Raw genomic sequence first — 72,089 nt, 5'->3', positions numbered from 1 at the left:
TAGCGTTCTGACTCAGACATCAATCTGTTGAAGGGTAACGGTTCTTCCTAAAAGATCTGTCACCATCTTATTTCACTCAGTTGCAGGCATCTGGCATAGTGCAACAAGACAGCGTTCTTAGCTGCAAGGAAAATCACACAATGAGGTTTCCAAGCATATTTCAAGCCGTATCTCAGTTCTTCTATCTTTTAACTGCTTCCTACCACTGAGGAGTAAAATCCAGAGAGATCTGCTCTGATGCAAAGCCTGTTCAAATGAATGGGGTGGCGGTGGTCAGGCCTCAAAGTGGTTCTTACGCACTCAGGGCTTTTTTCCAGCTGGAATTTGCTGAAAGTCAGTTCTGGCACCTCTCAGGTAGGCACCACTGCCATTATAAGAGAAAAAGGAAGGAGTCCATGGTGAGTTTCGGCACCTCTTTTTCTAGAGAAATAGAACTGCACATACTCAGTTGTTCATCTGAGCTTGCTGAAAGAAAGGATTCTAAACTGGAACTGACATCATCAAAGTCACACTCCAGCAAGGTGCTGAGCAACTGCTGAGGCCACATAAATGCACTGAAGTAAGTTGGTAAGTGGTGTTAAAACCAGCGTTATCAACACAGGTTCTCTGACACCTGAAAGAGTTACTGAATCCCTCGACTCAGTACTATTCCATAGCCGGATTTAATAAAAAATGCCAGTTGACCTCTTCACCGTTCATGCGTCTCTCACAGATTTACATACTCTCCCCGCCAACACATTTGTCTACTACAGTGTGGAAGATGGGAAAACTCCTTCCTTCATCACTTCAGTCACTACCAAGTTTTTACAAGGCCATTTCATCCTGTCAGCTGTAAAGGCGAACACAAAGAAAGTAGGATAAAAACAAGGGCCACGTCAAATTTTTGCCAGGAAACATTTTTGGGAGTACAATAAATTAAAAGAAAATAAATGTTTACTTTGAGTTATGCAAGCATTCCCTGAAAAACCCCACAGTCCTCTTTTATGCAATTTTTCACTTATGTAAGCAGCCATTTCCCTCATGATCTGTTGTTGTTTTGGCATCAAATTGACAGGGTGTGTTTTCCCCCCTATTATGACATATTTCCAACTGATATCACTGATAGTATAAGCAAGTACAAGTGCAAGTAGCCCCTTTGCCCTCACCTTCAATGGGTAGTGGAGAGGGAATATGTTGTCACTGGTAAAGTTAGCTCAACTAGTTAGAGTGTGGTGCTGATAAAGCCAAGGTCATGGGGTTTGATCCCTGTATGGGCCAGCTGCATATTCCTGCGTTGCAAGGGGTTGGACTAGATGACCCTTGGAGTCTCTTACAATTCTACGAGTTCACTACTGTGACACTCTGGATTTCTTTGCAGGGTTTCAGCACAGTACAGCTAAACAGGTAGTGTTGCCTCAACAATGGTGATGCCCATTCAGGAATAAATTCAGGAAAATCAGAAGCACAAATCAAATTACAACAGAAATTATTATGGCATGCACATGAACATTGAGAAAAGCGTAAAAACTTATTTCACCTATTAATCTGTTTCTATCTTAATTTTTAATGAAATAAATAAAATATGTTTGGATGTCCGTTTCAATATCATTGCGTATGTTATGTTTGTTTTTACCTAGGTATTTGGCTAAATTGGAATTATTATTTTTTGTTATTGTAGTTTTGTCTATGACAGAATTGTTAAGCTGTTATTTGACCTTTTTATGATTCTGCAAATTTTGTATATTGTTGTTTTCCTCTGTTTATTTTTATTATTTTGTTCCCCACTCTGGAATTGAAAATATTCAATGGAGAGGGGGCTGTAAACACTACTACTACTACTACTACTACTACTACTACTACTACTACTAATGATGATGATGATAAGGCAGATAAAAATCTATGGGATGTTGGAATCAATTTTCTTAATGCTACTCAATAGCCATATGGGTGGAAAAGAAACCAAACCTAATACCAAATTCATCGTCCACTGGCTACTTACTGCATCTGAGCCACAAACCAACTAAAGGTAAAATAGCTGTAAGGTTATACACACTTATTTAGGAGTAAGTCCCATGGAGCTTAGGAAGACAAACCTCTGCACACATATTCATTGCTTTGAGGGTGAAGGTTCTAAAATATTTTAATGGGCCTTAATGTTCTAAAGCAACCTGCTTATTAAGCCTTTATCCTGATGTGCCTCCAGGGAGATTAAACAATATTGACTATTGACTGAGCCTTGATTTTGAATTGTTCTCTGGGAGGTCAGATGGAGTTGTGTCAAAGCAAGTGCTAGTCTACACTTTCCCAGGGTGTTTTCCTGTCACGTTCCTTGTCACAAAAGCCTGGTCTTTGGGAGAATCAAGTTTGTTGCACAAGAAACTCTCAGTTAACTGCAAATGCATAACCTGCATTTGACAGTGTGTGGTAGAATCCCACCCCAAAACAGCAATAGTCTGGATTACATTCAAATACTATAGTTACTTGTCTGTGTATAGTGTGTGGCCTGAATTTAGCACTGCCTCATGTAATGAAGTGGGTTTCCCCTCACCTTAGAGTTCTTCCCGCTAAGAGCAGGAGGCAAATGGCATAAAGTGAAACCAGATTAACAACCATTAGAACAATCAGGGATGAACTAGTTAAATATTTCTGTCTTTGGCTAAATTGCTGTCAGTAGACACAAATAGCCATTAATATTACCTGGCGGTCACTCATCTCTTCCTCCTGATCCCAGCTCCCCCGGCAAGGCTCAGAGTAGGTCATTTAGGGGAAGGGGAAATAAGAGTGTTCATGATGATAGGAGGAAATCAGAGAGGTTACAAAGTTTCACTTAGCTGTAGATTAGTCTAAATTAAATAGAGTGGCCTGGTGAGGGGTCTCAGTCTTCAGGGCAACCTGATAGCGAGTCTAGAATCGCAGACTATCTGTGTACTAAATTGATGGCAATGAAAATAATACTCCCCAGACACAAAAGTACACTTGTTTTCAGATTAATGCATCCTGAATGTGAGCTTTTCAGCCCCTCTTTGAATGAGTCAACGTGTGCGTGCTCACCTGGGCCGGGAGCTGACTTTGAGCCTCATTATTAGAAAATATCTTTGCCACGAAACTGGCTGCTTGGAAGGCTTTGCTGGGGGTTGGGAGGGAGAGGTACTTTAATGGGCAAAAATACACAAAAAGTTTAATTCAGTGTCTGAAACTTGATTTTGCTCACAGCCAATTTGCACAACCGCATGCAGAAAGTGTGTTTTTTAAATTCGTTTTTATCTCCCTGTATTGAATGTGTGAGCATGGCAAACAGGTGGGGATTTGCCTCATCCATTCAAGTCAGCTACAGCATTGCACTCACGATGAGCCATGCTGAAAACAATAAACAGAAAAGTAGTGACAGGTTGTGCTTATAGCCATTGACTGACAGCTGGTTCATGAAATGGTCATGTGACTTGGGCCTGTGTGGGACCTTAAAAAAAAAAGTGGGGTTGACACAAGGAAAATGGGAACCCATAGCTGTTTCGGGAAGACATTCCCTTGGTCTACAACACAATGTAAAAAAAACCCCTGGATACTGGGGAACACAAGTTAGAGGCTGGCCAGAATGAGAACTTGTGGTGCGTATTTGTCTCACTGGACAACTAATTAAATTTTTTCTCTCAGGCTGAACTGTGGGGAAGCCTACCTGTAAAAGCCACCTGACCTCACAGTAATTTAGAGTGGTCAGGTAGGTTTACTGTGTGATATAGCTAAGCTATCCAATTGTATTCTGGCTCAGAAGGACAGATGATTGCTGCTTGGTTATTAAAGCTCCAGCCGCGGACCCATTCTGATGTTTGGCATGCCTTCTTTCCATTATTTTGCATCTGCAGTTCTACAATGAATAGTCTCCCAGTATGGAAAAGAAATTAGAACCAATAAACCAAAAAGAGTTTGACACCTTGCTTTAACCTGGTTTTAATGGGGATTTAATCTATGCATTACCTTGTGTGGCTCCACTGGTCAGATGCAGCTTTGTGACCTGTCATGTTTAAAACCTCCCCAAATATCACAGCTGTCAAATTATACTGTTTCAATACGCAGTGTGACAAAAGTGCATGGAAAGAGCCCTTGTTTTCTTTTGTTTTATCTCCCCTCCCCTCCCCCAAATTATTCACTCTTGAAATTCAAGCCGATGTACTCTGTCTTTTTAGTTATTAAATCTGTTGTCCTGTTTGTTTGTACACGTTGTCTCAGAGATTTGCATGCGCTAATTACAGATGTGGCCAGAATTCCCTGTGTCAACATCTAGCGCAAAACTCCTGCTGGAGGGGGAAAGGATCAGTATGATTCCTACAATATGAAACAAATAATGTGGAACCACATCATATAGACTGAAGGCTCTATTTATTTCAAATCATCATTGATTCCTACCTATATGTAAATCATTTGCAAGATGAACTGGTGGCTTGCATGGGTGAATGAACCATCAAAGATCTAATACTAAGCAGGAGCTCCCATCAATGTACCTACACAGTGTCAAGCACACTGCCATCTCCATACTTCCAATTTCCCTCTTGGTAAGCGGTAGCAGCCCTGCTGCCAGGAGGTCTGCTCATTTTTTACCTGGTGGGCAGCATTGTGGCCAGAAGCCGGGTTTTCCGGTCTGGGGTAGAGGTACGCTGCCTCTCCCCTACGTCACAGCCAGCCGCGTCATCTGTGCTGGGGGACAGCTGCAGCCTGTTAAAGGGATCTGGGGTGTGAATACTGTCCGAAGAATGGATGTGGGCTAGGGCCATGTCACAGCCCCTACGGGGACCCCTCGGGGTGCCCCTATTTGATGTAAGTCATAGGGCACCCCCTATCGGTGGTTCACCCTTCCGTGGACTCCCTGCAGTCAGGCAGGAGTCAAGATATATCCTGGCTTCACCCCAATGCCTAAGCCAAACTGCTCACATCTGTAACCAAGAAAGTTGTGGCCTATTTGAACCCATAAACCAAAATACTCCATCTCAGTGTGTTTTACTGTTCTCCTGGGAACTTTGTGGCTCGGGTGCCTTGGAACACAAGTCACATGTCCGGTGGCAGCCCTTCGCACTGATCAATCCTGATGACAGTTATTCCATAAAAGGCCTAGCTCACACTTCAGGGGTGGCACTTTTGTCCTGACTTGGTACATGGCATCCGAGGAAGCTGGAGTACAACTATATAGCAGGATTATGCACTTTTGTTTGTATCACATAGCTTCCCTTTAAAGATGTTTTGATCCAGCTGAGGCTTCCATCAATAGGAGGAGGAGGAGGAGGAGGAAGGCAATATTTATATATTCGCCTTCCCTCCTGTTGCTCCCATTCCCCGCCTTGCCTACTTCACAGGGTTGAGGAGGGACTTGAACAGTGTGGGAGATGGTATGGAGGCTGCAGAGTGAAGGGTGGATTTGCAAAAGTAGCCTCACTTTCCATTCTGCTGAATGACACCCACTGCTGGATCAAAGAGCAGAGGAACAGTACTGGATACCACCCTTCAGTTGGATGACCTTATGACAATCCTTAGTAACACTTTTTGCCCTGGGATCATAAAACCACATCCTACCTCTTGAAGCTGCCTGAGCTGCTTTGTTCCATGCTTATAAAGGGCTTGATGCTCAAAGTTTGCAACTGGATTGCTAAAACAATTCCAAGCAGCTCTGAAAAAGCAGCGTTCCTGGTTACCTGTTGTGTATTCTTCTTAGTTGGAAGTTACTGTTTATGTTAACTTCGTTTTGGAAAAATCCTTGATATTTGTGTATGATCAAACACTTTGAAATTATATTCCTATGGTGTGGGGAGAAGCAGTTGGACAACAAAAGTGGATACTGTGAGCCCATATGGTTGCAAAGAAACATATACTTCAAGGATGGAAGGATAAAGACTCACCACCTACTATTCAGTGGTCTGAAGTTCTCACTGCCTTTTCTATGTTTGAATGTACATCTTATTTGGATGTCAATCTCATTTGGATATCCATCTGGACTGCTTATATTTAAGTGTGTGTGCATGTATTATTTTCATTGTTAATACCAGCTGATCATGTTTCCCCTCCACTTTTCGTTATATTTGCAAAACAAAACTTTTTAAAAAAACAAGTTTCATAATCACTGCCCAGCATGTCCCTGGTTTCCAAAATGAACTGGTCATTAAGGAGGGACTAGGTTGCCATAAAGGGTTTTTGTGAAAGTTTCGATTGTGTTGGTAACTTATGGTAGGTGAGATATCATGACAGGATCCATTTTGGGTCTTACACCTCTAAAAGAACATACAGCTGTCCAGTTAAAAAGCATTTATGTTGATATCCTAATTCATTTTACGGGATTATAGTGGCTGTTCTCATTAGCTTAGTTCACGTCATTCCCTGGTTATTTTGTTAATTCATGTTGGTAAAAGACATGTCATTGTGCATTGGGATGGCAGCAGGAGCTAAGCATTATGGGAAGGAGAGGAAAGCATGCAGGAGTGTATTCATTTGTAGCTTATTGTCTCCCTTTCTGTCTGCCATTAAAAGGACTTTAACTATTTTTCTAATGCAAAAATTTATTTTCCAAAGAACTTTGCTTCTGTTCTGTGTAAGGAACTTACCGGACATGCATGAGTGCATGTGCTTATGATCTTCCATGAGTCAGGTCTATTTAATTTTCCAATCAGGTCTATTAAAATAATTACAACTGGATAAACATTACAATGCTAAAGCCTTAAAATGCCATAATGATATGCCATGTTATGGCTATATAGGGTTAGAGCCATGGTATAAACATCCCAAACAAACGAATGTTTATCTGTCAACCTGTAGACCATAGCCCTGAACTGATCCCACTTGGGAGACAGACCCTGAATAATGGGCCATTATATTTTCATGAGGTACACAATTGCCTTGAACTTGCCAGGAGTTCAGGTGTGGGTATATCTGTACTTTGAGCGGCGGCAGGAATGTCAGAGCCTGCATCCTTGCATTTATGCATCTGCTTGGCATAGCCCTTGTAGAGACCCAGCTCCATTTCACTTGAATAACTTAAGCTATTCATGAACAATGAGGTTCAAATTGTACTTTTCTTCAACACAACATTAACTCTCAAAGAGCTGGAAACTCAGTATTTTGTTCCTTCAGCTTAGATTCCAAATCAGTCACAGAGAACATTATATGAGCCGTAATCCCATTAAATATATCATCTTGCAAATATCTAAATCCAGTTAATTAACTTGTATTGCAAAAGAGCTCCAAGATAGAGGGGTTTTGGTGAGTAGCCATAGTTTTTAGCTCTCAAGTTATACTCCAGGTAAAATGTCAACGTGCCCCTCCTCCTTTATTTCATAACTGGGATAGGACAAAGTTACCAAACAATGATACTCTGTATATTATTTTAAGTAATAAAACACAGGTACTAGGTTTGTGTTTTTTTAAAGAACTGCTCTTCAGTTGATAAGCTCTAAAAGAACAAAACTGCAAAATCAGGAGAATTAGGGCACAAAACTTTGCAAGTCTCTTTATTGAGTTCAATGGGCCTTACTCCCAGGTAAGTGTGGACAGGATTGCAGCCTTGTCTTAAAGTGCCTGTTACCATAGGGGGAAGCCACAGGAGAGGAAAACATTATTATACAGCAGAACCATTTCAGCATTTAAATAACTAAAAAATTTTGCCTGCTCTCCCAGGTCTATTTTTATTTTTAGTTGTACTTATGGCACTTTCTCTAAATTAGTTCATAAAGCCCAATGCACAGGACCTGACTTATGTGTTTCATATGTTGACTAGGGCGGGGTTTATTTTTTTGGGGGGGGGTTGGTACTTCAAACTCATAAACATTATACTTTTTTAAAGCAGTTAATTCAGTATGAAATAAAAAATAAACAGGAATATTACAAAAGGTGACCACTTATGAATCACCAAAAAATAGAGAAAATGTGTCACCCCCCAAAAAGAGGACACAGATTTGCTTAAATTTCCATGTGTTGAATGATATGTATAGCTAGCTATAAATTTTGAAACAACTGCATCTCCTTATAGTGGAGAAGACTGTTAGCTGATGCCTTCTCAGTCTGCTGTCCAGGTGTGGACTGTTGATGGTCACTTCAAGGGACCTCCTCTCCCAACTTAAGGTTCTTGATCTTTAAACCAAGCTTCCACCAAACAGCCCCTCAAATAGAGGAATATCCTTGGTAAGTAGGACCTGACAGCAAAGCTACACCTTCAAAAATAAAGCACGTGGACCAAACTTCTGAGATTGTTGTTGATTCAGTACAGTCTCAGAACCCTTTGAGCCTCAGAACAACAAAATTATTGATCCACTCAGTATACTTACATCTAGCAGGTGAGGCATGGGCACCTCCCAGATAGTGGGGGGGGGGGGATAGGCCTGAATGAATGACATGTGACAGATACCCTAGAGCCTCCAAGTGTCCCCATTTCCCAGGGACAGTCCTGGATTTACAGAAGCTGTCCTGGTTTCTGTTTTGATGCTGGAATGTCTCACATTTCCCTAGGATGTCCCTATTTTTGGAGGGTATGAAGCTATCTGACTCCCGAGCCATCTGAAGGCAGCTCTCTACAGGGAATCTTTAATGTTTTATTATGCTTTTATATATGTTGGAAGCCACCCAGAATGGCTGGGGCAACCCAGCCAGATGGGCAGGGCCTAAATAGTTAAATAAATAAATAAATAAATAAATAAATAGGACGTCCCTATTTTCATCAAAGAAAGGTTGGAGGGTATGGTACACTACAAGTCTGTCCTATTGTCTTAAAGTACTGTTTCTTGTGTTCAAGTCCAGTATTATTAGGAAAATTGCTGCTGCTGCTGCTGCTGATGATGATGATTAATTTAATTACCTGCCCTCAGAGGTGGGTTACAAGAATTAAAACACAAAGTCAAAAACAGTTCAAAGCAACTATTGCAGAAATAAGGTGGACCCTTTAAAAAGGAGCCATGTCAAACAAGGGCTAACTGGTTAAACTGGAAGGGCAGTTTTGTTTACTGCAAAGCGGTTAAAGGCGGCCTGCTTCTGCATGCCACATTCTATCCGTTTGCCTATGCAAGCCGGCTGCATGCACTCCAGCGGTACCCTAATGACAGTATAATTAGGAGTATCATTGTGGTAATGACTTTTTTCATCTGGAGAAAAGACTGCAAGAGAAAAGTGTGTCTTATTTGGCTAGCTTCACCTGCCGCTCTGTGATGCCCTGGCTTCATTCTGACATCATAAAGGTAATGCAGGGTGTTTGACAAGGCCTCTGACTTGGTACTCATCTAATTAAAGAGAAATGCACCCCAAATTCTAGTGAATTATTTTACTTTTAAAAAATGCTGCCCATTCATCTTGCTTAAAGATTTACCTGCCTCTGTGAGTTCAATTAATGAAAAGGACAATGGGTCTCTTGTTAGCACAGCTACAGTCACTTGGTTCAGGGTCAGCAGGCCCAGGGAGAGGCAACGATGGCTAAATTTAGTCCCCCACCCGATCCCAATTTTATTTAAAAAATCCCAAAGACTGACAAGTTTCTGATTTTTATCAGGCCAGTTTAAGACTGAGGGGTTGGAATACAAAGCCTGTCTCGGTTTGCAAACTTTATTCAGCAGTTATTGGCTTGTTTAAGTTAAATACTACATATCAAACGCCACACAATGGCATAAGAAGAGATGGAGGAGAATGACAACTACCTAGTGCAGGGAAAAAAGCTTTCCATAATTTAAAGGTACACTTAATTGTTTTTCATTATTTTTATTCTTGATGTTTTGAATGTGAAATCACTTCAAGCTATTTTATGGAAAGTGATTTATAAATGGGATAAAATAATAGAAATACGAATAATAGTATGAATAAATTGTGCCTTGAAAATAGATCTGTTGCAATGGTAGCTGGGAAAATAAGCTTGTGAAAAATGCATTTATAGAAAATGGAATGCATTCAAACCTGGCAATTTTGAAAATCCAAATGAGAAACGTATAGATGTTTATATCTGACCAAGATGTTCACTTATTTAATGTGTGATGAAAATAAACCAATGAGTATAAGTTTCATTATCTGCTTTCATTCAGGATGTGTATTTAAAGGTGTGCTGAGAGTAAAGATACTGGGTTATATTCAAAGTAACACTGCATGAATGTTCCGTCAGCACAAGGATTTCTGCATGTACAGTAGGAGGAGGGAAGGAAAGCTCTGTTCCACAAGTATTAACGCCTTGCACTAACAGAATGAGTGCATTGCTTACTGCCCAATGTGTTATTTCATTTTGCTGAGTTTTAACTTGAGGTTTACGTTGTCAGTACTTTCCAAAGTGTGTTTGCAAAACCGTAGAACTGAGCTATCCAGTTGCGTTTTAGGGAAAACCCATCTACTTAATATTCAATTGGGCTCAGGTTTTGCACAGGGCTTTGCTTTCATCTGGCAGGTCGTCCCCCCCCATAAAAGTATCAAACCTGTGCTGCTCCTGCAGTAATATTCAGGAAATCTCATGGAAAGTGAAACAGGTTACAGCAAAGGCAAAGTAGGTAAATTAAATTTCAAAAAAGGAGAAAGGCAGATGAACCTCAAACTGAATCTCCTGCTCAGTGTGAGCAGGTTGTGGCAGAAAGGTAATTTTGTTTAGCCTCAAAAGCCCAGCAATTGTCTTCCACAAATGTATGGGCTCAATCATGTCCACCCTGTAATTTGGCTTGCCATGGCCACCTGTTCCCAATCCATCCTTCTTTCATTTGCATAGGTTTTCATGCCCGTTTGCAACCATTTTGGGGGGTGAAGACACACACTCCATTACCCAGGCAATGAAACCAGTGTTCACTGCCTTACTACACACAGTCCTGGCCAAGGTTCCAATATCTTTGCTGTGGTCCAGCTCTCCTTACGACAAATTGGGGTAGAACATGGCTGGAGATGCACATGCCACAGAAACATCAACATTGCACTACACATTGGGGAAGGCAATATTGGCTCAGAGGCCTTGGCAATAGGGGCACATTCCCTCTTCCCCATAAAAACCCACCCCATGGAAACAGTTTATCACCGTTTTGTAATGGGGTGCAAAAATTGCTAAAAGGGGTGACACTTATGAGATAAGATGCAACAGTTCTGCAGCCTCAGAATGTTGGCTTACATTAACAGGTGGACAGATTGTATCTGTGACTGAGGGGAAATTTGAGCCCTTCAGATTACTGCTTAATGCCAAAAGTTATCCAGTGATGATAGAGGAGGGGTAGGAAAATAGATATATACACCCCCCCCCCATGGACCAGGGTTGGCAGGTGGTCAGGAGCAATCAACTGATCATCAAGGCTTCACAAGCCCTGCCCATAATGCCTCACAATCTCCAACAATCAGCTGAAGTTTGGGGTTTGCCAAGCCTGGTGGACAGCAATTTGCAACCCCTAGTGACCAGCTGATCACCACAGCTTGAGAAAGCTAGCAAAGCCCCAGTGATCAGCTGATCACTGGAGCTTGCAAAGTTGGGTGCACAGAGCTTTGCACAGCTGCCTGCAACCCACCTTGCAGCTCAGCTGCATCTTTACCTGCCCCACAATAGACCAGGCATAGGCAAACTCGGCCCTCCAGATGTTTTGGGACTACAATTCCCATCATCCCTGAACACTGGTCCTGTTAGCTAGGGATCATGGGAGTTGTAGTCCCAAAACATCTGGAGGGCCGAGTTTGCCTATGCCTGCAATAGACCTTACGGAAAGCATCATATGTGACGTCAGGTATGTGGCAGTGGGTGTGGCTTGGCTGAAACAGCTTCATGGGCCAAATAGGGAGCCTGGTGGTCATAATTACACTTGTGGGTTCTCCACCACTGACCTAGAGGAAGTGCACACTAAGTTAGAAACAATATACTTCTAACTCCATTGTGGTCAGATCAAAGGACACAGCATCTCATGTTTAATTGTACCAACAAAGCTCTGTGGAAGAACATAGATTTGTTGGAAGTGATCTGAAGAGCCCATTATTGCTCGTAAAAAGACTCATAATATTAAGGACTGATTGGCTGACCGCAATGCACAAGCCTGTCAACTGCCAAAACAACCAACATTACTAGAGGCTGCATTATCACAAGATTGTTCCTCTTGTGTGTTTCTCCTAAGTTAATTTTGAGAATCCAATTGAGAATTTGTGTTTGTGTACAAGTTTGTGTTTGTGCTTTAGACAATTTGCCACTTGCAGCAGTTTCCACAATTTTTATGCCATTGATGCCCATGAGATAGATTTAATGCAGGTGAGGCCACTAGAAAAAGCCTTTCAAAACATAAGAAGCTGGTGAATGGACGAGGATGCATAAAAACATACTTTAACATCTTTTAGTGTAATAATCATGGAGACTTCTCAGGATGTTTTAGGATATTCTAGACAGGCACAATCCCAGGTGTGAAATTTAAACGAAGCAACAACAACATATTCTCATGAGTTAGTTTTATTTATTACTTTTAAAGAATTTTAAATATTTACTTAGGAATAATTCATTAGAGAAGTGCAGTCCTATCCTATGGCATCAAAGACCTTGGATTTCAGAGGAATTCATTCCTATGCAAATCTATCTTCTGATAAGAGAAAAAGCCACACCAAATGACACATTCCAGGGTTACTTCTGCGCAAACATGGATAAAATTGTGCTCAATCTGCAATACTATAATATATATGAAGATTGCAACAGACTATGTTTGACTTTAAAGGGTATACCCAGGAAGCTGCCTTATACCAGGTCAGATGATTTATCCTCATAGGTCAGCACTGTCTACTTGGATTGACAGCAGATCTCTGGCAGAGGTCTTTCCCATCATCTGCTGGCTGATCCTTTCAACTGGCGATTCAAGGGATTGAACCTGGGACCTTATGCATGCAAAGCAGATGCTCAACCACTGAGCTACATCCTCTCCCCATTGCATTTTCAGAATTAGTGGATACATGCTTATTTTAGTTGCCCTTGAAGAAAGGTTTGATGTGTGAAATGTGTTGAACATACCACAATAAACTGATTTCTTTCTCTCCCACTTGCTCTGCTTTTGGGAACAGTCCTCTCTTTTCCCCCCTGACTGTAAATATCTTCAGCTTAATCCCAAGGAAACACTGCATTCCTTAAATCATTATTTTGCAAGAGACGCATTGCGCAAAGCCATGTACTCTCGGGACTGTCAAGGATGTTCACTCAGTTGTTGCTAGAGGGCAGAACGCAACCTTTCAAGCAGTGCACCTGGGACACCCAAACTTCGTGAAAAGCGTGTTCCCAAAGCCAGCTGGTTGGCAGAGGCCATCCTGTCAAAGGAAATGATTCACTTAAACTGAATGGCAGATTGCGTGTGTGCAAACTTCTTCCTAGAATTTATTGCCATGCAAGAAGAATTAAAACGTTCCCTCCTCTGTGACTGGCATCTGTATTGCTACAACTCGCCATTCTGCATCTGCAGCTACTGATATGATGGCTTCAGTGTTGGAAATGCTGAATTTGATGCACATCCATCTGCTGATTTTTATAGCACTTTTATAGGACTTCTTTTGGCCTTCCTTCACTTTCCTCCCTGAGGACTTCTGTGCCCCACCTTCCATGATGTTGAAAAGCCCTTTTCTCTCTTTCCAAGGGAAGAAATCTCAAATCTAAATCGTCTCTGGGACTTCCTCTTCACAGGGGGTACAATATTCCCTTCTGTTATCTCTTTGAAGATGCTGCCAAGTTGAGCTAGTGTTCTTCTGTGCACAACAGGGGTCCCTTGCAGGGAGTGTTTCATAGTTTGCCCAGCATATCTATACAGGCAGGGCAGCAAAGAGAAGAGGCACTCACTTGACCCCTAAAAAAGTGGTGCTTGAAACCTTTGCACATCTGCCTGGAGGACTGATCTCACATCTCAACCTAATTGCCAGTGTTTTGTGCCTAAGGCCAAGATGATATCTGGATTCAAATCACTGCTGGGTTGGGGTAGCACACTGCATCCAGATCTGTGTTCGACCATATTGACATCTGAAACTACTAAACAGAAAAGGAATCAAACCACACAACACTGATCACTAAGGTCCCTGTCCTCCTGCCAGTGGAAAAAATGAGACGTTTAAGCTTGCTGCATTTGTATGCATTTACACTTATGTAGCATTTGCATCCTGAGCAGTCTCTGTGATAATTTTACTAAAAGAAGCCAGATATATTATCCATTGCCACTCCAAGGTAAATTGGAACAGCTGTATTTGGGGAGTAAAATTGCCATTGCAATATCACCCATTCCTGCTATTTGCAATGGGAAGAGCATTCCTCCCGTGGTGAATAGCTGGCGTGGGGCAAGAGATTCTGATTAGGACTGCATTTGCCTGGGGAGGGGGCTGAAATTCTCCTCCCTGCATACCACAGTCCCAATCCCCCCCCCCCCCATGCTGGCTATTTGTTTAACAAAATCAGCTAAGCAATGCCAAACTGTGACATGCGTCATATCTAGTTTGGCCCTAATAGAAAACAACATCATAGCACAGTTAATGTATTGTATCAAGGCAATTACAGAAAAAGTCAGCGATACAGCAAAATGAAGAAATGTTCAGCTGAAGCAATTCAGAGTCACTATCTGAGTTTCAAAATGTTCTTCCATCAAATGAACTTGTTATTCTCCGTGTAAATGTCCACACGGGCACAAAAACGTCTTTCAGTAAAGGGCATATTTGCTATTCAAAATTTCTCCTAATTATTAATTCAAAAATAACAGATTTGGGTAGTTTTAATTTTTCAGCGCTGATGTCACTTCTAGGGAATTGGTGGGCAAACCATAACCCTTTCCAGAAACCTGCAATTACCTCTTGGAATAAAGACATCAATGTCGTGATTCAAGAAATAATGGCTAATGATATGTCTACCAGAAGGAAATGGCGTTATTAATTACCTCACTGTGAACACACCATTTATTGACAGCTTTGAGGGCCATTCGTCCAATTAAGTAGACTGAGTAAAGCTTCAATTAGCCCATCTGTACAGCTTTGTCGAGCAAAAACATGAGAGCATTGTTTCCCAACAGGTGCAAGAGTAAATCTGAAGTAGCACTATAGATTCTAAAGGTGTTACTCCATGTTACATGAGTAGCATTAACTAACCACAAAGATCTGAATTTGGACAGTTTTTTATAGTGCATATAAACTTTGCTACAGTAAAAATAGTATTTTAAAAATAGTATCTACCATGTTTGATTGCTACTAAATATTCTGCAATACCACATGAATTCAAAATGAAAACACAAGGTCCATCCTACTCCATGAGACCCTGGTGAAAGAAATATGCCAGTTATGATGACCACAGCATGTGGGAAACATCAGGTTGGGAAAACCAAGTCAACCCCATCCTGGCTAGCGCTAATGGAAGTTGAAGGCCAGATTAGGGTGCTCTATCCAACTTGCGGCTTCAACTAGACAAAAGAAAGAACTTCTTCATACAGTGCATGGTTAAAGTTGTTGTGCTCAGCTCACCGACAATTGGGAAACACTGGCCTGCGAGCCCTCCAAAGGTGTCATGGGCTTTGAAGACACTCGGACGCAGGACGAAACGAACCAAGAGGAAGGCATGTTTGGCAAACCCTCACCATGATCAACTCCCGCCTGGAAACCTATGTCCCCACTGTGGAAGGACGTGTGGATCCAGAATTGGCCTCCACAGTCACTTACGGACTCACTGTTAAAACCATGTTTATGGAAGACAATCTTACTTGGCTACGAGTGATTGCGAAAGAAGAAGAAGAGAAGCAGCAGCAGCTCAGGTTCTGCTTGTGGACTTTCCATAAGCATCTTGTTGGCCACAGTGTGAACAGGATTTTGGACTAGATGGTGTAACTGGAAAAGCAAAATTGTGGTTAGCAGGACCTTGAAAGCTGTGTAGTATTTATTGTGTCCCAACCATTTTGCATTAATAGTTTGCAGAAAAGAGTTATTCAACAACAACCTTGTTTGGAATTGGGAAATGCAGCATATGAGTTCATAATGCACAGTCTTCATCCTAATCACTTCTGTTCAGGGAACACTAACTGAGTTTTTCCAGTTCTGGATTTGATGGTGACTGGTGGGCTGAGTAAGAAAAACTTGGGCAACAGTTACTCACCTATCAATGAATGGTGCACATGGCTGTTGAAGGTAGGTGGATGAGTACTTATTGATGAGCACTAGAAGTAACCACTGAAACTAGGAGAAGACAGTGGCATGCCAGAAGAGGAGGGGAGTAAGGGAAGGAATGATTGGCAGGAGGATAGGATATATGGGAATGGAGTGTGCAGATCAGAGGCTTAGGAGAGATATCATCCTGTGGCTTCTTCATAGGGATGTAGGAAGACATCCATTTCTACCCTGACCTGTTGCATTCAACACTATTTCTGTTCCACTGCAGCTCAGGTTCAAACAAAAACTACAGTGGTGCCTCGCAAGACGAAATTAATTCGTTCCGCAAGTTTTTTCTTCTTGCGAGTTTTTCGTCTTGCGAAGCACGGTTTCCCATAGGAATGCATTGAAAATCAATTAATGCGTTCCTATGGAGACCGCCTTCAGACCAGGTCCGGGGACAGTCTGTCCCCGGACCTCTTCTGAAGGCTGGCGGGGGGAGAAGGACTTTTCTCCCCACCGCCAGCCTTCAGAACAGCCTTCTGAAGGCTGGCGGTGGGAAGAAAAGCCCTTCTCCCGCTGCCAGCCTTCAGAAGAGTTCCCCAGGGCTGCCTAGGCTGAGGATAGCAGCCTGCAGCCAGGCGTGAGGGGCGCTCTGCTTCAGAGCGCCCCTCGCGCGGGGCAGACATTCGCAGCTTGGGGAGCCCTGCAGGACTTCCCCGCAGGGCTCTCCAAGCTGCGGATAGCAGCTTGCTGCCCCGCTCGAGGGGCGCTCTTAAGCAGAGCGCCCCTCGCACGGGGCAGACATTCGCAGCTTGGGGAGCCCTGCAGGACTTCCCCGCAGGGCTCTCCAAGCTGCGGATAGCAAGCCTTCAGGACAGGTCCGGGAACAGAGGAGAAGGCGCGCTGCGCTTCCCCGCTGTCCCCGGAGATTTCTCTATGGGCTTTCGTCTTGCGAAGCAAGCCCATAGGGAAATTCGTCTTGCGAAGCCGCTAAAAATCGGAAAACCCTTTCGTCTTGCGGGTTTTTCGTTTAGCGAGGCATTCGTCTTGCGGGGCACCACTGTATGTTATTCGTTTCTCCATCTGCTGTGGCAGAATTTTTACATAATTAATTATGTTATCAATAATCATTACATTATTCCACTCCATTCCATTTCAATGTAAAGGAAACACAATAGAACTGGGGGGGGGGGTCATTCATTACATATCTTACATATCATTTACAGAATGAAAATAACTACAGCAAATAAGTATGGATTATTTCTATTCTGGACATAGCATGAATAAGCAAACATAGCAATTTCCGCTCCTGTTTCCATTTCCATTGGAATTCTCTGACATCCCTACCTCTTGGAAGTAGTTTACTTATCCCAACAGGTTCCCAAGGCAGCTTGCAATAACTGCAAGCAATAAAACCCAAAACAAAATGCAATTCACAGTAACTAAGAACAGAGAGCTAAAATAAGAGCCAAGTAAACTCATTGTAAGGAGCAAACAACAAAAGCAAAACACCTCAGGTCAAACCAACGGCCTCAGTGAAGAAAAATGTTTTTATGTTTCACTGAAAGGCCATAATAGCAGAAGCCCCTTGGACTTTTCAGGGGAAGAAGTTCCATGGTCTGGGTGCCACAATGGAAAAGGCCATGTCCTAAGTCCCAGCCACACAAATAATCAATGGGAATGGGGACACAGAGCAAGGCCTCTGATGATAAACATGCAGAACATGAGGGGTCCCATGTAGTAAAAGGAAGAGGGTTAACCCTTTATCAACCTGCTGGCATCGTAATATGGAATCCAAATGGCCAAAGTATTGGGAAATTATAGAACAGGAGGAGGGAAAAGTGAAACTGCAGAGCTATGAGAAACTGAAGTCAAAAGTAAGAGACTGGCTTCATTACTATCAGATAAATGAAGTCTTCAAACAGGACAGGAAAATCGGCTTCCAGGTGGAGAGGTCAAAATTAGAAACAGAGCTATTGGAACCCAATACTAAGAACTTGTCAAGAATGTATAACCTGCTGTTGAAATGGAATACACAGGATGAGACGGTTAAATCAGCTATGATTAAATGGGCACAAGACATTGGTCATAACATTATGTTTGCTGACTGGGAACAGTTATGGACCACCGGTATAAAGTTTACGGCATGTAATGCCTTGAGAGAGAACATTATGAAAATGATTTATAGGTGGTACATGACCCCAGTCAAGCTTGCAAAAATTTATCATATGCCCGATAATAAATGTTGGAAATGTAAGGAAACTGAAGGTACTTTCTACCACCTTTGGTGGACGTGCCCAAGGATCAAGGTATTCTGGGAAATGATTTATAATGAAATGAAAAAGGTGCTTAAATGCACGTTCGTGAAGAAACCAGAAGCCTTCCTCCTGGGCATGGTAGGCCAAATGGTGTCAAGGAAAGATAGGACGTTTTTTATGTACGCTACAACAGCAGCAAGAGTACTATTAGCGAAGTATTGGAAGACACAAGAATTACCTACACTGGAAGAATGGCAGACTAAGGTAATAGACTATATGGGACTGGCTGAGATGACCGGCAGAATCCGTGACCAAGGGAAAGAGACGGTGGAAGAAGATTGGAAGAAGTTTAAAATTTATCTTAAGAACTGTTGTAAAATTAATGAATGCTAAAATGTTTTGGGTAATGCAAAATAGAATTGCAGCGATTAGCAATTGGATATGAGAAATAAGATCTAAAGAAAGTATTATATTGAAATTAGGGGATGCTGAAAAGATTGATAACAGGGATGCAGAAAGGGGAGGTATGGGGAAGTCGCTGAAAGAAGGCTTAAGAAATGAAAGGTTAAGAAATTATACGTGTTTACGTGTTTGTATGTCTTGTATTGTGTTGTATTGTCTTGTATTATGTGTGGAAAAAACCAATAAAAATTTTTTTAAAAAAAAAACAACAACCTGCTGGCATCGTATCCAAGACTTTGCCTCCTGTAGCATATGAAAGAGGTGGCTGAATTCACCAGAAAGCACTGACCCAGTACCAGCCTACATTTATCAAGTACAGTGGTACCTCGGTTCTTGAATGTAATCCTTTCCAGCAGACCATTCGAGTTCCAAAACAAAAACTGAGGCGCAAACAGCTGTCTGCAAATTCAACTGAGAAAATTGAAAAACACGCAGTGGAAGCCATTCAACTTCTGAGGAGCATTTGAAAATGGAAGCATTTACTTCTGGTTTTTGGTGTTCGGGTTCTGAACGGTTCGTCAACAGAGACATTAAAAACCGAGGTACCACTGTAGATTATGAAGTAGACATGGCTAGCCTGAAAACTTGTGCCATATCAAATCTGAGTACTGTAGGCATTACCCATAGCCAGAATTAACTGCCCACCATAGCTATAAAATGTGATGGCTAACCAGCTATAAAACCAAGACCACCCTATCCTCTCCCAGCTTCCAATCTGTCTGAGGCAACACCAGAACTGAAAAATTGCCTTCAGCTGCGTACACACCATACATTTAGAGCATTATTTTACCCCGAAGAATTCAGGAAACCAGTTTCTTAAGCGCTCTGGGAATTGTATTAATGCAAGGGGTAAACTACAATTCCCAGGATTCCTTGGATGAAATAATGTGCTTTCCGTGTATGGTATGCAGGCAGCCCTAGTCGCTTTTGTTGTCAGGGCCTTTTGTTTTGTTTGAACAGCAGCAGATCATTATTAACATGTCCTGGACCTTGACAATCCTGCAGCATTTCAAGCCCCAATGGGATAGAGAAAGAGCAGCAACATTTGCAAACATGCCGAACAGCATCAAAAGCGTACAAACGCTTTCGGCACGTGCCCCTGGGAGCAAACTTTTTGCATTCACCTGCAACCTAAGGCTTGATCACACTCCGAAATTCAATATTTATTGCCACATGAAATGTGAGAAATGCTTTCACTCCAGCAGAAAGTGACATTACTGCCAAATGGCAGGTGATCACAAGGGCTCCATTTCAACAGTGCACCACATACCAACAGACTCGCAGCCGCGTAGCATCCAAGACTGCCGAACGTATTACAATTATTGCATCTAATTGCACATAAATACTTCAAGTGAAACATTTTCAAATGACAGCCTCTGCAAACTGAACAGAACTGCAATAATTATCGAAGATGCTTTATGACAACACAGAGGTTAGCCAAGACATAACTCACCCATGGAAAAATTGTCTTGGCAGCAAAGTTTCAGTTAAATATTTCATCATAATAGCTACATGAAGGCTAAGGGCCTAACGCGATAAGACACCATTCATGCAATTACCAATTGCAGTATTGCTGTTATTATTACTATTACTATTACTATTACTATTACTCAGTGCCTTTCTACTAGAAAAAAATGGTGCTGGTACTCACCATGAAGTACCCTTTTCAGCCAACCAGCTGTGGGTGCTGCTGGGTGGGCTGGGCTGTGGGCTGGGCTTGGTACAGGGTGAGAATCTGCTGAGTGCCCAGAGCTGGACTCACCACAGCCGGGAGATGTGGCCTTCCTCCTCTGTGCCATCCATGAGGCCTTTGAGGAAGTTGGAGTCCTCTTGGTGCTGCCCGGCCTGGCTGCCGCCAGCAGGTGCAGCAGAAGCCTGGAAGCTTCCTGAAGCTGTACTGCCACAAGAGGAAGACAAGGAAGAAGCGCCACTGCTGGGGCTGGCAGTGCCAGTGGCGTAGCGTGGGGGGTGCAGGGGGGGCCGGCCGCACCGGGCACAACATCTGGGGGTTAGGGTTAGGGGGCGCAAATCCAAGGGTTAGGGGGCGCAAATTACTTGCCTTGCCCCGGGTGCTGACAACCCACCCTACGCCACTGGGCAGTGCCAAGGGGCCCACTGCCATGGACACGAGAGAAAGGGTGCACCCTTCTGACACACTCGCTTTAGAAGCCAAGATTTATTTTTTGGAGGGGGAGTGTCGGTACTGTGTACTGGTGAGTACCACCATAAAAGAAGCACTGCTATTACTATTACTGTTAGAAAGCATGGCCCCTGACACATATTGGGCTCTTGGCAGGGAGAATAGGTGGACTTTAACCTGTTCTCCCAAGTTGGGGTCTCAATCCAAACTGGTGCTGGTGCCTAGCAACCTTAACACTAGTTGTTTAGTCCTTTACCTAGTAGCCCACCTTAATGTACACAATCTAAGCATTTTGAAGCACACCAGAACTATATGGGTTTTGTACGCTAATATTATTTATAACAAATACCACAAGGAAAATGGGAAAGTGTTGTGGATAGACATTTATTTTATGATGATTTGAAATCCGAACTTGGATTTCTGTGTTGGAAACAGAGCTGAATATTCTTTCTGGCATGGTTTTAGAACTTCCTCTAGATATGATTAAGAAGCAGGTTTGTCAGATGGCATTGCTTTCATCGTAGCACATGCTGAGCTGCTAATGAAACCATGGGGACTGCAGAATTTTAATCATTTGCCGTGTCCTACCAACCTACACAGAGCTGTGTAATGCATCTCCTGCATGGAAACATTTGCATTGTACCTGTACATTGTACAGAAGGCTGGGGAAAAGGCTTAAAATGGAAAGCTTACAACATACTATGCTAAAGGGTGAGCCATTTGATACAACAGCAATCACTGCCTCTTATTCCCATTTTAAGCTCCGAAGACACCTTCCTGCAGAAGACATGGGTATTTTCAGTTGTGGTCTGTACCTAACACAAATAAAATAGTGGGGTTCTTGACAGGCACAGACAATGCTTGCTCTCATTAACAGAAGTCATTTTGTCTTTTCCAGGTAAGATCTTCTTCTGCGCCACAAAAATGTTGCAGAACTTCACATTCTGGATGCCAACCCATATGTTCATATATGGAAGGCAGCTTCCAAGAATAACACATTCAAGTTTTGCAAACAAGCAGGCTCCAACAGCAACAAGAAATGCACCACTGTAGACAAGATGCCTCAGAGACAAATGTACTGCATGCCAGATCATGCATCTCAGAACAGGGATTCCCAAATTAAGTTTCATGAGATCTTTGCCTAGCTGCCAAGCACACTGACACCTTGATGTGGGATTTTCAGTACTGACATATGCTGTCTTATTCCCGCACAACATACACAGACTATCAGGCTGCCATAAACAACCACATCAATGACTAAAGATCACGCAACCAAGACTGGGGTTAGGCAGTTTTGTTAGAATAACTCCTCAAACCGTAGGCTTAGTGCAGCGGATATGGGGGGTGGGGGAACTACATTTATAAACATTTGTTTTGAACAATTTTGGCAGCATTAGGCATGCAAAAGTAACAGTGTTCAAATGTTTGGAGGCACCCTCTGCACTCAGGGCTAAGACTGGAAGAATATCATGGAAATCAGAATTAACCTTTAGGCACCACTCTTCAACACTAAACATTTGTACAGGCAAGTTAAAATATCACATAAGTATAAGGTAGTAGTGCCAGCCCCTGTAGGCAGCTTCATAGGCATATGGCTGAGGAGAGGAGGAACATGAGATGCAAAAATCAAATTAACATGGTCACAAGAGCTAAGGCTTTCCATCTTTACCTTGATTCACCCCAGCCTCTATTCTGGTGCTAAACATCGCTAAGATGTGTGTTCCCAATTGAACCCCAGCTGGCAAAGCATCTCATCCCCAGTTACAAAGGTAAACAGCTAAGCAGACAGGTTGGTTAAAACACCTATGGGAGTTCAGGGACAGGGCAAAGAAGCCAGGGCAGTCAACCCTCCTTTTTTTGAGATCATACATATCCCAACTTCCCAGGTGATAAAGCCCAACAACAACAAACAGTTATGAAGGTAGAAAGCCAAATGAAGCATGAGGGCAATAGAGCACAGAATGTCCCATGTATCTACTGCCCACTGGATGTAGACAGAATGTCCTACTGGGTGCCTGTTGTATTCTTGGTACAAAAGGCTCCTGGCTCTCAGGGAATGATTTTGTTCCCTCAGGATGAAGATAGCTGTCCTACAGAAGCAGAAATGGGAGAAAGGTTTATGAACAAAGCCTTCAAATATGTGATAGCAGAGTCTCATTTGGATGACCTTGCCCAGTTCTGAGGGCCACACCTCAAAAAGAATATTGTTGAGCTGGGAAAGGTTCAGGAAAGGGAAAACAAAAGGTTCAGGGGCTGGAGCAAATCCCTTATGAGGAAAGGTTACACATTTGGAGCTACATAGTTTAGGGGGGGAAAGAGTAAGTTGGTGGACACAATTTAGAAGTGTGTATAATAGTGCACGTTGCGGAAAAAATGAACTGAGATAAGTTCTTCTCCCTCTCTTGTAATACTAGAACTAAGGGGCATCCAATGAAGCTGAATACTGGAAGATTCAGAACAGACAAAAGGAAGTACTTCTCCACACACCACATAGCTAAACTACAGAACTGACTCCCACGGGCTATAGTGATGCTGACCAATGAACAGCTTTATAAGGGGATTAGTCCAATTCATGGAGGACAAGGCTATCAATGACTGCTAGTCACGATGGCTATATGTTACCTCGAGTATCACAGACAATGCATCTGAATACCAGTCACAGTGGAACAGTGGGATGGTGCTATTGGCCTCATGTCCTGCTTGTGGGCTTTCCATAGGCATCTAGCTGACCACTGAGAGAAACAGGAAGCTAAACCTTTGGTCTGATGCAGGAAAGCTATTCTTATATTCTTAACTCATTCATGCTAGAATATGAAGGTGGTGTGATAGCAGAAGCCAGCTCAAAGGCTCCCACTAAAATGGGGGTTCCCTCATACACTCCCTCATACATCCCCCCAAGTCTTCTCCAGAGGGTCAGGATAGCCCCCATAAGAATGCATGGGGGAAAGAGAGGGTTGAACATTACACCTGGCAAGCCAAAATGCTTGTGCTGATGGAATGATCCTAATAGCATGGTGTTGAATTCTTCTCTGTGCCTTTCAATTAACAGGCTGGTTAATCCAATTAAATGCTCCCAAATCTATTTGCCAGCCCCTCACCTCCCCGTTCTTGGTTATCACTAGGGCTCCAATAAGATCAAAACAATTGCAAAACAGTGTCCGCAATACTCATCTCCTGTAGATGGTTCTGGTGGAAACCATGGGCAATGGTACCAAAAGCCAATGAGAGATCTAGTAAGAACAACAGGGTCTCACTCCCACTGTCCCTCTCCCAACAGAGATCGTGCTTCAAGGCAACCAAGGCAGATCCAGTCCTGAACCCGAGTCTGAACCCAGGTAGGTATATGCTTAATGCATTAAATGGCAGATTGTTTTCTGAATCCACATGAAAATTAGTATGCAAATATATATTAAGATACATAGAGCTGGTATGGTGCAGTGTTTAGAGTGCTTTACTAGGACCTGAAAGACCAGGATTTAAATCTCAAAACATCCATGAAGCTCACTGCATGACCTTGGGCCAGTCACTGTCTCTTGTGTCTAACCTACCTCACAGGCACATTATGAAGATGAATGGTGAGGGGAAAACTTTATAGCTGCACTGAGTCCATTGGAGGAGAGGTGGAACAAAAATACTAAAGATATTCTTACAAAATACATGTTTTAAATGCATGCATATTATTTCAGTGTATACATTTCTAAATGTATTTCATTCTAAATTACATATATCAACATATTTTGATGCATTTTTGAGCTGAGAACTATATTGCAAAGTTCAGAGAAGTTTAAACTCTGAAGGAGAATTGTCCCTAGTTCTGTACTGCAGTCCAGGAGTTGCACTGGAATTCTGCATTGGAATCCACACAGAAATGAAATTCTTCAAACATCCCCACATGCAAGAAGAATTTATTTTATTTTTTTACATTTTATTACTGAGATCTTTCCCAGTCGCTAATCTTGAACTTGGCTTCAGTTAGGCACTTTTGGATGCCAGCCATATAATTATTTAACTGATGACTAGATCAAAAACATGCTTTAGCTCACGAGAGTAAAGCATTCCTTCCAGCATCTCAAAATGAAAGGGAGCACTCCTGCAATCCTAGTCCTCCTTTAGTCCATACAGATGGACAAAGTACCTCAGGCTAAGCCCTCTCACTCCAAGATAGTTGGGTCATCTATCATCCTGCCAAGGGCTAAGGAGAATGTTATTACACATCAGGAGCAGATGCATGGAGAAATGAACGGGGAAAGATCATCTGCATCCACTCTGCCTTCTGCCACTCACACCCATTTCTTTAAGCAGTTCAGAAAGCAGTGAGTTCTCCAGCTTTGATGGATAGCTTTTAACTTGAGGTGTGATGGACAAGAGCAGCTTCTTTGTAAAAACAACAACAACAACTAGCCATTTTAGAAAATTCCTTACAGTTTTGCACAGATGCCGAGGCAGCTTACAAACCGTTTCAACTGCTCAGTTGGGATAATCGACGCACTTCATTTGCAAAACCTCTCTCTACAACCCAGCAAAAACAAACAAGATTCACTGTAGTTCCATTTAAGAAATCTATCTAGCATCAGCAGACCACACAATTCCAACTGACATCAGTGTCAAATATCTTGAGTAGTTGTTACAAAATTGAACCATTTCCACAGTGAGCGAATCAACTTTCTTCCTTTGACTCTCATTAAACTGTGTGCTCTGTTTCCCGGCAAGTTTTCCTTTCAACAGCTGTATCGATTCAACTGCACATGATAAATTCCATACAAAAGAATGCATGTTGGAGATCAAATGGGAATCCCCCAACCAGTTCCATTACCTTTCAAGCTCCAACGCTGACTGTGGGTGGAACTCTAAGTGAACATCTGAGACAATGCTTCCAGCCGCTCCCAACTTTGTTCTTGATTATCTGCCCAGCCAAACTTGGGTTTTTGGTTCTCAGAAATTCAGCAACATGCTCTATTGATAAAAGACTTCTATGATCCTGATTCCCTTCTTCCAACATTCTTGCCATAATATCATATTTTTCAACTTGATATCCCCCAAGAGTAAGGCATGGTTTCAAAAGCCCCAGGAATGGGCTGCTTAACTTAGGATATTGCCTCCAGATCTGTTACTGAATTGTAGCAATATTTGTTCTGTATATTTCTTGGAAGCACCCGGCTGTAGACTTTAACTCTCGAAGAATAGCAAAAGAAAAGATGCAGCTCTCAAAAACCATCTAAACAACCTTATTATCACAATATTGCACAACAAGCTTTTAAGTACTTTTCTATATAGTTACTTCTGCAAAATTGGTTTTGTTATTGTTGAAGTGTTTATTATTACACATTTATTTTAATTTGTATACTATGATTGAAGATGTGGCTTTTTAATAAAGCTTTGGCTGATTAAATAACTTTTGGCTTGGTTTAGGTTGAGTTTTAGTGTCTGCTGGATTTATTCATTTGTGTGTTATTTTACTGGAATTAGTTTGAAATGTTCTTTGTTTTATATTGCATTATTATGTAATATGTTAGCCACCTTGCATTTCCATGAAATGTAAGTGGGATAGAAATTGTCTGAATGAATGAATGAATAAGTGATACTTTGGGAATAGTTAAAGTAACTCTATATTTTATGATGAAATATTAGTTAGAAAATAATCTTTGTTATGTGGGGATGCTCTAATTTATTTGGTGTTTGTTGGCCCCTTTGACAAATATGAAATCTGTATAATATGCTTATGCTCTCTCTTTTTGTTATTATCATTTTGTTATATCATTATATTGTATTCAACTTTGGGGGATTTTTTGTTTTTCTAAATTTTTTACTTATCTGAAAATTAAGTAATTTTTTAAGAAAACAAACAAACCACATTCTGTTATGCAAAATTCTCATCAATAACTATGAAAATATAAAGCACAAGTAGAATTTTGGTAGACGTAGATTTGTCTATTGTTTTATTAATTCTATACCATCCCTATTTTCTTCTTATTATGTGGTCGTGGGAAGTTTCAAAAGCTGTTTTTTGTTTTGTTTTCGTTAAGGGCATTGCTGAAGAGAAAACAGACAATCGCCGGTGCCTGTGAAGCTACATTGTTTGAAATCCATCCCTCTTTATTTCAGCATCCACTTTACCCAGCAAAAGCTGGCATGGAACTTAATGAAACATCTATAAATGTAATGTGGAACTTGAAAGATTAAGATCAACAGGTTTGCCTTCACACAGAGTAAGCTCTTTATATATATATAAAGAAATCCAGCGAAGAGAGAGCATTATCTCAGAACTGTTGGTGAGATTTACTATGGTTTTGACTTTCTAATCAAGGATACATGTCGCTTTCAGACACGTCGATTTTCCCTACAAATCTCTCGTATTTAGAGGTGCTTTTATCAATGAGAAGGATGAGGCTTGTATATATCATGCCTGGTCTGCGTCATACGTTTTACCAGTTGCCTCTCCCCAAAGACATTTGTAAACATCATTTGCCTTTTATGTGAAGTGCTAATGTGTAACCTTCTTGCATTTCATTGGGTGGACAAAGATAGGGTTGCTATTAATATTTATTAAGTTTATAGCACTCACCTTCCTCCAAAATTGCCCAGGACATACATTTCTTATGCCAGCGTAAGAGTGGAATAATAAGGTTATCATGTTTTAGCAATGCCATTATGACATCAAACCTTTAAGTTGACAGGAGTCCTGCACCTTTCTTAACTATGTTCAATGGGAAGAAGCAGATTGCACAGGGACCTACTTTCCATATCAGCATAAATTTAAGAAAGAAAAATAACTATCATTATTAGAGAGGGATGCAACCTGTTAAAAATACCTCCATGTGTTAAGTTTACCTTTTGGAGCCTGAATTTTCTTTTCTCTCCCTAGCACGGGCCTTGACTCTCTTTCCTGCTTCAGCTCCAGGAGGTATCTTCCTTGATCTTCTTGTTGCACCTTCCATTTTCCATTGTATATTTCACACTTCTCTCTTCCTCACTAAAAAGACAAATTGGTTATTCTCACATAGCGTCCTACAGCAAAGCTTCTCATCCCAAGGCAAAATGTAAAATTCTTTCCTGGAGAGTCCTTGGGTTCTCCAAGCATGCCTCTTGTCAACTGCGTGATTGGAATTGCAGTCCATCTCTATATGACCTTAGTGTTTTCATTGGCAAAAGGATGGCTGTATTTGTGTTGCTGAAGGATTTTAACGCTGTCTGGGGTCATTGTGGTGCTTGTAAATGTCGTTGCTGCTCTCCTAGCCATGGTGTTCTTAGTTAATTACATTTCTATCTCGCCTTTTTTCCAAGGAGTTAAAAGTGGCATGCGTTGTTCTCCCATGACACGTCTTATCCTATGGGAAGCCTGTGATGTAGGTAATTGAGAAAAGATAGCTGGTCCAAGGTCACTGAGTGAGCTTCATGGCTGGCTGGTGACACTTTTAAGAACTATACCGCACTGGCTTAGTTCCTACTGACCACAGCTCCTAGCGATCTGTAGTGGAGGTAGAACTGTAGATTTTTTCTTGGTAGTGTGCTTGCCTCTTATGGGTGGAAGGCAAAATTAGGCAACATTGTCATGGCATAACCATAGTTGTCATCTGTTGATTGGGGCCTTCAGTATGTAGCTAATATGAGATGGAGCCAGGACGACTATTTTGATTGTTCCTTGTTGATAACATTGTTTGGGACTCTGTAGGAGTGGCCAAATCTATTAGTACGATCACTCTCTTTTCAACTTGCATTCTTGTACTTTTGGTGTTGCTGCTGCACAGGATATCACCTAATAAAAATGATCTAAGCACTGGCCATTTTAGCTGGACTCCTGCTTCTTCTGTTCTATCTTCCACCACACTGCTAGCTGAAAGCAGTGTGTTTAAAACCATGCCTTGGATTCTCTAAAATTTTGAAATTGCAAGAATTTGTGTGTTATAATCCAGTAACTGTTGAAATGGCACAAATCCCCTTTAATTGAATAAATTTGCTGAAAAGCTTCATTGATGTAATGGTTTTATAAGTCATTTAACTAGAAAAGATTTTGCTCTTTAAGCCAGCTGTAACTTGCCCTGAGCATTGTATGAATTCTTCAGCGGAACAGATAGCTTTTTTATTTGGTTGAACGTGATGTTCAGTAGTTTTGTTTATCAATGTAGAAAAACATGTCTCAACACAGTCGGTACTGTACTTCTGTCTTCATGAAAACCATCCTTCTGTCTACCATACTAATAATCCAGATAGATTGAAATTTACCAAACTGTAGTCCTAAAATTCATATCTAACTGAAACTGAAATACTTTTTGACGCCTCCTAAACATGGAAGCTGAAGTAATATATTACGCATGTGTGTGTCTGGATATATAAAATAAGCAATAGAATGTGGTTTTTATGTAATAAGATAGATAAAATGTTATGTAATAACATAGATAAAATGTTTTAAGACTTAGCCCTTTGCTGGACAGGAGCCTGCCCCATTCCTTGCATGGAGAAGCTCTGGCAAAGTGGCATTAGTTTGTTGGTAACATTAGATCTGAAATACAGTGAAACGTTTGGCTGGCAAAACAAATCCAAGATCCAAGCTACATGAGCCATGGGAGATCTGTGATAAGCTCTTGCAATGTCCTTAATTTTCCGTAAAATATCAGCCATGGGGCAAATTAATTAGAGTACTGGTTTGGGTGTCTACCCATTCATTTTTCAGTTTACATCATGGCCGCCACTGTTCTAGGCACTATTAACTGTGGCATATTAATGACATATACAATATGGGCAATTTAAATAGGGGAAGCAGCCTAAGGAAAATGGGTTATTTCTCCCTCAACTTGGCTTCTGGGGAGCAGCAGCAGCAGCAGCAGGAAAGGGCTGTTATCTTCATGCTTCACTTGTGGACTGCCTCTTTTGGACACTGTGTAGAGTTGCCACATGTCCTCTTTTTCCAGGACACATCCTCTTTTTCATGGGTAGAGTTGGCCTAGAGATCCATAGTTAAAAGTAGAAGATGGCAAATGTGCCCTCTTTTTTGCTGTTCAAAATATGGCAACCCTACCTATAGGAAAGTCCTAAACTAGCTGGACTTTTGGTCTGATCTGGAAGGGCCATCCTTGTTTTCCAAACTATGCACAAGAAATATGTTCTTCTAATGTGAAGGCTTTTAAAGAGAAGATTTGCAAAGGCTTTTCCTGCCTGTTGATATGCCTGCTCATCACTTTATGTACTCCTTGTTGGAGCAAAAAAGTTTCTAACAAATTGTATTTCAGAGGAATTAGGCATGAAATTATGCATGATCTTGTTCACAAACTATTTTGAAAGTATTCAGGCATGTGCTCTCTCTCTCTCTCTCTCTCACACACACACTATGCTCTCTAGGTGAATTTTAATAACTAGCTGCTTGTTAATCGTGCTATTTAATGGTAAAATCTCACCACCACAGAATAGCAGGACTGATAACTGATCAGCTCCACATCTGGTTAAAGCAGATTTCTGCTTTGTCTTTTCTACCTTGCTATGGAGCTAATACATTGACTTAACCAAAGAGCAAGGAGAACACAGGTTTTTCTAATGCTATTGTTCACTTTCTTGTATAAATGGCATGATATTCATTAATGAGACCCTTTGAAGTTACCTCTAAAGGTGTCCTGGGGAGTCAATTTTCAAGGAATTCCTAATGGAAACCGCAGATATCTGAGAATGAGGCCCACATCACCTTAACAAAGCCTGCATGAATCATTTAGAGGAGGAGGTGACATGACACATTGCAGTGTTTTTCCTTGTTAAAGCTATTGGCACCAAGCGACAGGCACCTACGCAGGGCAACAATAGAAGCAATCTGGTCTGCCACAGTCAGCCTGTGACACCAGATTTCTTAAGACGTTCCCTGCTGATATTGGTTAGTTTAATCCCTAAAGATTTATAAAAGTGTCCTCGAGACCTAGAAAATGGAGGCGACAGCAGGCTGAAGCAATACATTTGCCCCTGACATATGTCTTACAGACAACCCCTTAGTTACTAACCCATCTGCTAAACTTCCTAACATTTGTCATTGTCTTGCACTGGAAATCAGAGCTCCACACAGATCTCTTCCTCCCACCCCACAACTGAGCTGAACTATATTTAAGATTTGTTTCAGTGTGTTGTCCGAACAGGGGATGCGGTTAAGCTGTCTCCTTAACCACAATCTGTAACACAATCTGCGCTGAGCTATGAAATAAAAGGACTGGGGAGGAGTCACCCAGCAGCAACCCTCTTCCCGTGAGCCAGTGCACTTACACCAAGCCGTGAATTACCTTAACATTCAATGGGAACATGGGCATTCATTCTATTTGTAGTTGTCCTGTTTTTATTGTGGTTTTATTTCTTAGATGATTTATTTTATCATTTGTGTTTTTGCTGTCCAGAGCTCCTTTGGAAAGAAAGGTGGGACATCAATTTAATAATGAATGAGCAAAAACATTTCTTGTCTTGAGGCACTTTTTCAAATGAAATTTCCAGGCAGGATTAAAAAAAAAAAAGACACAGATTTGGGCATGGAGGATGAGCAGTTGGGTACAATCCTGCTGATGGTTATCTACTGGCTGCATGGGAAGCAGGTGCATTTCCAAGCACAATTTAAAGCACAGGTTACTATCCTGTTTTGAACCAGGTTTTCTAAAGGAATGCTTGCAAATGTACAAGTCTTCCTGGGCTTTAAGATCAGCCACAGGTGTAACTACATTCCCATTCCTCCCCCCAAAAAAATCTTCTCCAGAAGTGCCCCAACCCACCCCTAAAGCTGATTTTGAGGGCACATAGGGATCAAGAGGTGGGGAAAATTCCATTCCATTAGCAGAATTCTGGGCAGAATGAGAGCACTGGATACCACCTTGTGGACCAAACCTTCCTGTGTTGAACAGATTAAGTCTGAAGGGGGCTCCTATGAATGTTGGCTTGAATGCAAGAAGCCTCCAAGTGATTGGGGAACCTGCTTTATCAAGGCTCCTGATCACAAAAGGTTCTACTATTATTATTCTGCCCATGTTCAAGTGAATGTGGGAAGATAGCTCCCTTTGCATAAGAAAGTCAAGGTGGGGTGGGTGTGAGGGGATGCTGGGGACAGCAACCCATATCTCCTACCTGGGTTGATAATTCTACTGCCCAGATCATTCAGAAAAACAGTCTGCGTTGACACCATCTGTACTTTTCTGCACTTAGTTTCCTTTCTAACTTCCTGGTTTACAATTCCTTCACCCTGACTGCGAATGCAAACATATGCCATAAATAAATGTGTTAGCCTTTAAGATGCCAGAAGACTTTTTCTTTGCTGGAGGACACTAACATGGGCAACTCTCCAGGAATATAAAGGTAAAAAGGTAAAGGACCCCTGGACGGTTAAGTCCAGTCAAAGGTGACTATGGGGTTGCAGCGCTCATCTTGTTTTTAGTCTGGGAGAGCTGGCATTTGTCCACAGACAGCTTTCCAGGTCATGCGGCCAGCATGACTAAACTGCTTCTGGCGAAATGGGACACTGTGACGGAAACCAGAATGTGCAGAAACGGCATTTACCTTCCCTCCACAGCGGTACCTATTTAGCTACTCACACTGGTATGCTTTCAACCTGCTAGGTTGGCAGGAGCTGGGACAGAACAACGGGAGCTCACCCTGATGCGGGGATTTGAACTGCTGATCTTCTGACTGGCAAGCCCAAGAGGCTCAGTGGTTTAGACCACAGCGAATGTCTTGTGTTGGAAATCATGACATCAGAAAATGCAGGGCTGGTGTAGGCTACAGTTGAACTTACCACATCCATCACATTATTAATGCAACTGAAACACACACTGCAAGGAGCAAGAGAAGACCTACTGCTTAAAATGAACTGAAATGACTTGCTTACTTCATGACTACTCTTTTTATTTTCTTACAAAATTGCTGCTTTTATCCATTTTTCAGGTTTATGATTGAGAAGCTAAGTACAAATACTACTCTCAAAATTCCCAGACAATTTATGCCACCCATTTGCTTCATTGATCATCAAACTTGTATTAGATAATTTTTCACAGTATGAATATTACAAACCTTGAAGTGGATTTTAAATCCTTGCTGCACTGAATATTTTAGAATGACCAGACAAATGGCTGTGGCTATGGAGTGCACAGTAGCATTTTATTGATGTCTGACATGCAACAATAACTGGAGTGAATCTCTAAAATTAAGATTACAATTTTGATCAAATAAAACATGTTCAAGTTTACAAAAGCAATCAAAATGATAGTTCATGCATTTCATCATTCTATATATACAGGTGTCACATAAGATGTGACTTTAATTTTGGAAGGAGAAAATGCGTACAAATGATTAGTCATTGCACAAAAACAAAGGAACCCTCTTTTATCCAAGACATGCGCATATCTTTTGTATAGTTGGTGTAAGTCTCTAGTACAGCATCTTATTGTACTAAATACAGTTGCAACCAATTCAGAACAGAATGTGCGGTATTTGCTGCAGATTCCCGGAACATAGAAATGCTCTTCAGACATTGCTCATGTGAAAAGGGACATGTACAGGTTGTGGGGATATGCATGTGGTCCCACCCCATTGCTGCACTACTTGTGACTGCACACAAATTTATCTGTACTGTAAGCACTGGAAGAGCAGTTTGTAAAGTCACACGAGGAGCCGAAGGTTCTCTGCTGCAGATGTCACAGCTGAGCTCCCGATAGCAGGTAACAACTGAAGAGGCCTATATTCTACAGGACTAAGTGATGGCCAACAATGCTGCTGGCAGAGGTACCTTAATTGATAGATATCAATCTGAGAATCTTCACCAAAGAAGTCAATCGGTTAAAGTGCTGTAACTGTTGCATAATACTGCTGGTAATGGTACCTAGATTTAGAGCAAATTTGGACACGCATAAATGGGGATGTCAGAATGCAAGTCATACTGCTGCACAACCTGCTTCTCCTGCTCAGCCCTTAGAACGCCTGGGAGAAAAATATTTTAACAGAACCCACAACAGACTTGTTCATCTGTCAGTGCTGTAATCCTTCATTAGTTGCTTGGGAGCAAAGAATTTTGACACACAACAAACATATTTTAAAATACATACATTTTCAATTCTTCCACTTCTACAGCTTTTAAGGACACACGGAGCTCAGCTTGTGGGGAAAGCCTTAGCCTAAGTTACATTTTTTTTAAAATATATAGTTGTAAATAATATTCCACTGCAGCAGTAAATATATTTTAAGACATACGTTTCCTTTTTAACTGAGCAAAGAGCTTGGGGTGGGAGGTGGGAATAACGGTTCGTTAAAATGCTTAATTGAGGATATGACCCCATTCATAAAGCGCTCAAATACAAGGCAAGGTTTTAACAGCTGGAACATTATAACTAGCCCTTGATTTACAGCAAACAACAATAGATGTAGCTAAGCATAATCTATGAATAAGTCTACATTCATTGGAAAGTGGCAATCAAGTTCAACATAAACATTTAAAATACAGCAGTGAAAAGTAATATAACACTAAACATTCTTTCTGGTAGTAACTTTTCACTTGATAGCTACAACCTAAGAATGGCCTTCATATACTTTACAAGAAATGCTAGCCATTCTGCTCTTAGGCGGTGCAATTTGAAAAGGAATAAAGTACGATTGCCAAAAAGCCCTTCATGCTAATTTTTCACAAGACAGAGAATAGAAGGATGGTAAAAATGTGGGCATTCCCAATACTGTCCATCTTGGTGATGAACTGTATGTGGCATGAAAGGGTGGGTTTTGAAGCTCCTAAAACAACTCAGCAGAAATTGTTTAATGCTACAGGTAAATAAAAAAATATTGGGGGGGGCAGTGTTTTATTATAAAATGAATATTGTATATAGTTTAAATAGAAACACAGAATCTGAAGACATACAAATACTGGAGTGTGCTCTCACCAAAGTTATTCTCAGGCCAGAGTTGACCTGCGAATTGCCGAGGTGGTACAGGAACCACCACCCTCCTTTCATAAGCAGCCTCTCCTAATTTGTGCTTATAGCTGAACCTTGGTCATTGCTCCTAGAAGCATATATTTGTACAGGACAGTCCTGTGCCTACCCTATAGTGTAGCTCAGAATTGCTCAGAGAATATGGATCAGTATTCAAAGTTATATTTCCAGTAGTCACTTTTTGTCACAAATTATGAAGAGGTTTTGTTGCTTATAAACACTGTATTTTTCTGTCTTAACTATAATAATTTTACGAATGTATTTGCCATTGTTTCTGATATTTGCACTTAAATATTGGAAATACAAAGGTGCTTGAATTCACTTATAGATCAGATTGAAAGCACACGACAACTCTTCACAAAATGTTAACTAAAGTTCTTGTTAACTGTGTGTATGAGAAAAGCTCTATAGTCAAACAGTTTGATCTTTCACATTAAGATGGTAACAGAAGTAATTCAAAAGGTGATTGAAAATAAAAGAGCTAATAATTAACATGAGTTCAGAATTCTGCTGTTTATACTCTTCTGTTGTAGCTGAGGAATGCTCATTGAAGACACATAATGAACTTGCATATAATGGAAGTTCAAGTTAAACATCAGTGGCCCTGTAATTTCTAGTATCATGGATGGTAGTCATTAAGTATGGTACTTTGGATCTGCAAGCTTTAAGTGAGCAATGGAATTTTAAAATACATTCTGGTATAAATGATGATGGTAAAGCATCTGTTTCAAACACAGTAGTTAATCTTAAAACAGAAAAATAGCTTAGAATATGCATCCTTTGGTATTCATCTAAAGTGAAAGTATGTAGACTTACAGAAAAAGATCTTCATGTTCTTCTAAGACACAGTACCAACATTTAGAGTTACTCATGTATTAGGAATGACAAAATTGCTATAGGAAAGTGGAAATGAATCTGTCCATGGCACAATATTCTGCTTAATGTGGCTGAGGATATTCAATAATAGAAACACTCCCTTTCCATCATCTTCTGATGACAGCTCTGCCCTATTATTTTAGTTAAATGAATGTTTTGATTAAGGAAAGGTTCTTGACATGGTAACAACAAAAAATTAGAGCTATTTCAATTAGTATTCTTTATCAGTCTAAAAGGATGGGGAAACCCTCTTTATGTCCATGCTTGAGAAATGTAGATTACAAGCAAGAAAAATGAAAATCTGAAAAGAAAAAGAAATTCTCTTCTTAACACTTCATGTACCTTATGTTTAAACCTATATTTCACTTCATGTTAGTAAACGTTCTGTTTAAAGTTTTGTATAAAGCAAATTAAAACAACGCAAAGTTTTTATTACTGGTATAGCAAACTATCTTTCTCTTCATGGCAGTGCTTCCCATTAGAATCGCATTTTGCCATTTTGCAACAGGCACACAACACTATACACAAATGTCACCTACTCAAGAGACATGCTTAACCAAATACATCTGTCACTCATAAGTGAAGGTCAATATTTGATTTGGACACAGAATATAGTACTTAAGAAAAGAACAGCAACTCCCCATTTTAAAAAGCACTCTCCTAGATTGGGAAACACAAGTGAGCACACAATTTTCATTTCCCAAATTTGGCAAAAGCCAAGGAAAGATGTAAATGCTGATGTGTCCATCAGCATTATCTCCCATAATTCATATAAACTTTCAGAAAATGAAGTATTCATTCATCACTTTCCTATGCTTTCTTTACTTAATGCATATTTGCATGCCATATCCTCATATTTAGTATCCATACCAATTTTAATAAATTACTACTTGCCATTTCAAAAGCCCCTGACTCTTATTGGGCACAAATGCTTCAAATACATTCCATTCAGGAACCACTGCTGTCAGCATCCTTATGTAAAAACACATGACACTTCCTCACTGATAATCCTCTACTGGTGATTCCTAGTCATAAAATGCTAACAATAAAATCTCACATCTTCAGATTTTCCTTCGTGTTTAGAGCTGCAAAACACATCCCGCTTGTGCGCATACACATAGACAGCATGCTGTAACATCAAAGAGACTGATTGAAGTGCAAAATAAATATTCAAGTATGTGTCTGAGATTGTATAGCTCATAGTGGTATACAAGTTACTACAAAATTTAAAAACAAAACAAAAGACGCCTGCATGTAAATGTTAAGAGGAATGTTTCATAGCAAATGGAATTTAAATCTTACTTTCCCGAAAAGGGCTATGCAGCTCGTGTGGGTTGCCAGTTTTGACAATACTAATCAGTATTTGGAGTAAAACTCTCTCAGGATGCAAAGAGTTAAAAAAGGAAGCAAAGATATCAAAACACTGAAATAAGCAGTCCACCTTATTGAAGAAATACCACCGGGTGTTGGCACTGGCTTAGCTTTTTGAAAATTTGCCAGCTCGCCGAGAAGGTTCATATGGCACTCGGAGAATACTAGGAGTTTCTTCCATGACTCGCACAAGAAGATTGTCAATATAGTCCTCAAGTTCACGAATATGGGTGTCCTTCTTCTTCAGTTGCTCTTTATGTTTCACTAATTCTTGTAAGACCTCTTCATGTGTAAGGTTACGATACCCTGCAGCAGCATCAAAAGGATTTGCATCCTAGAATAAAGAGAGGTGGGTTTTTTTGAGGGGGGACATTACAGAACTTCAAACCACATTGATACCAGTACTAGTACTAGAAGAGAGGATGCGAATCGGAAACCACATATAGCAACTCCTTCCCCCTTTGACATAGTATCTGACTAGCACAATAACAGCCTATTTACATAAAGAGGAACAGAGAAAAGCAGCTGTGGTACCTTGAACAAGCTGTTTATCTGGTTCAGCTAATGCATAGCTAGAGGATTCATCAAGTCTATGTATACCTTGTAAATGCATTTTTACAATGCTCCAAGTTCATGCTGGCTTAAAAGTGTAATATGCCAAATTCTTTAAAAATGTGAAAAGTATAGTCAAATCTTGTCTAACCTAACTCCTCCACCCAGTCATTAAATACTGGACTGTAATACATCAGCCACTGATGCTGTGTAACTCTCATCTTCATGGAACATGAGGATAACACCCAGTGGGTCACAAACTTCATGAATTAGTGAGCAGTTTGCTGTAACAGAATCCCAGATTCTTAATACCTTACGAATCATTATACAAAGAAATGTTGAAAGAGCACCAGAATATAGGAATACTGTCTCACTAAAGTACATATCCTTTGCACCAAATGGACTGATATGGACTAAGGACTTGATTCTTAGGCTACACCTACCATGTGGAGCCACTGGAAATATTTCTACTGGGTGGTCAGATCATCTGAGAATATTCACTAGAGGGATCTCCCACTGTGTGTAGTACAAGCTTTACATGGTACTTTGTAACACATGCTAGCATGAACACTACATGTAAGTTATTTCAAGTGTTTGCCCGGTGTGTTTCTGTGTGGTTTAATTGGAATAGGCTCTGATAGCCAGGACAACAACTGACAACACCACCTGTGCCAGCACCCCCTGTACTGTTTTTCAGTCAGTTCGCCATTACACAGGAAAACATGGGTTGAACCACCGGTTGACAATTCTCCTTTTTCTAACAACGATTATGTTATATAATGAAGTCAGTCTCAAACAAGATCATTTCTGATTTGGGAGCATTTGCTTACATACAGTCTAATTCATTAAGCAATCACAGTCCCAGGAGAATATTGCAACCATCAGAATGATTTTGCTGATTAATTCTGGCAGCACTTCAGTAAGAAAGGAAAGAGAAGTTGCAGCAAAATATAAATACTGAGGAGTTTATAGTACACCAACTTTTCAAGCTCTCACTGTTGGTCTGTAGCAAAAGCAGGAGCAGATTGTAATTGAGATCTAAGGGAAACAGGCCTCCATCTGGGACCCACAGTACAGCATTATTAAGTGAACATTTCTCTGGAACATTTCCCACTTTCCTGGCAGAAGATGCTGCAAGGGACCCAGTCTATATTTGAAAAGAATCCAAAACGATTAAAATGGATAATAGATGTGGTTCAAAAACATTTCTTGGTTGCTTCCCAACAGTGAGATAATTCTTTTGCACTCTTGCTTTTTAATGAATCCAGGCGCTATTTTAAGACTTGTCTGCATCTATCACTTTCTATATTTAAAAAGCAAGTTATGGATAATTCACATATGCACATACGACTGACTGCTCAAAAACCTGTGGCTCAATGAGTGAACTGCCTCCTTTGAGAAGTATTGTATTTGTGGTTATGTCTGGTATGGTGATTTGTCTGCGATGACCATTTCACAAGTGCAAGTCATCATTTGAAGTTGCAAGTCATCAAATCACAAATATGTATAAAAATACTGCTGCCTTTTGAAAGCAGTTATATTAGTATCAGGAACACAAAATAGGGTTTTTTATTTAAAAGTATAACAGCCAGACCCATCAGCACTGTCAGACAAACAGAACTGGACAACAGTTCTACCAAAATTTGCCAGATTCCGTAGTTGCATCCCAAGCACTTTGGCAGATGGATAGCCAATGAAGAACTGACAACTGAAAAATCCCTATTTAGTTGAAAGCTTGCTGAACCTTCTGAGTCCCAGCTAACCCCAATATCTCACCCCAATATATTTATCTATTGGCCTCTTTAAATCTGACCCCTTGCCCTAATCCTATGTGTGGAAGGGAGAGAGAACACATTCCTCTGTGCTCCATTTTTCCTTTCTTTTGGTAGCTCCTCTCTGCCACTTTACATGCCAAGCCTCGTCTACCATGGGAATGTGGAGAACGGAATTGTGTAAACCAAGGCATATCCAAAAACTACTGTTTGAACTGCCTTTCTTTCACAACTCAACCTTTAGGAATGCAGCCAAGGATTTATGTAGCTTCTTAAGCCTTGTTTGTCTAATTACCCATTCTAGTCCTCCTGTGTCTGTGATACAAAAATCAGAGCACTTGGATTTAAGCAGATTTCAATGGGACTAAATAGTTTATGGATCAGGCTGCTTATGTTCTTTTTCCAGACTGCTTAATGTGTGTTGCAACGTTTGAACAAAGTAAGAAATATACTACAATTATGAGACAGCAGTTAGCTGGAAAGGAAGACCTATTAAAACTGACCTACAGGGCTGCTGATGTTGCATACAGAATTTTGAGCTAGCCTACAAAATAAAATTAGAAACTCACAACACTGATGGGCAAATTTAATTGATTTACAGTCCAATCCTATACATGTCTACTGGGAAGGATTCTCCTCTGAGTTCAGTAACTTACTCCCAGGTACGCATGCAGTGAAGCTGTGGGTGGGTGGAAATTTTTTAGGGGGAAATTGAAATATATGTAGTGCTTGTATCCCTATCAAATCTATATATGTTTCACACTATGATGACACACATAATTCATAACTCAACATATACAATTGTACAATCTGATAAATTTATTATATTTTCAGTGCGATTCTATGGATGTTTATTCAGGCTCACTCAGTTTAGTGGGGTTTAGCACTGCAGCCTTAGAAGTAAGCATAATGAAATGACAGAGGCTGTGCTAAAAATTGTGGGGGCGGATCCCTGGAAAAAGCAAACATTCTCTCCACCCCAAATTTCCCCAGACCTTAATAATAACTTAGATAATAGCGTAGAATGGAAGCATTTTTAAAAATATAAAATGAGTGTGTAAAATATAGCTGATTAGAAAAGTAAGCTAGTGAGCCAGTATAAATGTTACAAGTTAAAACATCAGTCAACTGTTAAATTTTTGAGCTCTTGATAATAACTGTAAGCAGAAGAATTTTTGACTGGTTTACACTTCAGCCAACTTTCTTTTATCAGTTACCACAATTAAGAATATTTACATCTCGAGGTAATATTTTGTAGATTAGTGTGTTTAAGAGAAACTTACAATGTGGTAAGTTTTTGTCTTAAGGATTTGAATTCAAAGCCAATTCAGTATATTCATGCATAGTTATTTTATCTCTGCATTACAAATGAAGGGTTTGGATAATCAAAAATGTTTGTGTGTATGTACACAAACTAAAACTAAAACCATGTTTGTAAACGAAAGTAAGAAAATCTGACGTACTTCTAACCTACAAAAAAGCTAGTAGCAGTCATATAGTTTTTAATTTTATAATATATCCCAGATGGTTCTGTGTGATGTATCTTTAAGATGTTCATTTATAAAACAGACCATATGATTATTTCAAGTAAAATGGTCATATGCATACAAGTGCCATAGCTATTGAAAACTACAATTTTAGTACTTCAAGTAAAATGAAAACATGTGTTCAACGACTGAGGACAAATCTTGCTGGAAAATAAATATTCTGCTGTAACTTTCTAAACAACAACAACAACAAAGAATCCCACAGACTATGATACCTATCATTCAGGAAAGAGCAAGGAAAAGGGTAAGATTTCAAATGTGTAAACATGTAGAGAAAGCCTTGATAACCAAATATTATTTGGGTACAAACTGATAGTCACAACTTCTGGGAAACGGAGAGATAAAATGACAACTTGGCATACTTTGATCATCTGTTTATTGTTCTAATGAGGAACTTTGCTTTGGGAATATCATCTAAACCACTTTCTCATCTCTTGTCCTACTTGCTTCATCTCCCTTTCAGTTCCTAATTAGGCTTTAAAGAGCTCTTGCTGCCCTTTCAACTGGCTATTGCTCCTGTTTAAACACTGTTCATTCAAAGACAGGTGTTGGCATCACCAGAGCACAAGGCATATAAACTTAATTACCAAACACCACTTCCAAGGGAATAAAAGAAATAATTCATTGGAGGAACGTCATTTAAATTACTTCAAACTACTTACAGAATAATCTTACAACATTTGAATTTTTACAATAGTTGTGTTTCAAACTTACTATATAAAAACATACTCTAACTGTACTTTGCCCAAAATGAACTGGGCATCATCATTGCAAATAACAAAGGTCAGCTCATTCCTAGAGAGGAACAAGTCCAAAACTGGATTATTTTATCACCTTTAATTTCTCTAAGGAAAACTAATTGCTTTCTTAAAAAAAATGCGTTCGCTAGCAATTTATTGCATAATGTTGGCTGTTATCATTAAAATACATAGAAGCCAATTAAGCATTTTCCAGACAATATACTGAAAACCATCTCTAAGGCTGCAATCCTACACACACCTACTGGCAGTTAAGTGTAAGCCACAAATGAATTCAGTGAGTGATATTAGTCATGCTCAGAGTAGACCCATTTTAAATAATTGATTTCAATGGGTTTACATTGTGTGTGACTAATGTTGGATATTAAATATCTATACATATGTAAGATATGCCTATGGACTTAAGTTATGACTAAATTTCACTAGAATGTACCCCAAAACAAGTTAAAACATTTTTTTAATAAAAATATTACCTAACTCATAGAATAGGCTTGAGCACTAGTATATTTCTAAAGCAATGGGAAGGTTTTTGTTTTGTTGTGTTTTTATTCTCACCACATTAGCTATTCTCCTGAATTTTCAGGGTCAGCTGAATATTCCAAACAAAAACAGATTACACTTTGTGAGCATTTTTAATCATCATGAGAGTTCATTTGTTATTTGTATTAGCAATCTTGATATATTTACTCATCAACTTAGCACACTCACTTTGTTAAATCCTCCTAAAACATCTCATAAAGATTCATAGGATTTGGAATTGTGAAAGACTAGTTGAGTTCATTGTCTTCCAGTAAATCTGTTCCTTAAGAGTGTGTATTCCACTGAGCAGACTGAATAAAGACTGAATAAAGACTATTGCTGCAGCTAATTTATTAACCATAACGTCATTATGGTACTGCATGCTGACTGCTCTGGTTGTCCAGACTAAGAGACTGGAACGACTTCCCTGCAAGGAAAAGCTGAAGAAGAGATGAGGCTGTCCATGCTAGAAAAGGGAAGAGCTAGATGTGGGAGGGACGTGGTAACTGCACTTAAAATTATGGATGAAGGATTTTATTTTTCTTTCATGTAAGGAATGCTCACCTGCTAAGAGGGGAAGTGGGGTTATGTTGGTGAGCACACCAGCAAACCAGTCAAAAGCACTGCCAGCTGCATGTTAAGCAAGTATGAGAAGAATCCCTACATGAATTCCAAGAGAGACATGTGTACAACTCTACATAAGGCTGGATCCTAGGTCAGCCATGATTCCACCCCCCACCTCACATGAGGAGGAGCTCTACTCATGTATGTCAGAATAAAAGGAGAGCACATTCTTACAACAGCTGGTGGTGGTGGTGTGTGTGTGTGTAGCCAGTGCAGCAAATTGATGCTCCATTTGCTAGAACTCTTCATAACAACCACAGAACTAAAGATCACCACATTACATTGATTGGCAGCCAGTTTAGGATAGACAAAAACATTTATATAATATAAATAAATATGCCATTATCATAATCTACTTATGTAGATCTGTGGTGTGATCGCACTTGAAAACTGTGTTCAGTTGTAGCAGCTGCATTAAAAAAAAAAGATGTAGAGTTGGAAAGGTTGTATGGAGCAAGACAAACCAAGAGACAGTATGCCTTTGAATGCCAGTTGCTGGGACTCATGAACAGGAGTGCGCTATTGCTCTAATGTCCTTTTTCTGGGCTTCTTATAGGCATCTGATTTGCTACTGGGAGAACAGAATGCTGGACTTTGATGACCGAGCAGGGTTATCTTCTTATATAATTAGCTGAAACTCACTACCACACTAGCTTTGATGGTGGTTGCTAAATTGAGTCCACACGTTCAGAGGCAGTAGACCCGCAAATATCAGGTGTTGGGATGAATAACAAAGAAAGACTGCCTTGCTTATGAGCTTCTTAGAAGCATCTGGCGAGACAACGTTAGATACAAAATGCTGGACATGCAACACCCTTGGGCCTAATTCAGTAAAGTAATTCTTATGTTTATAAATAAAGTAAATATAAAGTAAATATTTATAAAACACTTAAATATGGTTAAATAAAATTTACCCTGTTTTATTTTAAAACAACTCTCAGACATCAAGTGGAGTATTGTTTAAGCAGTAACTTACCACAGTTTTCCTGAGGTCTTCGATATGCGCAGGATTCACATTAAAACTATGGAAGCAAACAAAATTGTATAATAAATTCCTTTTTCCTCTTTCCTTTGTTCATATACAGGTAGAACAGAGTCACCTTCAATTCCCATCGGCAGCCTTATCACCCACAAAATAACAACATATAATGTTACAATCAGGTTTGCCCCATCATTGTCACTGAGGAAGTCTTTATTCATTACAATCATACATGGGAACGGAAGGAAGGCAGAAGTGTGTTAGAGAGTTAAAATGCTAGTCACATGTAATCCAGCTGTTAACTTAAAGAGACCCAGTGGTGGGTGTACCATTTTGTGATTCCTCCTCCAAACTCAGTGACCTCCACCTGCCACATTTGCAAACTGTTGTTGTTTGCAAGGCACTAAGTAATGACTTGCTACTGTTACATGGCAAATATGTCCAAAACAAAACATCAATTATCCATGATTCGATCCTGCAAAAGGAAGCTGGCACAATTTATATTACTGAGATCTGTGTGGAAGAGCTAGGACTAAATTTCTCCTAACTGTGCCTGATAAGTAGGGGGACTGGTTTGCTACGATCTATAAAGATTTGATCTCCCGTTCCAGACTTGACAGTCAGGACTGAGGACTCTGTTAGAGTACCATCCACCACATTGCGTAATAGTTTCCCAGCATGAGCTGACAGAGTGGCATGTATCTGGTTTGGTGTTGAGGACTTCCATGATGTAGACTCTGAAGGACTTCAACATCCTTGCCAAAGCTACCTTCACAGTCATCACGACAATCATGGGGCAGTCCCAGTGTGTCATCAACAGAATGACACAAGAAAAAATGGTTATTTTCAAGCCTACTCTTGTGTCAGTGAAGAAGTTATCCTTCCCAGCCTTCTTCAAAGCACCATCCAACAGGGGTGTTCTGAAACTCATTCAACAAAATTTAATACACCCATGGGCTTGGCTGAAATGCCAATGATGAAAGAAGAAGAAGGAGGAGGAGGAGGAGGAGGAGGAGGAGGAGGAGGAGGAGGAGGAGGAGGAGGAGGAGAATGTTTTAGAAAGCTCTTCAGGACACCAATGAGGCAAGGCCTACCCTAAAGTGCAGGAGTCTGTCGTTGGAGGAGACAATTAACAAGCTGACCTTCATTCCTACTGTGTAGGAGGGGCAATCATGAAGGATGAAAAATTTATCCCCTCCACTTACCAGAAAAAAGGGATTTATGAATCAATATCATGATGATGATGATGATGATGATGAAACTGTACTGACTCCACCAAGGGTTGCATTTTTAAATTCAATGCATCATCAACTCTAAATTGCAAGAAATAGTTTCTTAAGAGCTAGCAAACAAGGAACAGTAGATAATTTTTCCTAGTTCTCTCAGAATGACTATGGGAAAATTCACAGGGACAACTCTAAATATAAAAGCCTTAAGATATGTTTTGGCACCTCAGATACACTCCTTGGTATAATTACCACTATCTCTGTATTGCTATTAATTGCGCAACTGCAATAATTATAAGATGACTTACATGCCTTTTTGAATCTCAAAAATAAAAATGCCCTCGTGGAACATAATTTTCTAAAGCAGTTTATACAAGAAACAAAAAGTTGTCTTTATGAAAGGCAAGATTTTAATTGTACAATTTTTTTAAAAATAAGAGTTGCTAGGATCAAAAGATTATAAATTTAATTGTCACAGATTAAAAGCCCCTACAGTTTGGTATGTGTTAGTAGATCCATTTCAACATTTGCTGTTCAAAGATCTAAATAATTTGTGTGTCCATGACATTCATTTGACTTTGTACTTAAAGATCTGAAAATCAAGATTATTTATTGCCAATTCTTAAAACCAATACATTTTAACCCTTTTGTAAAAAGGCTATTGGAACAGCCTCAGTATGACCAAGGAAGAATAGAGAGGGACTATTACTTCCCTTGATTGGGACACTATACTTCTTTTCAAGCAGTCTAGAATAGCATTAATGGGGTTTTTTTGGGGGGGGTTTGCTGCTGCTGCAGCACACTGGGTACTCATGTTAAGCTTGTGGTTTACTAAGTCCCCCTATTTTCTTTTCACATGTACTACTGGCAATCCATCTTATATTTTGCAGCTGGTTCTTCTTGCCTAAGTGTAGAACCTTACATTTGTCCCAACTGAAATTCATTTTGTTAGTTTGGACCCAGTTCTCTAAACTGTTAAGGTAATCCTGAATTCCAATTCTGTCTTCTACGGCATTAGCTAGTTTGGTGTCATCCCAGTTTGGTGTCACCTGCAAATTTGATGAGCATCTCCTCAATACCTTCATCCAAGTAAATAATAAAGACACGGAACAACAGTGGGCCCAGGAGAGAAACCTGCAGCACTCCACTTGTCACTTTTTTCAGGGATGACAAGAAACCATTAGTGAGCACTCTTTGGGTTCGGTCAACGTGCTACAAATCCACCTAACAGTTACCTTGTCCAACCCACATTTTACCAGCTTCTTGGAATGAATATAATGGGGGACTTTGTCAGAAGCCGTACTGAAATCAAGATATAGTACGTCCACAGCATTCCCCTGATCTACCAGGTTTGTAACTCTATCAAAAAAGAAAATGAGATTCGTCTGGCATGATTTGTTTTTGAGAAACCCATGCTGGGTCTTAGTAATCATAGCATCTTTTTCTAAGTGCTCACAGACTGATTGTTGAATTATCTGTTCTAGGACCTTTCCTGATACTGACGTGAAGCTGACTGGTTGGTAGTTACCTGGGTCCTCTTTTTTCCCCTTTTGAAGATGGGAACAAGATTTCCCCACCTCCAGTCTCCAGGAATTCTCATCAGGCCCTGGAGATGTGAATTCATTTAAAGCAGCTAGGTGTTCCCTTAACACCTCTTTCCCTATCTTTGGGCTGCAGCTCTCTCCTTGCATCATTTATTCTGTTGGGCACTGCTTTCCTTCAGAGTGAAGACAGAGGCAAAATAGGCGTTCAGCAGTTCTGCCTTCTTGACCCAATAGCATTTCTCCATCATCTCTATGCAAGGGACCTATTGCTTGCTTGTTCTTCCTCTTGCTTCAAACATAGTCAAAGAAACCTTTTTAATTATCTTAACCTCCCTTGCAAGCCTGAGTTCATTCAGGGATTTGGCCCTCCTTACCTTCTCCCTGCAGCTGTTGACATCTCTTTATGATTTCTCCTTTCTTCCATTTCTTATATATGCACTGCTTACATCTCAGATCATTTGTAAGCTCCTTATGCAGCCACAGCAGTTTCTTTAGGTGCCTCCCACTTTTCTTTCTTGCTGGAACTGTCTACCATTGTGCCTTCAATATTTCAGCCTTTTGAAAGTCCAGAGTGCATGTCCAACTTCACTCAGCTTTCCCTTGCCTGTGGTATTTACCTCTCCTACATTTTTTACCCATATACTGTAAGTAACCCAGGGATTCAGAGTGCAGTGTCATCAATATGCAGATGACACCTTACTCTCTTTCCATTCCACCTGAAACAGGGGAGACATATCCGTTTCATCTGGCTTCTGGGTTCCTGTTCATTATGACTTCTGTTTGGCTATTTCATAATTGAACTGCAAACTGGATAATTCTGTAATTTTACAGTTGTTGTTGTTTTTTGTATTTTAAAACCAAGGGACACTTTGTAATTAACTTCACTCAAATATAACACACACACACACACCATTTTTGTGCTTTTCCGGTACTTCTCTAGTATCTACCAATATTCAGGGTTATCAAACACACACACTCTCTCTCACACAGAGAGAGTAAAAAATAGTTCATGAAAAGTGAAAAGAACCACACTTTGCAAATATGGAAAAACAGTAAGTCTCAAGACAGAAAACAATGGAGCTATTAAGACTGTTTGAAACTTTACAAATACCTGTATTGTCAACAAGATGCATTCCAAGTTAATGCCCAACACCCTAAAGCCATCAAGCCTAAACATTAAAGCTCATCAGTGTGCAGAAGAATGAAAATTCACAGATGAGGCAAATAATGTTGCAGCTGAGACTGACAGACAAGAAAGCAGAAAGATAAACATAACAGATGGAGATTACTTAAAATATTTAATTTTTTCCTTAAGCTGTGATTTTTTTAAAAAAATGTTTGAAGTAGCAAAAGAACATTTCAAAACATAAGCTGTAAATATAGATTACAAGATACAAGTCAAACCTGCTTTGCTTCTATTTACCATGATACAGCAGACTAAAAAAATATGTCAATCTGCTCAAAATCACTTTAAAATTTTGCTATTTTCTTCTTGTCTTCAGAATGTTAGTTTTGCCTGTAATTAGTTCCTTTTTCAGGAGTTAGAAGATCTTTTAATCAATTAGTGTCTTTCCTAGGGCAATTTATTAGGAAACAAAAGTTGAAAAACACAATAATCACTTTCTAATAAACACATTAACAATTTTTTTAAAAAAAACTTTATTGCATTATGAAGTATATGTACTTCATCAGTTCATATTGGCAGATTTACAAAACGCTACTCTGGTAATCTAGGAATCATTTATATTACTGCAAAAAGAGGTTTAAAAAAGGAAGAGCAATTTATGATTACTATTTTTTTTAAAAAAGCACCAATAAATAAAAGCACAATTTTACTTCAAAAGGAAGAAGGGACACCCTTCTGACTAAACTAACATGCAGCATATATATATGTTACTTTGTGACACAATTATCTCAGTTTTCTGTTCCGCTGTTCCCAAAATACAACGAACTCCAGATGTGATCTGGGGTTAATCAATCTCACTTTAACGGGTACATCCCTAGCAGTACCATCTTAAATCATTTATTTCATTGGGATTCATGCCACAGTAACTCTTTGACAGGACTTTTGTGGGGCTGCCTTTGACAACTTCTTGGAAACAAAATACAGGTGCTAGATTACTGATTGGGACTGTTCCCAAGCACACTTCAACATGCTGGTTGTTACACTTTGAAACGCTAAACAGCTTGCGGCTTGGCTACTTGACTCTCCCTCTAAATGACTGAAAATGTCCCAAGCATTAAACCATCAATTTTGGTCTTGGTCAGCATCTGGATGGATGACCACCTGAGAACCATGTGAATGCCACTTCATGTTCCACGATGGAAGAAAAGCAGGATATAAATGAAAGTAAATAAAAAAATGTTATTTCACCCCTACACACATAAGCCTGCCTAAACCCTCTCACATTCTTCTCTTGAGTCTCTCTGCTAGTTGAGGGACTTCTCAGTTGAGTCCCTCTTGGATATGGAATGCCCTCTTTAGAGACATTAACTTTAATGTCTTTTCAACACCAGCCCAAGACTTTAATTACCTGGGCATTCTGTTACATTTCTATAGGAGGTTTTAGAACTGTTTTATAATGTCACTAGGTTTTTGTGACTTTTAATTTTATTAAATTTATTAAAACTCTGTTTTATGAAGTACAGCTGGCTCATCTTCTGTGAAAGAATATAAGCAGAAGGAAGGAGGTGATGCGCTAAGCAGCAACCTGTACTAATGGGAAATAACTACCAAATGAACTTACTTTTCTAGAAATGCAGGAAAGGGTGGCAAGAGATATCAAAGAGACAAAGATTACAACTTCCACAAGAGGCTGAACTTACTGGAACAGAAGCCAAATACATGATAACGCAACATGTGAATAAAGCTACAGATCAGATAAAGCTGGAATATAGCTACTCCAGCAATAGCTTTTAAGCAACAAGTTTAATACAGAATATTTGAAAAATGTTACAGAAAGGTCATACTGACACCTGACTGTTCTGGAGTCAGATATTTAGAAAGCTTCCTTCCCCAACTGCAAAGGATTCACGGTAAAAGAAGAACTTTTCAGTAGAGAAGTGCTCATATATTTATTTTATTTTTATTTATTTGGGGACGCAGCCTAGACACAAGAGGGACACAGCTTAGATGGTTATATAAGCATGTTAGCCTCATTGCTGGGATGCAATCCAGTGGTCCCTGGAAGGGCATTCCAGGGCCAGAGGATAAATCAGATTTGCCACCTGATGTTGAAGACAGAGATTTAATGTTGGAAAGGCCAATCCAATGTCAGAGACTCCTTCACCAACACCTCAACACAACCAACCTTCTACCTACTCGTATAAAAATAACAATAAAGATGATAATGATATAACTGTTCTCATTGGCCCAGTTATTATCAATTTATGCTGCCAAAGGTAGAGTGAAACAAAAATGAGTGACAGTGACAAAACTGTCCAGTGTGCATGTTATTTACAGCCCCATACTTATGTAAGTGGGTACAGTCTTGGAGCCTAAGAACTTAATAGGAGTAGATAAAACTGCACTACTAAACTCACAACCATCATGAGTGCTAGTTGCAAGAAAGACCCAAAAAGGGAAATATTTAAAAGATGTTCCCTCTAGAGCTTAACAGGGAAAGCATGCAAAAATATATAGGGATGCAAAGGGATGCAAGGCCCGGTTCCAAGAATAAATAAACAATATTCTTATTTAGTTGCAAAGTAATATGGTTTAGTGCTCAGATTTTCACCATCATTTAAGGAAATATGACGTGTCAATTGGAAACTTGATTAAAACTGATGATTGCAAATGACATTTTTCTGATTTAAATTAATGATTTAATTTTAAGTTGATCTACCCTGTCTAGACATAAATCCCATTTATTTCAGTGAAACTATGAGTTCCACCTAGAACCCTCTTTCAGTTAGGGATGATCACTTTCAAGGTGGGTTGGGGCACAAACGTCCTTCAGTGCTGCCCCCATTTCAGCTGATACCCACTTCTAGGGGTGCCAACCTGAACTATTGGGGAGGGGAGGTAAGTCCCGCCCCGCATAATCGATCACAAGATGCAATGCACACACACCATTTGAACGGCAATGCCCATCCACTTTGGGGGGCCCTGGTCCCCTCAAATATTTTACTGGGAGGAGCCAAAGGGATCTTGGCCCCTATAAACTGGCTCCTATGCCCACTGCTAAAGGGCCTTGAATGTTGCCTGGGGCAGGAAAAGGATCCGTTTCCTAAATCTTACAGGAAAGGGCTGCCCCTCTGGGATACAACCTTTTATGTATCCCAAAACCAGCACAGAATAAAGGTATTACCTATCCTGGAGGACAAAGGGCAACAAATCTCTTCAGCCTAATCCCACCACCGACATTCAAGTGACGTCTACTGCAACTTTGGCACCTTTCGTTCTTGCTGCTATCTAAGAGTGAATTGTGTCTCATTCGAAGATAAATTACCTCATTAAAATACTATTTTCTTAATATGCCATTTTCATTTTTCTCTTTTCTCCCTAGTAATCATTGTAAAGGGCACTACATTTATTGCCAATTTTTAAATGAAATTTCGATCTTAAAAGGGTCCTCACGGGTGGGTGGGTGTTGCTATTACCCTGACTGTTATATTGCAGAAATGTAATCTAAGGAGTTTATATATAATAAAAAAATACTAATTAGACACCTCACTGAGACACCTATCTATTCACATTCTCAAATCTGGCATTTGATCATGCTAGTAACAACCTGTCCCCTTTAACTACTGGACTATTTGTTACCCTGTGTCCAGTGCCTAAGAGCTTGTTAATTACCCAAACTCTCTTTCTGTAGGTCTTGTTAATTACCCGTCTCCTGTCTCAAAGGACCTTGTTAATAACTTCCACAATCCCTCTAAAGAGGGCCTAACAACACATTAAAATTAAAGATGCTTTTCTTTTAGCACCTGTCAAGTGCTGTAAATTGAGAAATTTTCACATCAGTGTATTAGCCTACTGTAGCGTAGCTTTAAAAAACAAACATTTTTTTACGGAAATGTTGCACATAGTGCTAGCTATTTTATGGGAAGTTTGTATATTAAGTTGACATTTGTCCTCCGGTATGCTCACTGTACAAGACTGCCATGACAGAGAGCTGCAGATTAACCCCTTGAAAGCCGGTGCAATGAATGATTGCAATTAGACTAATGAAAGCAATCAAACAGCTTGCAAATGCAAACTTTCAAAGATGTGGACTGGGCTTAAAAACAACACAACCCTATTACCACCAAATGCTAACGGGTAGGAGATACCAGAGCCTAACACAGACTTGTCATTAACATACAACCTTGTCACCATTGGTGACTAGAAATTGCCTGCTGCCCAAGTTAACTAGGCAGTAATTCAGATGCTCTGATGTAGCACCCATTTTTAAAATTCTCAACCTGTGGGTACCCAGATGTTGTTGAACTACAACTCCCATCACCCCTAGCTAGCAAGGCCAGAGCTCAGGGATGATGGGAGTTGTAGTCCAACATCTGGGGACCCACAGGTTGAGAACTGCTGCTAGCAGCAGGGGGTGGGAATCAGTCCAACATTTTGTCAGTTGCAAATCCAAGCAAGGAGCTTCTTCCTAAAGATTCTTGTCGTGCCCCATCAATACCTAATAAATTATCACAGAGATTCACTCAGTTGAATTGTTCATGTTCTCAAAATATAATCCATTTTTTAAAAACTTAGGCTCCAGTCAAATGCATTCTTTTTCACCCAGGGCCTTTGGATCTTAATTTTCTGCTTATTTTTCAGTAGGGTGAGCTTAGATCTGTTTTTTAATGTGCATTTTGTAAGTCACCTTTAATTTCATTGGGGGGGGGAGCAACTAAATATAATAATTAAGAATCATAGATAAAGTGTGGAACACATCTACTTTTTACTACTTCACTACTTTTAGTAGCATAAGAAAGACAGTATGTCCATTCAGATCTAATTCCAAAACCATGATTTAATGCTAGCCAGCTCACAAGCTTTGTGTGCATTACTACCTTCTCTGTTTTCACACTGTAATAGCAAACTACAGCTTGCTGTGTGAGAGAAATCAGAGCACACATGTGTGAAAGTGAGAGTGACCAAAACATGGGTCAGCATTACATCTCTAGTCTGTTCCTCTAAAAAGGTCCACCCTACAAAGGAGGGAGCATTTCAAGGACAATAAGAGGTTTTTCGTGTTTAGATTTAATTGACTTAAATCCTGCATTCTTAGCCCTGAGCCTTTTTAAGTAGCTAAAAATGTTAAATAATTATAAAAAAACCCCACAGTATAAAAAGTTACAATGCAACCTTTTTTAAACTAAACAAAAACAAGCCGGTTATTCAATAAAACAGAACTCAAACAATGCAGCAAAAATGCTTTCCTGAATAAAGTTTGTGTAAATCTTTTTTTAAAAAAAATAACTGGGCAATGAATCAGGCAGGCTAGCTTCTCTGGGTGGAAAGCACACTGCAAAATGTGCTCGATCTCTCAGGCACTGTCCAAAACTTTGATAATAAGGATACACTGAACAGGGTCTCATTATTTTAAGGCGGATTTGGGGGCATATTCCTCCAGTGCTCAGAGAATTCTATCTAATCAGTTAAGGGTAGAATTGGCCTTTGCATGCTGAGCTATGCAAGGCTGTTACTGGGGGAAGGAAGGGATAGAGCTTCCCACACAACAGCTGAGTGAGCTCCTTTATAGCATAGCAGTAGCCATCTGGGGTTAAATATTACTTTTGAAATATACTTCTAATAAGAAAAAAATGATAACCTTGATGATATTTTTTAAAAAAAAAGGTTTGCCCAAACTCTGTTTTCATTTTTATAAAACTGACTCCAAGACATCATATCTCAAATATAGTAAAGCTTACCTAGAAGATGGCAGCACTTTTGTTGGCTTGAAGCTTGTTGTAAAGGGATTAGTTGAATCAAAATCAAAACTGTCCTGATGATTTTCGCCGAGTGCACTAGGTGATTTCAAATCAGCAGAAGCATCTGATCCTCCATTGCTAAGTCTGTCAGACCGCTTACTATCTTTTTTCCCAGTCACTCTTTCATAGAGACTAACCTTCTCCTTTTTCTCTTTCTTAATGTCTTTTTTTATTTCAGCAGGTTTTGAAAACAGACCTACGTTTTGGTCCCATGACATGGGGCTTTCTTCAAATGGATTCTTCTGCCTTGGCAGGGTGGCAAACTTCTGAGGCAACGAAGCACTCACATTTTTAAAAGGGTCATTTTGTGCTCCAAAAGCTGAGTTGCTGTCATCAACTGTGCTGTCTGGCTGACTCACTTTAGTTGTATCTGCACTTAACGTCCGTCTGTGCGGAGATTTTACATTTCCTGCAAATCATTTTGTCATTAGTATACAAGAGACATCACATCATATTTGGCAATACCCACACAAAAGCTTGCATAACTGCATTTAGAACAGGAAGGGGAACCTGTGGCCCTTTGGGTATTGCTGGACTACAACTCCCATCATCTCTGACTCGTCTGGCTGAGATTTCCCATCCTCATTTCTGAATGTACTCAATTGATCAACCAGTCAAACTGTTGTTGGTTTAAAAAAAAAGGGAGGGGCATGATCCACCCAAACACAGGGATGTCCAAGTCCCATGGATTTAGTAAGAGATTTGGGCACATACTTGGTACTCCCAATGAAATAATGTTTCTGTATTAAAGATTTATTGTAACATTCTATATGCACTACAAAAGGTTCTGGAAGGCTGTCATGGTTTAAAAGAAAAGTGTATATGACTGACTCAAGTTTTTTATAAAATGGCAAAACAATGTGTTATTATTATTAATTTCCTACGCTTCCTTCAAGGAACATAGGGAAATGTAGAGAAAACAGAAAACACAGGCTGGATCAAGATATCTCTGAGGTATTGACGGTCGAGTGGGAATTTGAATCCAGGACTCCTCGATCCTGGCTTGACATTCTAACTTAGGAGTGGGGAACCTCTGGCCCAGCACTTCTCCCCATTTATTACTATTATTATTTATTAGACTTATATACCACCCTCCATTAGGGCCGCGGGTGGCACTGTGGGTTAAACCACAGAGCCTAGGACCTGCCGATCACAAGGTTGGCGGTTCAAATCCCCGCGATGGGGTGAGCTCCCGCTGCTCGATCCCTGCTCCTGCCAATCTAGCAGTTCGAAAGCACATCAAAAGTGCAAGTAGATAAATAGGTATCGCTCCAGTGGGAAGGTAAACGGTATTTCCGTGGGCTGCTCTAGTTCGCCAGAAGCGGCTTAGTCATGCTGGCCACATGACTCAGAAGCTGTACGCTAGCTCCCTCGGTCAATAAAACGAGATGAGCACCGCAACCCCAGAGTCGGCCACGACTGGACCTAATGGTCAGGGGTCCCTTTACCTTTAACCACCCTTCATTATAAGATCTCAGGATGGTTCACAAGAGTAAGAATAAGGTAAGAGCACAAATAAAAGTTAAAACAAAGCAACCAAACCACACTCATCTCCCCCACCCCTGACATCATGTCAGGTGTGAAGAAGGTGGTGATGTGGCTAAAAAGGAACAATCAGGAGCTTAAAGTGAGCTCCCAATTTTTCCACTGAGGGAGCAAGACATCCCACCACGACTAGCTGATGGGTGTGTGAAGTGTACCATGCTCCAATAGCACCAAGCAATTTGCACTGAAAGCCCTGCTAAAAAAAGAATGGGGAAGCTCCATTTCAGCAGTGTTTTCAACACAAAATGTTTGGTGCTACTAAAACAGCAAAGCCTCTTGTGCTGTGGTTTCCTAAAAACACAAACAACCCATTGGATTATGAGTGCTTGGGAAGCTCTGCACAACAAACTTTGGGAGTGGATGGGGCAACTAATCACATGGCATCATAAAGACACTGCCTGCCTAAAAATGGACTCTGGGAATGGGGGGTCAGATAAGGATCTGGTCCACCAGGCCAAAAAAAAAAAAAAATTCCAACCACTATGCTACACTTGATATATTTACAATTAGCTTCAGTATCTACTTCATGTTTACTATGCTATGAAATTAGAGGACAATATTATAAAAAGCTCCTAAGACTCAACGAACCACCAGATAAATGTGCAAAATGGGCCAAATGGTCAACACGGTATTATAATCTAGTGTTGCACTGGTCTAACAAGCTAACTTATATCACATCAACAGAATGTAACTTTAATTGGGAACATACAACGTGAAAAATTAACAATTCTGATGTACAGAGCTCTAAAGTTTCTTGATTTCCCCACGCTTTTCAATCACTAATCTTGTTGTATCTCTGCTGGTTCCTTTTAATGTTTTGATACTGCCAATAATTATTGTTTTATTGTATTTGTATTTTGTGTTTTATTGTATTGTTCTTTGATGGTATTTTATTTACTAGCCTGAACATTTTAAACTGAACGGCACGCTGCAGCTTGAGTGGGACCTGGAATTATTTATCTCTCAAGCTTTCCTAAAAACATCACCCACCTGTCAGCTGTTTCCAAAAACCTTTGCACCTAATATTTGGTGATAAGCTGCTTGAACAGGATTGCTGCTGGTACATTACTGATGTGCCCCATTTGCCTTTACCTTACAGTGTAGTCAATATACGCTGCTCTGTGAGCTTTTGCAACCACGCATTTCTATAAGGTAAGAGCGAAAAGATAACAGGCTGGAAGCAATGAGCAAGAGTCTGTTGAAGTTTCTTACATCAAACAGCATCAACAATTTTCACTTACCACTTTCATCCGCAGAACCAACAGACTCAAGCTGACGTCTGAAGAGGTATGCATTGGCAACTGTGCCCGATTTAATTTTTTCCGAAGTCACCTGGGGCCCAGTTAAATCGGACATTGAATGAGCTGAAGATAGTCGCTGAGGTCCCAACAGGAAAGGCTTTTTTGGTTTAGATTTTAACTGTATTTCACCAAGGGAAGTTACAGTGTTAGTTTCTGGTATGTGACTGCTTGGAATGATTGCAGAGGATGTATCCAAAAATGTTCCATCAGTCTTCCGACCCTTCATTTTGTCCTTTAGTTTAGCAAATGGAGATTTAGTTTTGTCCTTCATTGAAAGGTCAAACATGCTTGCTGTCATATTGTTCCTCATAAACTGAATATTGACCTTTATTTCTCCTCTGTCTTTAGTTCTCTTTCCTTGTTTGGACTCCAGGCTAAACCACCTTCAAGATAAGATAACAACACACTGTAAGTTGTGTAACATTGTATGAAAAAAAATTTTTTATTTAAACTGCTGCTTTTAAGAACAAATAATCCAAGAAATAAAAATTGCCTGCAACCAGAGATTTGGGCTGGTGTTTTAAATGTATGTATTTCATAATAAGAAAAGCTGCCTTAAATCAGGGAAGAACACCTGACTACCAGTAAGGTCTATGCTGCCTAGCAGCAATATGGGGGGGGGGGATTCATCGCATTACCCTATATAGATATGGATATATACTGTATAAACAGCATTTGCATTACCTACTACTTGATCTTTTTTTAACTGAGATGCCAGGGACTGAAACCAGGACCTTCTGCATGAAAAGCATGAGATCTACCATTCATCCTCCTGCAAAATTCAGTTAAAATGAAGCCCATGTAGACGAATACAGAAAACAAAAATTCACTTGTCCAGAGCCATGTATTTGGAAAGGTACAAAAAAGAATTAAGACTTCTTTTTTAAAACAAACAACCAAATAAACCACCCTATGATACAATTTGATGAAATGTTACTTTATGAACAATTTTTTTTTCCAAATAAACACTGCAGTTGTAAAAGGCCCATAAGAAAATAACTAAATTTGTAATGTGAAAATCAAAAGTGATTAAAACTAATGTATCTTCCATTATGCTTCCTTTAATGCAACACATAAATGAAAGTATCAATGTTAAATTTAGGAAATGATCCTTAAACCAGCCAAAGGCCAGCTGAGGGAATGTAGGAAGTGATGTCAAGTGCTGCTTTGCTAATGGAGAGGGAAGTCTTGCAGCGCTGGAGTCCTGCTCCCCGAGCACCCATGGAAAGCTCAGCAGGCGCAGATGTTCTGCTGCACCAAATGCCAAAACTGGGCTTGTCAGGAGTGGGCAAGGATCCACCGGATCCTATGTGAGTAGTTCTTCCCCTGACATCCTCCCAAAGAGAAGCCTTCAAATAGACCAGCCCGAGAGATGGAACAGTATATTCCCTCCCACTGACTACAGTTTGCGGGGTGGGGAGAGAAAAAATAATGGGACAAAAAAGATAATGAAAATCATCCTGCACCTCAATCCCTGCTGGAGTGAATTGGCAGGGCTCAGGAAGTAGCGGTGGCTCTGCCACAGAATCTCACCACAAGGATTGCCAAATTTGTTCTGCCTGATGCTTACAGAGATTTAAGAGTTTCCCCAAATACAGGGATTAGAAAATATATCAAAATGCCCTCAAAAGTACAGTAGTTCAATGCTTTTGTTTACTCCTGCTGTGATACTGATCCAAACCAAATACAAAATGCTTTCCACTGAGAAATGCCAACCGGGTATAATATGAACCAGGCTGTGCCACTTACTATTCAAATGAGATATCTTATCTCTTAGATTGCTGTAAAAAAATTAATAATAATAAATTCCATTCTTTCTGGGAATGGACTGAATGAGGCATCACCCCGATCACCTAACAAAAGTGGTACAGCCTTATTCATTCCTTAACTCTCTTGACAAGAAGAATGAGAAGAATGAGTTCGCCCAAGCCCTGCAGCAGGTTACGATTTCTCCCCAGGAAGTAACTAGCAAATAGGCCTTACGCCAGCACATATTGCCATGCTCAACTTCTAATCATGAAAGAGGCAATATGAATAGCTCGGGTGTTCTTGGTATAACAAAACTAGGACTGTAAATAAAGCCTTGAAGACCACCACCTGCTCCAAATCTCAACTAGCCGTTCCAATAACCCCTTACTCCTTTTCTTTAAAAAGCTAATGATTTTTCACACTCATGAAAGGGAGAGCCATTCTGGAATAAAAATATTTATGTGCTAAGCTATATTAGCTATTGTTTTAGTTTCTTATATCTTGTGCCAGAATGAAGATATTAAAATATACGACAGAGGCCCTCTCATAACACCACTGCTTCAGGAAACTTCGCTGCCTTTATTTTTAAAGGCATATGTTTGTTTTAAGGTGCAACCACCAGCAACTTAAAAAGTGTTACGTGCAGCAGGCTATTAGTTTGTGGCTTAGTACATGGTTAAAGTCACTATGGGCTGGCATACACACTTCTCTCTGTTAAAAGAAAGAAAGCCCTTGCATGTTGCATGCGCTGAAGCTTTCCTAGAAATTCTAGATCAGCTGTTAGCCTTCATTTTTCTTACAAGAAAAAACACACATGGGGGAATTGCTGACAAGGTTCAGCATTGTGCAGAATATTAAATATCTTTTTTTGTAATACTCTAGTGACTCTGAAGTCTGTCTCTTGGAGAACCATATGTACAGCTGTGTTGGAAGGAGGAAGCTATTAAATATATTAAAAACTAGAAATATTACCAATAAAGGCACTTCATCAAATATGTGGATCTCATTTACCCACAAACTAAGCAATGTTCAGGTTACATCAACTTTAAAAAGTCACTTTGGATATAAGGCTCTGGGTCTGCTAAATGCATCTGAAAGCAAAAAACCACTATTTAATAAAATTTGTATTTATCATCAGTTTTGAAAGAAATCAAAATTATATTGTTAGGTATCAACTTTTGTTTTAAAACTATGGGGTCACAGCTATGCGTCCTTAATTTTAATTTAAATAACTGAAATTTTACTCTGTATTTCCATAATTGTGTTTTTTTTCCAGGCAACACACACACACAATTCAGCCATATACCATTTGAAAAAGCAATAGGCTACCTGCCTCCCAGTTGTGCTGGCAAGTTTCTAAACATCACAGTGATAACATTTCCCTAATTTTTCCACCCCTGAACAAAGAGCATCTTCCATCTCTGCAGTGCATTCCTGATAGTAATGCCACACTATTATGTTGTCCTATCTCACATTTCCGAAATCACTACGTACAGAATATTCAATTTCAGTAGTACCTTACTGAAGCTATAGTTCTTGTAAACAGCAATATGCAGACTGAAAATGGATATGTATACAGTCATACCTCGGGTTACGAACACTGCAGGTTGCGCGTTTACGGGTTGCGGACCGTGCCAAACCCGGAAGTACCAGAACAGGTTACTTCTGGGTTTTGGCGCTTGCGCATGCACAGAAGACCAAATCACGTCATGCGCCTGCGCAGACGCGGCGCTGCGGGTTGCAAACATGCCTCCTGCACGGATCATGTTCGCAACCCGAGGTATAACTTGTATAGGTAGATTTCTGGGCCAACTCATAGCCCTTTCCATGTTACAAAAGTCAGAACTGGACATTCCAAATAGCAGTTAAAAACAACACAATCTCGCCCCTATTTTCAATGCTACAGCAAGAGTATTCCAGATCTTGAGTTAGTAACTCTAAAGCCCATATGCTGAAGTTCCTAAAATATGCATAGTCATGGGTCAAGATTGCACTGCCATACACACTCCAGAGCCCGGGATTTCACATTTGCATAGGAAGCTTACTCAAGCAGAGTCTCAAACATATAGATTAGAACTGTGCAAACTGTACACCACAATATCAAGCAATATGCATTGAAGTTTGGGTCAACAGACACTGGCTTCTCTGTGTACATGTGTACACATGTACACATGGCTTCTATGCGTTCTATGTATACATCTTACACAAATGTAAAAGCCAATATGCAAGAAGCAGAAGTTTGTGGCTAATATTTTGTCCCAACACAACAAACAGGAGACATAGCCTTACTGAAAAGAGAACAGGCTGCTTTTTCATTCTTTTCCCCCTCTATCTCTTTTCGTCTATTTTGTATGCTATGTGCACTTCAGCACTAGAAAGTGGAACTTCTTGGATGGGCACTGTATAAGAAGGTGACAAGTAGCCTTCCTGGGTTTTCATTATGCTTGAAATTGCAGGTGGGGGAGGAAGTGTATGATTGTAGTACCATGAGGAGTATTCAGCCACCAAGAGCAAAGAATAATTTGAAAACTCTTTATTAAAGGTATTTCTTAATGGCACACTCATTAAGGCAAGAAATGGGAAAACAGCTTGTGAATGGTTTCAAATGATGGCACAGATACTAGCCAAGAGATACTCCTAATACTGATGCAATCGTGGAACAAACGGAACTCCAAACTGCAATGTGGGGAGTACAGTGGTAGGCAGAGGCGCATCACCTTTCTCCAACAACAAAATATTGTTTATTGCTTGGCAAAAGCAATTTCTCTTTAATAAATGCACTTATTGGTGTAAAAGAATAAAAGGCATGCAGATGCTTCTGCAACTACAAGTAACAATTTCACATTTATTTTGTAATAAACACTTAACTGAAACAGCACTATGACTGCTGCAGTGTGTACGCTTAGGCATAAATCTTAAATTCACATAGGATCATAGAATTGTAGATAGGAAGGCATCATAAGGGTCACCTAGTCTAACCCAGAAAATGCAGGAATCTCAACTAAAGCCTACATGACAGATGGCCACCCAACCTCTGCTTAAAAACCTCCAATGAAGGAGAGAGTCCATCACCTCCAGAGGGAGGGTGTCCAAGGTGAGGGCATGGAATGAATTTTGTAGCTCCAGAGACACAGCATGGCCCCTGACAGTCCTGCTCTCTTGTGTCACGTTCCTCCAGGGGTCCATCTCCTGAATCACTTTCCCGCCTGCCACTGGATAGCGCTGCCTCAGAGTAAGTCCCATTGAACTCAATGGAAACTACTTTCAAATGCAAGTGCACAGGAATGCACTTCAGAAGTTGCAAAATTGGAATTTACAGTCTCTAACACTGAAGAAGTTCACATACAACAACAATTTATTATTTATATCCCACCCATCCGACTGGGTTTCCCCAGCCACTCTGGGAGGCTCCCAACAAATTAAAAACAGAATAAAACATCAAACATTAAAAACTTCCCTAAACAGGGCTGCTACAAAACAAGCAGATTAAAAATGCAAATTATAAATATACAGGCAATTCCTGATTTAGGTGCATCCTACATGTGTGCAATCGTGCACATGCGCACAGTCTGGAAGTTTTTAGATATTTCTATCCCACCTTTCCTCCAAGAAGCTCAAGTGTCAAGGTGGGAGTCAGGAACTGGTCAGCAATAACTCACAAGGTGTCAATGAAGTTAATTTTTTACTCAAGGAAACAAAACAGCTCAGGCTTATTGAGCAAAGCAACTCTTCCCAGCAGGTCTTGCCCCATGGGGGAATTGCAACTGAAGGTCCACAGCTTCCTAAGTCTCCTCCTCTCCCACGTCCTTCCTAAGCAATCTGAGGCACCAATGTCTAGCCTGTCTCTGTTCCACCCTCTTTGTGGGTTCTGAGAGACCAGCAGGGAGGGGACCTGATCACAGTCAAGCTTTACTTGTCAGTTTATTTCAACATGTTTATAAAATGTAGGGTTGCCATATTTCAAAAAGTGAAAATCCAGGCACAAAAGTTATTGAGCATTGTTGGCAGAGTTGTTGAACTTTGTTTTTTTTTTTTTTGCAAGATTTCAAAAGAAGCAGCAGCTTTTAAGCTGCTTTTAAGGAAATTTGACAAAATCTACACTTCCGACATGGGTTGCCATATATATGTTTGGATACTGATTCTGCTAGCCAAATCCCAGCAATGTCCAGGAAATTCTGGATGTTTGGCAACCCTAATATAATGGATCTGGTGATGTTGCAATCAGTGAATCACTTCCCTGTAATGAATTCATTTGCATTTCAGAAACATTTCTGTTTGACTGACTACAAACGACATTTCATTATTTCTTCATCATGTCATTCCATTAGTCTTCCATTAACCATTTTTAGCAGTGATCTGTGAATAAGAAACTATTTAATGATCATTTTACCTTATTTTATCTTAGACTTTGAAGTGGTGGACATTTCAACCAGACATTCTATTTTGACATGGTGTCAAAATTTGAATAGTAAACATTATGAAACCTTTATGGTTCTCTTGCAATGCTCAAGGCCCAGAACTCTATCCTACAACGAACAGCATTGCAGTCAAGAGTCTTAGACACAATTCACTGCCTATTAAATAATAAATTATATATATAGGCTGTTTTGTAACATGTAACACATGAATGAGGGAGATGTTAAACACATGACAGCATTATGGGGACAGATATCTATTAGCAACAGTTAAGTGCAAAAAAAACACCCTGAAATAGTTAAGACTTCCAAGTTTGGAATCAAGGGTTAACTGGGAAAACTAGTATCTGAAGAAGTGTGCATGCACACGAACGCTCATACCAATAACAACCTTAGTTGGTCTCTAAGGTGCTACTGGAAGGATTTTTTTTATTTTGTTTCGACTACGGCAGACCAACACAGCTACCTACCTGTAACTAGGAAAACTTAGTTATTCTAAGATGTTATACCACCCCGATAAACCAAAAGCTGTATGACCGACACAAGTAGATAGCACACACTCATATTGCGTCTGCCATTATAAATTACAATACCAAAGCCTTCACTGGGAACAAATTGATTATTGTCCTAAGGGATAATGTAAAAGAGCACAGTACTGTACTGAAGCATGTAACGGTTCAGACATTCATGTGTTATGGAATAACAGAAGAACAACCAATATTATGAGTGAAAGAACAGAAGACAGAGTGAACCTACAAAACAGAGTAGGCCAAAATGGTGTACCATTTCTTTCAAATGGCTATTCCCAAAATAGCAAAGTTCATAGTATGGAGGTATACCAGTGGGATTTTCTTTCTTCTGCATTTCAGATTAGCATTTTGGTTTCATCCAAAGTGGAACTCCTGCACAGCTTGTTCTGTAACATCCAAATTCCTTCTGTTGACAGGCTAGCAATCCTCAGCCCCCAATTGACTGATGAGACCCTACCTACCATTTGGGAATAATTACTATGTATGACCACACATCAGTAATGAAGTGTGCATGTATAAATTTCAAAATCCTGAAAGGCTAGGTGCCCACGGGTAAGCACAAAATGATAATACAGTCATACACCTATTAATACTGCTCTGCATATAAACTGGTTTTTGGAGCATATGGGTAAACTTTAAAGCAAAAAAAGTTCCCAGCATATATAAGAAAATAACACTTACTCAGTTTTCCTTCTTAGTTTGTCCTCAAAGATATCATTCAGATTTATCGCCACTTGTCCCAGAAACTTATCAAGCCCAACAAGTGACCTGTGCATCACTATCAGGCAGAGGACGTATTTCTCAGGATTCCCTTCCATCAGCAATCCCGGCAACTCAAAGGAGGCCTCTTCTTTCCATACAGGATCCAGGGTCTTCTCTGCCACGGAAGTGGAGTATTTCTCCTTTCCCAACTGTATGATTGTGTATGTATCATTAGTGCCACTTTTGCCCTTCGGCTTCAGGTCTCTGGCCTGCAGGACTGTGACCTGCACGTGAGTTGGGAACCACTTTTGGGCTTGCTCAGCCAACATACTGTCGGCTGGGGTGGGGGGGGTCTTAAGCAGCAACAACGACACAGGTAACCTGTTCTACAGGCAGGTACACTTAATACTAAGGCAGCTCACTTTAGGCTGACAGACCTTTGAGGGCATACAGGCACAAGGGTCTCAACTGCTCCTTGGTCAGCTTCCTAACAACAAGTGGGGCAAGATTGTAGCTTCGATTATGCCCTCAGTATTCATTTGAACTGTTTCCCTCCCCCCCCCTCTTTCTAGCATCAGCCCTCTTTCCCTGCACTTGTGTTCAGGGCACAGCTTATATCTTAAGCCCCCTGCTCTGACTCTGGCGAGCGGGATTTCCACCTGCTACCCCCTTTGCTTTTTTAAAAGTGGCGGGGTGGAGGAGAGGGCAGAAAGCAGCACTGCAGGATTTAAAGAAGCAGGGAGAAAGTCCCCAAGGGAAACTTCTCCCTCCCTAGCAAACACCCTCTGCGCTTCCCCCACAGCCTCGGGGACGAACCCAGTGCCCTAGGAGTGGGGCGGGGAAACCCCAAGAGAGCGGCATTTAAAAACAACCATTGGGAGGTGGGCAAAGGGGGCTCCTCCTGAGGGAAACCTGCGCCCGCCCGGGCAAGGCTGCGCCAGGCCTGTCTCGCTGCTTGCGGTTCTCTAATGCCCCCCCCCTCACTGAAGCAGCTGGGAGAGCCTAGCCGGGGCAGAGGGAGAGGCAAAGCCGCCGCTTCCCGCCCACGGAGGCGTCGCTTGGGGCGAAGTAGCGGCGCGTCCTACCGCGGGAGCGAGAGGGAGAGACGCCCCGCCGGCCCCTCAGCGCTGCCCGGCCGCCTCCCCTGGGCAGAGGCTGCGAGGCCGCCGGGCCGAAGCCGCCACTTCCGCCTTCCCCATTGTTGCCTTGAGCCGGCGCCGCTGAGTGGGAGAGGACGAGCAGCGGCAGCAGCGCCGCCTCTTTCCCTGGGCGGTCAGAGGGCGGAGGGCAGGGTTCACACCGCCGCCGCCGCGCCTCTCCTCGCTACTCCCGCTTTGCCCTGCCCAGATGGCAGCTGCCTCCGCGCACGGGGTGGGGGTACTTTTATTTATTTATTCTCTCCCCCCCCCATATCCTTTCTCAAGGCATACAGAGGAAGGAGGACGGGGCTCCCCGGCAAGCGGTGCATTCCCCGCAAGGCACCGATGCGCCGAGATTGGGAGCGCGCAGCTAAGCACCCTTTGTAGGACATGTCTCTCTCTCTGCGCGCGTCTGGTGTGGCCTTTAAAGTCAGCTCTCCCCCCAGGACTGAGAGATCGGTCTTGCCTCTCTATGTACCCAGAGCGGGGTCTTTTTCTTAACACCGCCGTCGGATGGTGGGGCAGACGCGGGAAGCCTCCCGATGGGTGCCTATAGTCCTTTCGAGCCGATCGGTTTTGTACTTTTATGCCGCTATCCCGCGACCAGCTGCGTGCCCAAAGCGGCTTACTACACAGCAGACATCCCAGAACAGCAAAACGGAGAACGTTGGAAATAACAGATGTACAAAAGGCAGAACACGTCGGTAGTTTCGAAATAACTTGAAATTTAGCAAGCACAGAATGCTAATAGTGCTAGCACAGGACTCACACAATTTTGAGCTTTGATTCTCACAAAATCAACCCTGGTGGTTGAAGTCAATGGGTGATAGATAGAGCTAGACATGATGGGAATAGGTCCCTGAAACTAATGGTCTTAAAAGACCATTGATTTCTACTGGTCTACATTGTGTGTGAACAGATTTGTTTTAACACTCATTATTCAGTATGTTAAAACCATGACGTGTTTTCTGCCACAATAGAGCTGGGCGGTATTCTGCTAAATTTTACTCGGAGTGGATCCACTGAAATTAACATGACATAAGTTAGATCTTTTAATTTCAGTGCATCTACCCCGAGGAAAACTATCTCCTTAATTAATTAATTAATTAATTAATTATCTCCTTCAGTTCCAAAGAAACTCTTACTCGATTGCCCATAGATTAAAAATTACATTTCTATGGGTCATGAAGGGCTGAGAAACTAAAGTGAAAATGAGAGCCAAACCTGAATTGAAAGGTGGAGAAACTCCAAAGAGGAATCGTAGGGAATGGCCACCATTTAGGTATATGCAGTGACCATAGTGGAATGACCACAAGAACAATGAAGTAAAAGATCCCCAAAGTAGGAAAACAGCACAAAACAGAATGATGATTCTCACCATACAGGGAAAAAGTGGAATTAATGTACTGTACTGTTCTGAAGCAGAATTATAGTGCCACAATAATTCCACAAATGAAATAACAGCAATTAAGAATGGTAAATTCAGAGAAAAACTAGTTTTAGTATATTATAATTCCCCAAAATATGCAAGTCCACGAGTTTTAATGATAGTAGCATTTGTACCATATTATGGTTGCTGCATACTCCTTTCTCTCTGCCTTGCTCAGCACCTGAAAAAAGGAGATTCAAGCTGAGCTCCAAAACTTTGAATGATTGGTACTGTGTATTACAGGGATTATTCTGGGATAAAAGTGCTGCTAGGAGTGAGATGTTGGTGGCATAATCTTAACTTCTTAACGTTAGGCACAGAAACAGAATTACATTTTCTGGAACAGTATGACTATGGAATGGCAGTCCATAACACAGAATAGAATAATAAAGCCTGCTAATGCGTGTCAGGGTATAGAGAGGCTGGTATGACATTGTACAGAAAACAGGAATGTCACCTGACTAAATCATAGTTGACTAATCTGACTTATTTCATTTAAATGTATTATTGAATTAAAATTGTGTGTATCTGTGTAAAAGCAATAGCACTGAAGAAGAAGAAACATATTTTGTTTTTATTTAATGCATGTGATGTCACAGCAGGCACCATTGTTGGAAAAGTAGTTCTGCTGTGTTAAAGTGAAGGCATAATATTAAAAATATTGCATTGCATTTCAAGGTTGATCTTTCTTCAACTGATCTAGTGAATACAAGGAAGAAAACAATACATCAGTGTTTGTCTCCCCTTTACAGCCTCTCAGGTCTTTTTCAGCAGCCTAAGTATGTCCAAGAACATACCTTGTCATTGCCTCTTAAAGCAACGATGTTATTCCTTAAAGCTATTCAATAAAATAAGCATTTTTAATTGTAAAACCATGGACTCACTGTACTTCAGTTTGGTTCCACAGACCAAACAGTAGAAGTGGCACTTTAAATCATACACCACCTAGTATGTGTGCAATTCATTAATACAGATCACCAAACACTTTTGTGGCATATGTGCCTTTCATTGCAATAGGATTACACAAAAATAAGGACAATTCCAGCTGAAACAAATAGATCTTGCTTGCCCAACATTGGGGTTTGGTGGATTTAATCCTGGAAAATCAAGGTAGTGTTACTATTTTGATACTTCAAAATGAAAATGCAAGAATTTGACTAAATTTTTCTCAATCAACAAAACAGCATTAATGTAGTTAACTACCTTTACCCAACCTAAAATGAAGATGAAAAAAGAACTATCGTGCTGTCAATTAATTAAATTGACAGCACACTAATATGCAAATATTCCAATCCTATACCCACTTATTATGAATAATGAGGACTTCTAAGACCACACAAGACTTATTTTTTCTTACTGTTTACTTTATTCTTTATGTTGATAATTTTTGCCTGAAGATAAGCTACATAAAGCTCAAACCAATTGCTCTGTTTTTCTGTTTCCATCAACAAATGATCTGTTCAATGAGGCCTTATCCATTGGTAATTAATTGATTAATTAATTGTATGTCATGTGTCTACAACTGAGATGTAAAATCAACATTAACTAGAATTTACATTCAACAAGAAAATGATTCTCTTTATCTTCCTGTTCCACTTTCACATTCACAAGCAATACATCCCAGATTAAAATGTGTTCTTGGCATCCAGTTAGGGAAATTATCTAATGAATGAAAAATAATAATACATATTTCCTCTACGGAGAAAACCTGGAATAAGGAATACCCACCAAAATAATTTGACATGTATGAATTAGTGGGTAAATACTTTCATCAGTAATTGTTATCTGCACACATGGGAATAAAGACACAAAGTATGATTCTGCGCATATATACACCCTATGTGAAATTAAATTGGTTTGAAAGCAGCCTCACTCAGCTCAAAGATCATGATTTTTCAGGATTTTTTCCTCCATGTCTGGAGCTCATTATGATTTTCAAAGGGGCTCCAGTTTGTAGGAGAGGGCAATTCCTGGCACATCACCTCCAAGACTTGATTCAGCTGCCATTGAAGCTTCTGCACTGGAGATATCCAATAACTTCAGCGTGAGTGGGTTTCCCCTGCCCCCAATATGGGCACAATCAAAAGACATTCAAGCCATCTGTTAATCTCGCTAAACCAGCAATGGTTCGATTTACTTAACGATATGTATGTATGTGTATGTGTGTCTCCAGAGCACAAACATATGCATTTACATATCTGTCTCCATACAAACTTAGATTATTTAGGCATACAGGAGTATCTTCATATTAACAAGACTACTATTTCTGCAATCCTGAAATCACTTCATGTGGAAAAATCCATTGACTTCTATAAATCTAGCCCTATGTTTATGTTTTGGGGGTTGCTGGTTTGCTGCATTGGACTTGAAAATGTATGCAAGGAGAACCACAAGCACATCTGCCTTAGCAATGTTCCTGGGCACAATTTGGTGAAGTAATGGGATTTACTCATCCCAACTGTGTGCCAATCCATAGCATTAGCCTGCAGAATTGTTAAGTGACAAGCTCGTGGCAACAAACAACCTTAAGCAACAGGATGAAGGCCCAGGGATTTAAGATCCTTGCAAAGGTTCCCTTCTTCACAATTTACCAACCATGAGCCCTTTGAAAGGTAAGGTTATAGATCAAATGATGAATCTTTAGATACAACTGAATTAGATTACCATGAATGGATTCAGTTTTACAGATTTAGGGGTGTTATGTACTGAATTGAATAGGATCCAAAAGGCAGCAGTCTGATTGGTCCTAGAACAATAGGATCCAGAATGCAGCAGTCTGATTGGTCCGCAGGAGCCACCCAATCCAGCTCCAGGTGGAAGGGAATCCACAACCTGATTGGCCTACAGAAGAATCCTGGAATTAGCCAATCACATGGGGCCCACTGTGTAAATAATATATATAAGGCAGACATTCTGGGGGAACTCCGTTCCTCCTCACCACTATGAGCTGAATAAAGAGCATGAAATCCACTCTTGACTCTGAGTATATTTCAAGGATGTTTATGAGGACCACTATATTCATTCACTAAGTAGGCCTGCCTCTCTAGTACAACCTAACCAGTTGAATCCAGCAGACTGGGCTCAGCTGAGCTACTAATTTACCCAGTGGCCCTTCAGTACCGGTAATTACTATTTAGTGACTGGCCTTAATAGTACAACAGCTTTCTTTGTCTAAGCAGAGTTTGGTCCAGCAGCAACTGTTCAGATAAATCACACATATTGGAAACTGCTGCATGGCTTCTGAGCCGTATGCTATTCCAGCTCCTCCCAGGCATGCCCATGTTTTGCCAAATTCTAAGTCTCTCCACGAGTTCAAGTCGCGCCACAGGCACTATGGCAGTTGTTCTATTAGCACAAGCAGTGATGGGGGGGGGAGTGACTTTCCCATTATGGACAATTTTGAAATACTAGTAACACAGCATGAGCAAAAGCAGAATGACCACACATCCTTTAACACTGTATGGTAAGAGACAGAGGTTCAGGCCTGCTTTTGATGTTGCGCCTGCGTGAGTGCAATCTGAGGGGGCAGAGCGACGCATGAGTCAGAAGGAGATAAAACATCTCAGTGCAGCTCCAAACCTACATTTCAACTCCAGATAATAAGATGGGAGTCAGAGGAGTAGGAAGACACAAGCAGAAATTCACAGGTGTAAGAAACATCTTAAGTTTTCAGCAGACCTAGCATGCTGTTTCCTTAAAAACAACAAACCAGTTTTACGTAGAAGCTTCACAAGAAGTAAATGAGCCAGTTCCTAATTTATTTGCTATTATTTGATTGATTTCACAGAATTCTAGATCTTAATATTTCTAATTATTATTTCAAATAGTAGTAAGAACTCTTGTGATGTAGTTGCTCAAAAGTGGAGAATATACACATTAACTCTTGTGATGTAGTTGCTCAAAAGTGGAGAATATACACATTAACTCTTGTGATGTAGTTGCTCAAAAGTGGAGAATATACACATTAGGTATGTAAACTAGGCAAGCATACTGTTGTGTCAGCTAATAGGGTAAGTTAGCGTGTTTTTGGTTTGCTTGGGCTCCTGTAGTTCTCTCCTTGTTCTAACTGCTGGGAAAGAAAGGTTGAATTTGAAGGCCTGGCTATGCATTGCTTACTTCCTGAACCCCCCCCCCCCAAAAAAAAACCCACTATAAAATAATAAGAATATATATTCCAACTGTTTCTGTTAGACACAGTCCATTTTTTCCAACACCTGTCTCTGGTAAATTACCATCCTTCTTTTTGTCTTATGAGGAGCTCGGGGTGTGTGTTCTATTTATTTATTTACGGTAAGTTAGCCTGTATGTGTATGCGTATGGACAAGAGTATAGACTTATTTTCCTTCCATTCCATTCCACTACACAACTGCCCATCCCGATAGCAAATGTTGCTGAATGTGTTGCTACTCTTCTATGTGTAAATCCATTGCATACTGTTTTATCATTCTTAAAGGTAAAGGTAAAGGTTTCACTCTAAAGGCCGGGAGCCAGCGCTGTCCGCAGACACTTCCGGGTCACGTGGCCAGCGTGACAAGCTGCATCTGGCGAACCAGCGCAGCACACGGAACGCCGTTTACCTTCCCGCTGGTAAGCGGTCCCTATTTATCTACTTGCACCCGGGGGTGCTTTCGAACTGCTAGGTTGGCAGGCGCTGGGACCGAACGACGGGAGCGCACCCCGCCGCGGGGATTCGAACCGCCGACCATGCGATCGGCAAGTCCTAGGCGCTGAGGTTTTACCCACAGCGCCACCCGCTGTCCCTTTTATCATTCTTACTTTCTTGAAAAACAATTAAATATCTTAGAGGGCTGAGTTAAACATCAGCTCAGCTGAACCTAAAGCTGGCATGTGCATTAGCGAATACCATGTACGATCCTGTGACAATCCTTCAGCAATATGTGACAGAGTGTAAGTGCATTGAAGTAGTGATCCTGGCTCTGAAAACAAGGATCATATATAAAGTACTCAACCCTATTTTCAGTTTTGTAATGTTGGGGAGTGCACAGAAACAGAGTCATACAGATGTTGAATGATGAAATAATTGAGAACGTTGCTGAATCTAAATGAATTGTGTGGGTACAAAGAGAGCATGTTTGGACCATGGTGTGGTTCCAGATAATCTGAGGATTCCCTCCCCCCCCCCGACCCACATACAGTAAAAATTGGAATAGAAAAATTCCAATGTAGTATGTGGTGGGAAAAAATGGTTCTTGAATTTGTACATAAAATGGCTGCTGTGGTCTGGCTGGAGGCAAGTACTATCCCATTCTTTCCCAAGATAAGAATGATTCAGTGTTTCACTCATTCCAAATAGCTTGTTGAGCATCTTCTTTCTGACCCCCAAATCAAAAATGATTGCAAGGGCCATGGGAATTGTCTGAATTTACTTTGGCACTCACAAGTGTTAGAAGAATATTGGAAACAAATCTTGGATATGTTCTCGTCATATGAATATAAATTAGCTTTAGGCAGATTAGTTGGAGATTGAACTGGGAAACTCTAATTGAGGCCAATAAATTGCTACATTAGGGCCAAATATTCTTGTCATTTGCATTATTATAAATTCTGAGGAACTTCTATTGAAAGTCAGTGTTGGAGTTACCATGGATTTAGGCCAGGGAAATCTGGTCTTTGATTGGTATATGAAGTTTGAGGGGTCATAATTTAGTATTAGAAATCCATTCGCTCTTACTAGCCTAGTCTGGAACTTGAAAATGGGCCTAGGTTCAATTCATACAGTACCTTATCGGTTTCCTCGTATGACTAAAATCAGCCTAAATTAAATGGGTGCTGC

General features: G+C 40.5%; 1 protein-coding gene across 1 annotated transcript; it reads right to left on the bottom strand.

Moving 5' to 3' along the window:
* Positions 1 to 35,874: 35,874 nt before the first annotated feature.
* RAB11FIP2 (RAB11 family interacting protein 2) lies at positions 35,875 to 64,694 on the bottom strand. The gene is made up of 5 exons (XM_053389067.1): positions 63,707 to 64,694; positions 56,272 to 56,714; positions 53,426 to 53,894; positions 43,789 to 43,834; positions 35,875 to 37,374 (listed from the first exon to the last, which is right to left on the bottom strand). The coding sequence occupies exons 1-5, from the start codon at positions 64,054 to 64,056 to the stop codon at positions 37,147 to 37,149; spliced, it is 1,536 nt and encodes a 511-aa protein (XP_053245042.1). The 5' UTR covers positions 64,057 to 64,694; the 3' UTR covers positions 35,875 to 37,146.
* Positions 64,695 to 72,089: the final 7,395 nt, after the last annotated feature.

Source organism: Podarcis raffonei, chromosome 5 (genome assembly GCF_027172205.1).
Source record: "Podarcis raffonei isolate rPodRaf1 chromosome 5, rPodRaf1.pri, whole genome shotgun sequence".
Taxonomy (NCBI): Eukaryota; Metazoa; Chordata; class Lepidosauria; order Squamata; family Lacertidae; genus Podarcis; species Podarcis raffonei.
This window is presented reverse-complemented; position numbering and strand designations above follow the sequence as displayed.

Excerpts from the sequence above, each read along its gene's own strand:
- RAB11FIP2 (XM_053389067.1), bottom strand. The coding sequence starts at position 64,056 with ATGTTGGCTGAGCAAGCCCAAAAGTGGTTCCCAACTCACGTGCAGGTC. Across the intron at positions 43,835-53,425 it reads AAAGTGCTGCCATCTTCTAG|TTTTAATGTGAATCCTGCGC; the intron begins GTAAGCTTTACT and ends TTGCTTCCATAG. Across the intron at positions 37,375-43,788 it reads AAGACCTCAGGAAAACTGTG|GATGCAAATCCTTTTGATGC; the intron begins GTAAGTTACTGC and ends TCTTTATTCTAG.